General features: G+C 43.1%; 3 protein-coding genes across 6 annotated transcripts in view; 2 read left to right on the top strand and 1 right to left on the bottom strand.

The window, feature by feature from the left end:
- Window positions 1-6,537: 6,537 nt before the first annotated feature.
- SLC9A2 (solute carrier family 9 member A2) lies at window positions 6,538-35,937 on the top strand. 2 transcript variants are annotated; one of them, XM_081198345.1, is made up of 12 exons: window positions 6,538-6,941; window positions 12,995-13,458; window positions 17,780-18,030; window positions 20,454-20,671; window positions 21,666-21,868; window positions 23,552-23,641; window positions 24,995-25,065; window positions 26,922-27,083; window positions 28,813-28,915; window positions 30,885-31,010; window positions 31,336-31,426; window positions 34,918-35,937. In XM_081198345.1, exons 1-12 carry the CDS (start codon window positions 6,647-6,649, stop codon window positions 35,241-35,243), a joined length of 2,400 nt encoding a protein of 799 aa, XP_081054471.1. In that variant the 5' UTR covers window positions 6,538-6,646; the 3' UTR covers window positions 35,244-35,937. The 2 variants fall into 2 exon arrangements, with proteins under 2 accessions (XP_081054471.1, XP_081054472.1); XM_081198346.1 differs by lacking the exon at window positions 6,538-6,941 and adding an exon at window positions 9,870-9,903.
- Window positions 35,938-37,157: 1,220 nt separating this feature from the next.
- On the bottom strand, window positions 37,158-48,557 carry MFSD9 (major facilitator superfamily domain containing 9). Of its 3 annotated transcripts, none has more exons than XM_081198455.1 (6): window positions 48,134-48,557; window positions 46,748-46,831; window positions 43,449-43,492; window positions 42,106-42,235; window positions 40,756-40,965; window positions 37,158-40,132 (listed from the first exon to the last, which is right to left on the bottom strand). In XM_081198455.1, exons 1-6 carry the CDS (start codon window positions 48,540-48,542, stop codon window positions 39,342-39,344), a joined length of 1,668 nt encoding a protein of 555 aa, XP_081054581.1. In that variant the 5' UTR covers window positions 48,543-48,557; the 3' UTR covers window positions 37,158-39,341. The 3 variants fall into 3 exon arrangements, with proteins under 3 accessions (XP_081054581.1, XP_081054583.1, XP_081054582.1); XM_081198457.1 differs by having other exon boundaries at window positions 46,744-46,831; window positions 48,134-48,426; XM_081198456.1 differs by lacking the exon at window positions 46,748-46,831.
- A 4,398-nt stretch (window positions 48,558-52,955) lies between these two features.
- Window positions 52,956-65,433, top strand: part of TMEM182 (transmembrane protein 182) — a 22,114-nt gene continuing 9,636 nt past the window's right edge. Inside the window, exons 1-3 of the mRNA XM_081198653.1 lie at window positions 52,956-53,428; window positions 53,765-53,864; window positions 59,354-59,452. Coding sequence (XP_081054779.1) covers window positions 53,288-53,428; window positions 53,765-53,864; window positions 59,354-59,452 — 340 coding nt within the window. The 5' untranslated portion in view covers window positions 52,956-53,287. The remainder of the gene's footprint in view (window positions 53,429-53,764; window positions 53,865-59,353; window positions 59,453-65,433) is intronic.

The following is a 65,433-nucleotide window of genomic DNA, read 5'->3' as shown; positions in this document are numbered from 1 at the left end:
AGCTTAGCCATACTTTGGATCAAAATGCAAATCCTTTAATTGGTTATAGGCATCAAATTTCAAAGCTATTTCTACTTGGAAACAGATTTGTGCCTCATCCCATCATAGTCCTATGACATCCAGCTTCTGGGGATCTTGCTTATTCACATAAATGGGTTAAATAGAAAAATATGTGTTTCATAGCATATAAATGCTACTGGACTGTGGGGAAACTGCAGAAGTATAGAATTATGGCTGTATGTGCCTTACTGTATTTTTATGAAAGCACAGCCTATAAACATTTCAATAAAGTTTTGCTTTTTTATTTATAGAGGCTTATCATTTTATGTTTTTAATAATTATCTTTTATGGTCAACCCAATCATGGGCTGAATAGGTTTCAAAAATAGCCATTACTTTTGCACAATCACAATATGTCCTTGACATGTTTTTCACATAGATGTACCTCCTCAGAAGGATAGGGTTTTGCCAAAACAATCCTTCAAAAAAGGATGTGAGGAATAAGTTGTAAGGTTATTTTTACATATATTATCACACTGCTCTCTCCCTGACACACAACTATTGTCCTACAATTTCCTTCAATATTGCTTTCCCCACTCAAAATAATATTCTACATGCAATATTGAGCTAAGGGACTGGAGACTGTTGTCATTTCTGGAAAGCAATCATAGCTTTCTGGTCCATTTTATGAACTTTTTCCTCCCCAGAATTCAGGGCAATTGGATAAATAATGCATATGCTTAGGCCTCACCCTTGCTAGGAAGCAAACACACAGAATAATCAGCTGTGCATTTGCTCCTAAAGACAAAGGACTCAGAATGCAGTGGCGCAATCTCCAAGATCACTTCTGTCCTCCAGTTATATCCATGAACAATGTATTCTATCGTACTGCGAACCCTACTCAAGATTAACTCCACGACTTTGACGTAGACAAATAAGATTGTGTAATGAGATATGCTCAGTCCAAGATTTCTTGTTTAACCAATTGAATTGTTTCAACACAGGAAATACAATGTTCCCCAGAAAAATGAATCTGTTCCAGCTGCTACAAATTCAACAATGTGACGTTCCCCGTTACAGATCTGTCCTGCTTCAGTAAAAGCTGTTCACAGAGACCATTTGATTTGAAATCAAATGAGGCAGTGTGCTACAATGGTTAGGGTCCATGAACATAGCCAGGGGGAGCGGGGAGGGGAAGCTGCCCCCTAAATCAATCAAAACCAATACAGATCTGAGGTTCTGCCCCCCCTCAACAAAAGTCTGCCCCCTCTAACACAAATCCTAGCTACGCCCATGTTAAGGTCCCACTCTGCAGCCCGTGGGACTCAGCTTCAAATCCCAACTGCTGAACCTTGATACTTCCTGGTCCCTTTGCCCTTTCGGTGCATATAAAAGAACCACCACAGAAGTATCATTTTTAGGGTTCCTTCCTTCCTAAGGAGCCGTAGCAGTTCAACAGGCCTTAAAGGTAAAGGGACCCCTGACCATTAGGTCCAGTCGTGAGCGACTCTGGGGTTGCGGCGCTCATCTTGCTTTATTGGCCAAGGGAGCCGGCGTACAGCTTCCAGGTCATGTGGCCAGCATGACTAAGCCGCTTCTAGCGAACCAGAGCAGTGCACGGAAACACCATTTACCTTCCCGCCAGAGTGGTACCTATTTATCTACTTGCACTTTCGAACTGTGCTTTTGAATTAGATTAAATGTGTTGTGTAGACATGCTAGGAATCAAGCAAGCATTGATTTTTCAGTGCCACATTCAGTAACCACCTCGCTGCCTTGTAAGTATTGTTTAACCAAAGTAAGATGGCCTATGCATCTTGCTACAATGGCACATCAGTTCCATCTGTGGGCAGCTGCTGAGTGTACATGCCACTTGGGGGGCAATTCTCTTTCTTGTTTAATTCTGCACTGGATTACAGTCTAGCTCAAATATATATAGTAGATGTAGCAAAAGCCTGCAAGAAGTCTACTACTGTGTATTAAACATTGTTGCCAACAATCCTTAAACTGAAATGTTTGCATAGGATTGAACTGGCTTGTGTTAAGAATGGTAAATATTGTTTACATTACTGCTGATACTTTGCCTCTTTCCAAGGGGAGTAAATTATTTGTAACACTGGCTGCATGCATGGCTGCTTCAAGGCATTTTGCTGTCTGAAGTCAAGATGACAACCCTCACCATTCCATGTACAGAAGCTGACTGCATGGAGAGCTGAATCCTACTGGTACTCCAATACTGGTGACAGGATTGCATGCTGCACTTACTTGGAACATCAGGCTAGTTTAGGGAGCTATGAGCAAGCTGGTGTGGCATATTTTTCCAACAGAAAGGAATGGCTGGATACTTCAGATGTCCACAGCCACAGTGAAGCTGCCACTGCTCCTCAGGACCTGTGGCCCAAGTCAATCATCTCACTCTGCCTTTTGTGCCTATAGTAGAAAATATCTCAGTACCTGCATTTTGCAGAGGTAAAGGCAGGTTGGGATTTCCAATCAGGAAAACGGCAGAACCAGGGAAATGGCAGAAAGGAAAGGATTAAGCAGTCCCTTTCTTTCCACAGTTGTCCACTCAATATTGCAGCCTCCTGAGCCTGGTGTTGGTTTAAAATGAAACGGGGGAAAGATAAACGCAACTGCTTCCCTAATGCAGTTTCAGTCTCCGAAATCTCCAAAGTGGGTTTTAAATATTTATGAAAATTATGCTTACATTTGGAAAACGCCCTGTTGTGCCCCAACGTGATTTCGAATGCATCCTTTACGTGGTGTATCATAATACAGAAACCCGAAGTCGTGTTTCTTAAACCAAATGAAAATAAAAACAATTCTTTTTTTATGCTACATTGTCTGATGTTGATTTTAGAGTCCAATCAATTGTGCTGCAATTTGGCATTTGCTTTTCCATTTTGAAATAACTTTTGTTTAAATATTAAGCAGGTACTTCTGTATGAGCCTAAAGGGTTATTAAACGTGGTCGAGATGTCTGTGTCGTCTCTAGTTTGGCTCTACATTGCCACATTATCTGTGATCTCCTTTTACCACACATCAGTGTTCCAAATGGGGAACATCCAACAAGTCCATTAATAAAACGCATTAGTGCCCCAAGGGGGAAAGGATGATGAATTCCTAGTTATTTCTGTGGCTAAGAAAATACATTGTGGCAATAGCCAGAACTTCAAACACACCCGCACTTCTTGGGCGTGAGGTTTTCTATTCATTCAGTGGAATGTTGCTACAGTCCTCGAATCCACATAGAATCTACATGCCTAGGAGGCTTGCCTTCACAAGGGTGTGGGCTGATGGTCATGAGACAATTGTCATGAGAACAAGTACTCAGGGTGAGGCAAGTGACTGTTTCAAATGGAGAGGGAGAGGTTTTTTATTTATTTATGTGCCTTTATTAATGTTGTGCTGTCACACACTGTCATTTAATCATTAATTATGAGTTGTTTTTTAATTGGAATTTGTTGTTTCCTACTTTTGAGTGTTCAAATCACACATTATCTTGTTACAACTCTTAGAACAACTCTGAAGGGCAGGAACCATTTTAAAGATGTGGAGCTGGGTGTTAGAATAAGAGCTTGCCTTAATACCACCCAGCAAATTCACTGCTAAAATCTGGGGCTTCCTGATTTGTCTCACAGCCCATTCAGCAGCTCTTATTATATTATTTGCCACAAAGAGTTAATTGGCCACAGAAACAACATGATAGCCTGTCTGTGTACAAAGCTTAATGGGTAGCCTAATATTCTTCCATAAGTGGCAACTCCATATCAGTTTTTCTAAAAGATCAAAATAAATAAAAATCCCTGAATAATTGAGTGCCGTGATAGAAAAAGACCTGATTCCACAGGACAATTCCAGTGCTTCTAATTAATCAGAGTAATCCAACCTGAATTATCCAGGATATGAGAAGCTTGGCTTCCTAGTATCTAATTCTGAACTGACACAAAACTATGTGCACCTAGTCATGGATATTATTGGAAGCAGAATTCTATTTATTCACCCCGGGGTTGGCAGCATCCAAGACATCAACACTAATATGATCGTAAGTGCAAACAAGTGCAAAGCTCTCAAGGGAGTCAGTGACATGTCCTTTCCAAGGGCTTTTGAAATATTAAGCTTGAGATATGTGTGTGCATGAATGCTGCTGAGTGAGAGATCCATAGCTCACTCATAAAGCCCATGATTTTCAATGCAAAGCACCCCATGTTCAATTTCCACCATCTCAAAGCATAGGGCTGGGAAAGAGTCCCTGTCTGACATCCTGGGCAGCCATTGCTAACCATCCTTGGGTTGGATGGACGATGTTCTGGCTCTACAAGGTATCTTCCTACATTCCTATGAACATCTGACCTTCTAGCTGTTGCTGGACTACAACTCCCATCATCCCTGACCACTGACCACACTCCCTGATGGGCTGATGGGACCTAGAGTCCAACAACATCTGGCAAAATGCAGCTTCTCCACAGCCTACAGAGGGGCTAGCCTTCTTATTCTGTTGCAGCAAGAATAGCCATGGTTGTTAACACTTACGGTGGCACAAGCTTTGGTGGGCTGTCAATCACTTCATAGAATCGTAGAGTTGGAAGGGACTCCAAGCGTCATCTAGTCCAACCCCCTGCAATGCAGGAATGTCAGCTAAAACATTCATGCCATCCAACCTCTGCTTAAAAACCTCCATGGAAGCAGAGCTCGCAATCTCCTGAGGGAGTCCATTCCACTGTTGAACAGCTCTTGCTGTCAGAAAGTTCTTCCAAACGTTCAGTCAGAATCTCCTTTCTTGTAACTTGAAGCCATTGGTTCAGGTCCTAGCCTGTGGAGCAGGAGAAAACAAGCTTCCATGTGATGGCCCTTGAGATATTTGAAGATGGCTGTCATCTCTCTTCTCAGTCTCCACTTTTCCAAGCTAAACATTCCCAGCTCCTTCAACTGTTCCTCATAAGGTCTGGTTTCCAGACCCTTGATCATCTTGGCTGCCCTTCCTCTGCATATGTCCCAGCTTGTCAACATCCTTCTTAAATTGTGGTGCCCAGAATTGGACACAGTACTCCAGGTGGGGTCTGACCAAGGCAGAATGGAGTGGTACTATGACTTCCCTTGATCTGGACACTAAACTTCTGTTGATGCAGCCTAGAATAGCATTAGCTTTTTTTTGCTGCTGCATCACACTGCTGACTGGTAGGATGCGAGTGGCACTGAGTCTCTTGGGCTTGCTGATCAGAAGGCAGTTGCTCTGTCCCAGCTCCTGCCAACCTAGCAGTTTGAAAGCATGCCAGTGCAAAGAAAGAAAGATGTTAATTGATTAAGTTAATTTTATTGGAAATTAGCACAGGTATTGGAAAACTGCTACAATGAGCTACGTACATGGAAACACAGCTTGAGTAATTTGAGGAAGTCATTTATTTAATAAAGGTTATAAAATACGATTATAACAGGCGGGATAAATGTTTGTATGTTTGTTTGTTATATTGTAATGTTTTTTCTTTTATGTTGCTTATGCTTGTTATAAAATTGGAAAATTAATAAAAGAAATGGAAAAAAGAAGAAAAGAAAGCATGCCAGTGCAAGTAGATAAATAGGTACCGCTGTGGTGGGAAGGTAAACGGTGTTTCCATGCGCTCTGGTTTCTGTCATGGTTTTCCGTTGTGCCAGAAGCGCATGCTGGCCACATGACCCGGAAAGCTGTCTGTGCACAAATGCGGCTCCCTCGGCCTAAAGCGAGATGAGCGCGGCACTGCATATTCGCCTTTGACTGGACTTAACCGTCCAGGGGTCCTTTTGCATCAAGTAAGCAAGGGGTTTCTCTTTCAATGTCACAGATCTGCATGCTTTTACTGGCACAAAGCTGCCAGCATTTAATGGGCAAAGCTGAGGAATCGCTTGTCGCAGCCCAACGCACCAGAGGGACTGTCCCAGCCGACTAGGCGCCAGTATCCAGGTAAGCTTAGCTCCAGGAAATCTCCAGTTCTCGAGATGGGGAGTCTGCGCGGGCTTTCCTCGCTGTCGTGCCTGCTCCTCACACCTCAGGTAGTTTGCCTGTCTCCCCCTTCCCCAAGAAACGGCAACTGAGGGAGGGGGTGACGTCCCGGGCGCTCCATTCCCCCGCCCCCTCCCTTCGCCCCAGAGATTTGGCGCGCGCCGGGAAGCAGCAGCGGCCGCCGGTGTGTTTCCGACCGGCTGGGCGGGCGCGTGTCTATTTGCAGCCCTGCCTGTGCCTCGTGTGGGTGACCTTCGGTGAACCCGAGGCGGGTCTGCCGGCGGCACCACCTGTCCCGGCTGAGGGAGGGGAAAGAGAGCGGAACACTCTGAGGCAAAGCTGCCCGGCCCTCCTTCTCCTCCTAGCGCCGGAGCAACCAGCCTCGCGCGCGCCCTGCCGAGCACTGAAAAGCGCCTGGCGAGGCGACACGGGTTGGGCGAGGCGGACCCTCGAGAAAGGGGCGGGGCCGGCAAGCAGCAGGTGCGCGCGAGCTGCCCGCCTCCCGGCCGCGTGACGCCTGTCTCCCCCTGCAGGCGGCGAGCGCAGGACCCCCCGACGCCCCACAGCGCCGCCGACCATGGCGCAGCTGAGGCGAGCGGGCAGCCGCGCGCTCCTCCGCTCCCTTTCCTAGCCGCGCCTGAGGGAGGGAAAGCGGCGGCAGCTCCCCGAGATGGGCGCTTCTCGGGGCCCCCGCCGGCCGGGCCCCTGGCTGGCGCTGCTGGCTTGGCTTCTGCTGCTTTTGCCAGGCGACGTCTCCTTCGCCTTGTCGGAAAGCGGAGCGCCCGAGCCGGCGGCGATGCTGGGCGTCAGCCCCACTCCCGGGGCGGAGACCCCTGCGCCTGCGCCGCCCAGCGGGACCCCCTTCGAGGAGACCAGGCTGCACGTCTTCACCTTGGATTACCTGCACGTGAGGGTGCCCTTCGAGATCACCCTGTGGATCCTGCTGGCTTCTTTGGCCAAGATCGGTAAGGGGCGGGAGAACCCCACCAGGTCGTTTTCGAGTTTTTCTTGCTTTATTCAAGAGGGGAACAGGCATGTTGCCCCCATCCAGCTTGCGGTTGATCTCCAAGTAGCCCCCTTTTTCCAGCCTAAACCCTCTTCTGTGGGGAGACAGAATTATAGAGTTGGAAAGGGACCCAGGGGTCATCTAGTCCAACCCCCAGCAGTGCAGGAAGCTCAGCTAAAGCTGATGGCTCCCCCAACCTCTGCTTAAGAACCTCCAAAGAATCTGAATTCAGATTGAAATTCCTAGGTGTCAAAAAAGGTTATTTATGTATGCCACTACTGTGGCACCCGGTGTTTTGTTAGCCAAAAAATGGAAAACTAGTGAGGTCCCGACCAAAGAAGAATGGCAGCTTAAGTTGGCAGAATATGCACAGCTTGCAGGCTTAACATATAGAATAAGAGAACCAGAAGAACATAATGTTTAGATTGGGAAACGTTTATTGAATATATGGGCTGAAAATGCTGGCAGCATTAAGAAAAATTCAACAAGTTTTGATGGATGTAATAATGGAATACTGAATTTTGTAATAGTTTTGTAAAATAGGCAGGGATTTGTGATATGTAAAATGAACCACGGAAAGAGAAGACGGGAACTCATTGATATCTTAAGGATTGTAAAAATGAGTACTCTAAATTGTAAAACACAAATATATGCCTCCAAGGAAGGAGAGTCTACATTTGGGAAGTCAGATCGCTGCTGCTCTTTTTCTTCACGAATTGCCACAAGAAGCAGGACAAGGAGATCCTGAGTGGGGCTCAACTTTGCTGCCTCCTCCTCCGCTTCTTCTTGTGGTGAAGATGTCTTTGCGCTGCAGTTGTTATGCATAAGGGAATCAGGGTGGATGCCTGTCACTGAAGAAGCAGTGAAGTAACAGGCATCTCTTTGCTTTCCTGACCTGACAAAGGTCTAGAGTGGAGATAAACATCTCTTGGGAGGATTCCTGCATAATAACTTGATGGTGTGTGTAACCTGAAGCCTTTATGCATTTTTGCTTGCTGGTTCTGTTTGTGTTTCTTCAAACAAAATGAGAGAAAGAAAGAGAAAGGTGGAGGGTGGGGGAGGTAAAAAATATTTTGTTTTAAAATAAATTTCATTAGAGTTTATAAAGAGAAATACAAAACTTAATCTCAAATATCTTTTTTTGTCCAACATTAAGCTAAGTAGGATAAAAACACAATGAAAAGAGAGAGAGAGAGATGGAGAGATGAGAAAGAAGAAATAGGAAAGAGCTTTCAAGAGGAAATAGAATAGAAAAAGTTCAGAGATTTAAGAACTTCTGATTCATCATCTGCACGCTGTATATAAACAATAATCACTTCCTCCACTCTACTATAACACCTAACAAAACCACTTTCTATAAACAAACATTATCTTCAGCCTTCAAACCCAAATGTCGTTATTTCTTTTTCACGCAAAAAGTCTACGAGAGGTTTCCAATCTTTAGTAAACATGTTAGTTTTGCTATTCTTAATTTCAACAACCATTCATCTATTGTTGGTACTGATGAATATTTCCATCTTTGTGATATAATATGTGATTCTTCACATATGGCAGAGGGAAGGGCACGCCATCTTGCAGGGAATGTATGTGCAATATTGCATATTTCATAATCAGTAGAAATCCTTTCAGCATTTCAACAGTTTTGATATAGCCCCTTTAGTAGTCCAGTTCCAGTGTAAACCCATGTCGGCATTATTCTCTTAGTTGTGCACACTGTCCAATATCAGAATGTGTTTAATTCTCCCAATGAAATTTAAATGAGATTTAAAAGTGCATAATTTTGAATGCATCCCACAACTGTTTTAAAGTACTAAGGGTGTTGCACTTACTTGGGAATAATCTCATTGAACTGATGGAGACAGTGGTCTCACCAGGATAAGGTTTTGGGGGCAGAGATCCAGAACCTCACTCAGCAGAATGAGTGGGATGACTCTCAAAAGCTGGCTTGCTTATTTACAGTGGTACCCCGCAAGACGAATGCCTCGCAAGACGGAAAACCCGCTAGACGAAAGGGTTTTCCGTTTTGGAGGCGCTTCGCAAAACGAATTTCCCTATGGGCTTGCTTTGCAAGACGAAAGCCCATAGGGAAATCTCCGGGACAGCGGGGAAGCGCAGTGCGTCTTCCCCACTGTCCTCTGACCTCCTCCAAAGGCTGGCGGTGGGGCGGAGAGACCTCCTCCCGCCGCCAGCCTTCGGAAGCCTGCTCCAAAGCCTGGCGGTGGGGCGGAAAGACCTCCTCCCGCCGCCAGCCTTCGGAGCATCCTTCCGAAGGCTGGCGGTGGGAGGAGGTCTTTCCGCCCCACCGCCATGCTTTGGAGCAGGCTTCCGAAGGCTGGCGGTGGGGCGGAAAGACCTCCTCCCGCCACCAGCCTTCGGAAGGATGCTCCGAAGCCTGGCGGCGGGAGGAGGGCTCTCTGCCCCACCACCAGCCTTTGGAAGGCTGCTCCAAAGGCTGGCGGCAGGAGGAGGTCTTTCCGCCCCATCGCCAGCCTTCAGAAGGCTGTCCTGAAGACTTGCGGTGGGAGGAGGGTTTTCCTTCCCACCGCCAACATTCAGAATGCTGTTCTGAATGTTGGCGGTGGGGAGGAAAAACCCTCCTCCCACCGCAAGCCCCGGGAACAGAGGAGAAGCGCTGCGCCCCTTCCTCTCTGTTCCCGTACCTGTCCTGAAGGCTTGCGGTGGGGAGAAAAGCCCTTCTCTGCACCGCCAGCCTGGCAAGCGGTTTCCATAGGAACGCATTAATTGATTTTCAATGCATTCCTATGGGAAACCGTGCTTCGCAAGACGAAAAACTCGCAAGAAGAAAAAACTTGCGGAACGAATTAATTTCGTCTTGCGAGGCACCACTGTATTTATTTCACTTAGAACCAGGACTCAAGGAGGCTCATGGAAAATGAAATAAATGCAGATAAAACATAAAGGTAAAGGACCCCTGACAGTTAAGTCCAGTCACGGACGACTCTGGGGTTGTGGTGCTCATCTCACTTTACTGGCCGAGGGAGCTGACGTTTGTCCGCAGACAGTTTTTCCAGGTCATGTGGCCAGCATGACTTATCCGCTTCTGGCGAAACCAGAGCAGCGCATGAAAATGCCGTTTACCTTCCCACTGGAGCGGTACCTATTTATCTACTTGCACTGCGTGCTTTTGAACTGTTAGGTTGGCAGGAGCTGGGACCGAGCAACAGGAACTCACCCTGTCATGGGGATTTGAACCGCTGACCTTCCGATCAGCAATCCCTAGGCTCAGTGGTTTAGACCACAGCGCCACCCATGTCCCAGATAAAACATACATAGCTTAAAAATATAAGAGATTATGGTTAAAAAGTAATTATACTGTATGTGGAATTAAAGATTGAGCAGCGCTATGTAGATTCCAATAATAATAATAATAATAATAATAATAATAATAATAATAATAATAATTTCATTCTTTATATCCTGCCCATCTGGCTGGGTTTCCCCAGCCACTCTGGGCAGCTTACAGCACATAAAAATTATAAAACATCAGACACGGAAAATTTCCTGATACATGCACCTGATCAGTTTCAGTTGCTCTTCCAAAGAATTTTTATAACTACTGCATTCACTTATCATTGTAAACTATAAAAGCACAGAAGAGTCGTAAAAAGCAGTTCACAAGACACTAATGCACAAGGAAAGCTACGTTTTTAACTTTTATTCCTAGTCATCTAGGAAAGGCTGCTGTGAAATTTTGGAGCTTGCCAAAAGTCAAGGGCACTTAAGTGTCATCGTAGGATGCACTTCAGAACATAGCAACTTATGACTTCTAGTTGAATTCAGTGGTGAACTACCAATGGCTGATTCTGCTTCTGTGAACAAGAACCATAAAACTATTTGGGAGCGGTTTATTTTCTTTTTCCATTGGGTAGCTGTGTTTTCAGTTCATCAAGCTGTGTAATTATATGGGTTATATATAGAAAAGGAGAGGTATGGGTCAAATGTGAAATGTGACCTTTAGTGCCTGGGGGGGGGGAACCGTTTTGACATGGAAAAAGAAAATGAGCCATACAAGAAATACTGCAATGGGATTCACCTTTGGACAACATACTCCTAAGAATGTTTGCTCAAGACTAAATCCCATGGGGTTCAATGGGGCCAGCAGCCTAGTAAAGTGCTCTTAGGACTAAGTGCACTAAGACTGCAATCTAGAGCACATTGACTTGGGAGCAAGCCCCATTTAACACAGAGAGTTTTACCTGGATGTAGACATGGATAGGATTATGTTGTAGAAAATTTGACCAAGGTCCTTCAGAGTCTAAGAACCAGTGACTGCCTGTGAACCAACTTCTTGCTTTGTTAGGACACAAGCAATAAAAAACAACGATTGGGCCTTATAAGTCCTTGCACCCAGTTTACCCCTCCTAAACTCTCATCCTTTTGCTTAAAGTGTGTGAATTCCTATAGAAGAAACCTTCTGGCCTTAAGATGAATGCTTCTCCTTCTCTGTGTAGCCTTCAACGTGGCACACGCAACATGCTGTTGGGCAGAGGGCGCAGGATGGGAGTTATGACTGTTCAGGTGAATTGTGATGGGATGGAAGGTGAGAGTTCTGCAGGCTCCTGACCCGTCCACTACTGGCCTCTGGTTCGGTATTAGGATCTTAGTCCAGTATCTCAGTTGGTGGTACAGGAATATTAGTTGACTATTCTCTTCTGAATCTGACATTGAACTAAGGCCATGACATATTCATATCTGTGGTACAGATAGTCCCCTACTGCTGCTCAGTCTATAGTGTCCTCAAAATATTGTACCTTAGCCCAGACTTAAAATGTTGTATTTTGCAAAATATTTAAAGCCTGTCTCTCCTAGTTCCTCAGAACATTTACATTTAAAGGCCACAGTATTTGCTGGTTTTATGAATATTAACTTGATTCATATCAGTTTTATCTGTTCCTCTTGTAACATGTATTTTATTGCTTTTCTATGATTTTTACCTTGCCCGGGGGACAGGAATTGTGAAGATTGGGATAAAGCTTTCTTAAGTAGATAAATTCAGTGCAATCTTAATCATGTCTAGTCAGAAATAAGTCCTACTGATGTCAGTGGACCTCACTCAATAAGTATGGTTAAGATTTACAGCCCTTACGGTTGCTTGGGACAGGGATATCTGAAGGACCATTTCCTTCAACATTATCCTGTCCATCTGACAGTAGCTGGAGAGGCCCTGCTGTGTGTCTGAGGATTGGTTGGTGGTGGGGATCTGGCAGAGGGTCTGCAGAACTCACTGTTATGGAAGATCAGTGTTCCCTTTCTTTGTGTCCTTCAGATATAGGACCATTTTTTAAAAAAATTGACAGTCATGGTTTTGATTGGCACTTAAATTTTGTTGGTGAACATCACCCGACTGCATGGGTGTAGCAACGGGGGCAGCTGCTCTCCCATCAAGTAAAACAATAGAAATACAGTGGTACCTCAGGTTAAGTACTTAATTCATTCCGGAGGTCCGTTCTTAACCTGAAACTGTTCTTAACCTGAGGTACCACTTTAGCTAATGGCGCCTCCTGCTGCCACTGTGCCGCCGGAGCACGATTTCTGTTCTCATCCTGAAGCAAAGTTCTTAACCCAAGGTACTATTTCTGGGTTAGCGGAGTCTGTAACCTGAAGCGTATGTAACCCGAGGTACCACTGTACTTAACTAACTGACCAATCATGTTGGTTCTGGCCCTCCTAAGAAAAGTCCTACTCCTTTCCCCAACAAAAACCCTGAATACACCCATGCCCCCGATACATACTATATTATCTGGATTTTTGCTCTTGGTTTATTGTATGATGCTTTTTCTCTCAGCTGTATGTTGTTAGGTGCCTTCAGCATCCCTTCACTGAGGTGTAAATTTATACCAATAGATGCATAAGTAGATAATTTAAGGGCAGCATGGCACTGGCTTTCATTTTGTGCACAAGTTAACCATCTCTCTCTCTCTCTCTCTCTCTCTCTCTCTCTCTCTCTCTCTCTCTCTCTCCCAACCTTCCCTCTGTGCTTTCATTCTGAAGGTTTCCACCTGTACCACAAGCTACCCCACGTAGTGCCAGAGAGCTGCCTCCTTATTCTGGTTGGATTAATTCTAGGTGGAATTATGTTTGGAGTACAAGAAAAGTCCATAACGGTGATGAACAGTGACGCCTTTTTCTTGTACCTTCTGCCCCCAATTGTCCTCGATGCCGGCTACTTTATGCCAACACGCCTCTTCTTTGAGAACTCCGGCACCATTTTATGGTACGCAGTTGTAGGGACTCTTTGGAACGCATTTGGCATCGGCATTTCCCTCTTTGCCATTTGCCAGATTGAAGTATTCGGCCTGAGCGATATCACCCTGCTGCAGAGCCTGCTTTTCGGCAGCTTGATTTCAGCTGTGGATCCCGTGGCAGTGCTGGCCGTTTTTGAAAACATTCATGTCAATGAGCAACTGTACATCCTAGTTTTTGGGGAGTCGCTGTTGAATGATGCTGTAACGGTGGTAAGTCACTTTGCTTAAGTGTTCTTTGCTTAAGTGTTCTCCACACTGAGAGCCAGTGTGGTGCAGTGGTTAAGAGCAGTAGTCTCATAATCTGGGGAACCGGGTTCGAGTCTCCGCTCCTCCACATGCAGCTGCTGGGTGACCTTGGACCAGTCACACTTCTTTGAAGTCTCTCAGCCCCACTCACCTCACAGAGTGTTTGTTGTGGGGAGGGAAGGGAAAGGAGAATGTTAGCCGCTTTGAGACTCCTGAAGGGGAGTGAAAGGCGGGGTATCAAATCCAAATTCCTCCTCCTCCTCCTCCTCTTCTTCTTCTTCTTCATTGTTTTGAACTCTCCCCACTTCCCACATTTCTTTCAGCTATATAACAGAATGAAAGTGAAGAAGCTGGGGCTTTATTGTGTTTTAGGAAAAAATAATTAGAGCAGAAAAATGCCTGCGATACATGCTAATGGATTTAGTACTGGATCTTTTAAGCAATTTGTGCACTTTGTAACATTTTGGGTCATTTTAATCAGGAAGCAGAAGTGTCTTTGTGAAAGGGGCCGGAGGAGGTCTTTGGCACCGAATGAGTAATAGGGCAAGTAGGTCTGCTGATGGAATGGCTTTTGCAAACAGATGTTTCGGTTAGCACTACCTCGTTGTGAATATACAGTACCTACCTGCTTGTAGGTGGACTGAGATTGCCAGTTTATTTTATGCAGCACACTTTGCAGCCGTTACATGGGAGCAATGTTTAATCATTAACTGGATTGGTTTTCAAAAGATCATAGACTTCATCCATCTACCAATTCCCCAAGCTATCCATTTCCATATGAATGAATAATCACACCAGGAACATTGCTAGACTTTGTACTTACCTCAGGTTCCTTTTGGAAAAGTATTGCTGCACTGATGGCTTCCTGCTATAATTGTTTTAATTGCCACTTTATGGATAGTATAATGACTCGCACCTATATAAGCACATGCACACCACACAATGCATGGATTCACACACCTGAACAAGCACACATAAGAAGGGGAAGTGTGTGAATGGGTGGTAGTTGTCGCATACCTCAGGGCAGGCTCATGCAGAGCTTGTCCGAGGCCTGGGGTGGAAGTCTTGTTAAACTAAACTAAACTAAACTAAACTAAACTAAACTAAACTAAACTAAACTAAACTAAACTAAACTAAACTAAACTAAACTAAACTAAACTAAACAAGAAAAAAAGAAAAAAAGCCAGTCCCTAGCAAGTCCCCTCACCAGCCACCTTAGCTGTCCAAGGCGTGGTTTGGTCAACCTCTTCCAGCTAGCTCTTACAACCCAAGATACACAACTACTGAGAGCTCATGTGGCAGACTGAACGTTGTGAAGCATCTTGTCCACATCCTGCCACCACAGTAAGGGAAACCGCTCCTAAATAAATTTAACTAGACAGTGCACTGGACGCTGCCCTAGAACTGCCCCAATAGTGAAGTCTACTTCAGAGTGAATCTGAGTAGCTTTGCCCTTAAAGTGCTTACCGTTGGTCTCCCAAGATTTTGAAGGCCCCAGAAATCAGCTGGATTCAACAGTCTGAAGCGGTGCTGTGCTGGAAATTTCTCATACATTTTCCAGACCGTTCTCTACCAATAAGTGAGATAAGAAATTGCATCTGAGAATAATCAAAGGGAAGAGAAAACTTTGGCAAAGTTCTCAGTGGTGAGGTACAGTTTTTTGTTTGATGCAATTGTCTTAAATTTGAGATGGTCGAGGGGTGTCTTTCATTCTACAAATTATCTAACCTGCATTGCAGGGAGTTGGACTAGATGACCCTCGTGGTCCCTTACAATTCTATGATTCTAACCAGTGGTCTGCGCTCTGAGGCCTTCCTGGGTGCCCAGGCTTCAGTCAAGGCCCAGGGGAAGACATCATGAGGTAATTCCACCTATTTACCCACTCCAGCAACAAAATCCTTCCAAGCCGATCCTTTTTTCTATGTTTAACACGAAATTACCTGACCTTCTTCATGTTGCTGAGCGAAATTGCTATGGCCATGGCAATGTTCTGTATTGGAGATGATCAATTAAACCTGTTCAGTCCAGGCATCCCGTAAAATCAACACCCTGTGATGCCTTACTATGTTTCAAACCAATGTAGCATAATTCACAACATGCTAATGTGAGTCCTTCTTGACTGTACTTTCTTCAAAGTAAAAAATTAAAATAAATGAAAAGGACTAAAAAAACTTGATTCCCTTCTCGCCCATATAATGTATCTGATCTAATAATATGAAAAGCGTATTTCACCAGCCAAGCTCTGGAGATTTATGGAATATTTATAAAATGTGCTAGTATTATTCTAGGGACATAAGAGCATAAAACGAGCTGTGCAAGATAAGACCATAAATTCATCTAATCCAGCCTTCTGTTTCCTACAGTAACCAGGCAGTTGCCCTTCCCTAATGTTTGCCTGTTAGCGCTTGCTTTTTGGAAACATGCTTCTTATGGATTTGGAAGATTCCATCCAAGTATCATGACCAATAGCTGCTGACAAGCCTATCAGTGATTAATTTGATCTGAACTCTTTCTGAATACATATAAATTCATGGTTATGAATTCCATAAATTAATCAGACATAATCTTATCGGCCTGTCATCCTCCACGCTCAGTTTTCTTTCCCCCTCTTGTTACAGGCCAGGGCCGGCTCACACATGAGACAGGGTGAGGCAGCTGCCTCAGGTAGCAGAAGGCCAAGAGGTGGCGCTTCCTTAGGCATCCCATTGCCTCTGCCAGAAGCTGCCATCATTGCCACTGCTCCACAGGTGCTACCATGCAACCCAAGCAAGGGAAGCTGTGGTGGCGGCATGGCAGCATGGGTCACAGTGGTACATTCCTGTTTCACCTCAGGCAGCACAATGCGATGTGCCACCCATGTTCTAGGCAATTCCTCCACCCCCTTGATCATTTTGGGTGCCCTTTTCTCCATGTTTTCTGTTGTATCCTTTTTGAGGTGGGATCACCTCTCTCATTATGATGCATGTTTGTGTTATTTTCACTAATATATTCATTTTTTACACATTTCACCCTAATAAATGCATTTCTGTAAACACTGGATAGAGAACTACTGCTAAACTAAATTTAGATAACTGTGAATTTTGAGGATGGCTTCGTTTTGGTCCCCATATTCTTTTGGAAAGTACAAGCTTGATAAAATTGCCTTTAAAGTATGTGTATTCAAACATGCAAGGTCTACCTTCTGTGAACGAAAGTGGTACTGTCCAGGAAAAGCCTTGCTGCTTAGTTCTGCTGAGTATAAACTGGACTGATGCCTAGGTTTAATGGATATCATTTGATAGCATCAAGGAACGCCTGGGGAATTGAACAAGGAAGTGAGCTTGCTGCTTTAATGTGAGATGGGAATGCACTGCTGAGACTTCCATTTCTATCTTCTATATTGTAGATTTACATTGCATGTTAATATATTTTAAAAGAAATGCTGTTCTGGGGCTTAAATGTGGTGGCCAGTCTTTTAATTATGCAAGCGTCTTATCAAATTAAATCTGTTCAGGTGAATGCATCCTGCTGTTGCATCCTTTCCAGACTTTCTGCTTTTTCTGTGTCTCAGTTCACAGTACTGTGATTACTGCATTTTTTTTAAAGCAGCAACGTGGACATTGTTCCATGCAGTGAGCCACAGTTTACCCTACATGTAGCATGATCCCTGGGCTCATGCGCTCCTCTATCCTCTGGTGTGGTCATGAGGAGGAGATCAGAAGTGATAGCTTCTGTTTTCAGTTGACTGCATGTGGTTCATCATGTCTGAATGAGGACAAATTGTGGGTAGTTTTAACTATGGCTTGTCTGAACAAGCCAACTTCAACCATGGCTAATTATCCTGTTGGGATAAACTACAGTTAACACTAACCACAGTTTGTCCTAGTTCAGAAACTAGGTTGGGCCGGCAATATAAAAAGATGAATGGAATAAGAATCTGATGTTTGCACATTTTTCCTATATGAAGCAGCATCAAGTCAGACACATTTTAAAGCAGCTACTGTGCTGCACTGCACTGACTAGACGAAGATAATCTAGATCTATTACATCTACCTCTGATGTAATAACCTTGTATATGGCTAGAAAGAACGCAAACATACTTTGCATTATTTCAGGGCAATTGCTTGTCTAACTAATGGGATGAGTGACAGATCATTTTCACTGGGATAGTATCATGGTCTTCAGTTACATCAAACTGTACTATTGTCTAAAATTACATAGTAGCAATATTACATAAATTAAATTTTCCAATTAAAGCTACAGCGAGGATTCTAAAAGAAGTTTACTTTTTCTCTCCCTTTCATAGGTCCTGTACAACCTCTTCAAATCTTTCTGCAAGATGCGTACAATTGCGGCTGTTAGCATATTTGCTGGAATTGCTAATTTCTTTGTAGTTGGAATTGGCGGAGTTTTGATTGGAATTGTTATGGGCTTTGTAGCAGCTTTCACGACACGTTACACCCATAAAATCAGAGTGATTGAACCACTGTTTGTCTTCTTGTACAGTTACCTGGCATACATAACAGCTGAAATGTTTCATCTCTCAAGCATTATGGCGTACGTATCCATGAAAATATACTGTGCTAAGAATACCGTGGATATATTAGAAACATTAACCTTTGCTCTTATAAGACCACAGCCCAATGCTGACTCAGTGGGAGCAAGACAATGATAGAGTTTTGTTCTGCGTAGACATGCATAGAATTTCACTGTCAGTTGACTAACTTCTTGTCATCAGTCAAGATGGCAACTGGAGGGGTAGGTGCATGCCAGAGTTCAAATTCAAAGCTGGGTTTTGAGCAGCTTTTTATCCAGATCAGTACCTGAACTTCTAGTGCCTTGTTTTTACTGATAAAGCAATGCAAATTGGTCAGTGCAGGAACCTTTTTTGCTTTTGAATACAACATTTTGTATGTACTTACTTTTAAAAATCTTGCATGGAACAAGTAGAACATCCCCCCCCCCATTTACTCATGTTAAAATTTCCCATTTAATTTATTTTTCATTTTGATCCCAAGTAAAGTGACCCTAGTGAAGTGAAATTTAGAAGCACATTGAAACTTTTGCAAAGTTTAGTAGCAGGTCAACGAAACTTGATGACTGCATCCAGTGATCTAGATTTTTCCAGTCACCAGACAGAAACTGCCTTGTTTGTGCAAGGTGACTTGCATTACTGGTATAACCATGATGAAATGCAGATTGTATTATCATCAAACTTTTTTCTTTCCCTTTCCTGCTGTAAAGATGGTTTTAGATAAGTGAATATGATTGCCTTAAGTGTGCTTTACCCAACTGAAATCAATAGAATAAAATATGCCTGACTCTTTGTTTGATAACTGGGCACAGAAATAAAATAAAAATTAGGAGAGCAGTGGCATCTTCTTAAGACATATGATATTATTAAATGCTCTGAGTCTGGTGCAAATCTTGAGTAATAATGATATATTCTAGCCATTATAGCTGCAGTTCATAGTTATACTTTGACTAGCTAGCATTACAACGGTCAGATACCATACATTGGCTATGTGGCTGATCTTCAACATTCCATTGCAAACTGCAAACTCAACAATCAAGCAGAGGTTGTGTTAATGGGTGGTGATGTGATGAATTCTCCAAGAACTGCTTGGTGACTCGCTTCACATCACTGTCTTCCCCCAGTGGAGCAACCTCCATGCAGTTTACTTGACCTGCAGTCACAGTGATGTCTGTTGAGCTCTTCACACTTTAGTTGGGAACCAGAGTAGTTGTGGACCATAGGCCCATGGCTTGCAGACTCATGTGTCCTCTGCAGGTTTATGGTGCATGCAACTGTAGCTGAAACAGAAATAATTGAAAACCACATAAACTTCCTGTTTTCTACCTGTCCCCAGCAGATGTGCCTTCCACTCACTCAAAGCATTCTTTGTATCTCACCCTTTATGTTTTTTAAGTTACCTGGCTGATTTAAGTATACACCCAAAAAATGTGGCATATAAATGTAACCATATAGGTTTGCTTCTACATGGTGTTTGAAATGGCTGATTCATGTGTGAATCTAGCCTTAGTTGGCAATGGAAGACATTTGATAGGTGCGGCTGTTCAACATCATGGAAGATACCTTAGAGTTCAAAATTAAAACAGGAAGCATAGCCCTAGGTCCACCCACATAAGATATCTGTTTGAAGTTCATCCTCTGTCATGAAATGGCATCTTGTGAAGAGTGAAATCATGACACGCTGAATCCCACAACGCTGAGTAACTAAAAAGGAGACACTTAATTATAGCAGTCAGCTGGTGCCCATGGTGCACTGTGGCAGCATGTAATGTCCTTACAGAACAGCAAAGGAAACAAGCGTTTCCTTAAAGAATGATCACTTCATTTTCTGCAAGTAAATTGAAACGGAGCCTTCCCTTTAAAAAAAAGGTTAGGAACGAAGCGATGTGTGCATGTTAATTTACCATAACTCCCTGGCACTGCTTTGCAAACAGGTTTTTAAACTTCCTAGCATTTAAACATCAGTTGGTAATATGAAGTTATGCAAGAGACTTGCTGTTCAGGAACAGTGAAACAATGTCCCCTGACGCACACAGATCTCTCAGTCCCATTGAAGTCCACGCAGTTCCCTTGTATTTACTAACCCACACAATCAACCGACAGCATGATCCTATCAAATGTCTGGTTGGAAGGAAGCCCCAATGAGTTCAATTGGATGTACTCCAGCGTGTGTATAGGATTACAGCCTAAATTCTCAGAGCTCTTCCTTCCTGTTCTAGCTAAAGTTGGTTCCACCTTTCAGTCAATCGCTTTTTGAACCTCTCCATGTATTTAATGCTTCAATAGCAGCTGGATTGCTGAAATGGAAACTTAAGCAGAATTTTGCTAATCTGAGGAACCGCCTTAAAACTTTCCTGGAATAACAGGCTATGCTTTTTGCATTGGGCTGTGTAAGCTTGAATGTAAGTATTTTGGAAGCGGAATTAAAAGTTGCTTTCTTCTGCAGGATTACAGCTTGTGCTATGACCATGAGTAAATACGTGGAGGCGAATGTTTCTCAAAAGTCCTACACCACAATAAAGTACTTCATGAAGATGCTGAGCAGTGTCAGCGAGACCCTGATCTTTATTTTCATGGGCGTGTCCACAGTTGGAAAAAACCATGAGTGGAACTGGGCCTTCGTTTGCTTTACTCTCCTGTTTTGTTTGATTTGGCGTGCACTAGGTAAGAGACACTTAAAACGGTATAGATTGCACTTCAACATACTTTACACCTGAAACATGCTTATCTTTTATGGAACAGTGTGCTTGACCAAAAAAAAAGAATGAAAAGAAAGCTGCCATCAAGAGAAAAAGCAAAAACTGCTTGAAAGAAAGACATGTTCTGGACACAGAAGACTGTGGGTCAATGTTATTTCAAGTGCTAAAGTAAATCAGTCCGCCAGTCTATGTTTAGGGAAGCTTTTAATGTTTAGTAGATTATTGTATTTTAATATTCTGTTGGAAGCCGCCCACAGTGGCTGAGGAAACTCAGCCACATGGACGGGGTATTAATAATAATAATAATGATGATGATGATGTCAATTTGGTTGGCTTCTGTGCTTGGGAGTGGTGTGGTGTCTCACATTTTACCGGCAGCCCGTCTGCAACACCAAAATTCAGGGCCTCCTTCCACTTCTCAACTTCCATTCTGCATTATAGTTGCAGCACCCCTGAAGCTTTGGTTCCAGTGTGACCAAATCAGTTGGACTCCCGTAAATCCGCCTCCGTTGGTGGGAATGTTACTGTTCATTTCAGGCAGTGAAATGTTTTGAGCTGGCCCTGGTAGGGGAGCTTTTTAAAATTCCTCCTCTTGATTTAGGTTATCATGATACTTCCATTAAGAAAGTGTCCTTGGTTCAACCCCCACCAACTACAATGAGAAAAGTCTCAGTCTCTCTCTCTCTCTCTCTCTCTCTCTGTGTGTGTGTGAGAGAGAGAGAGAGAGAGAGAGAGAGAGAGTGCTGTGCAGGAAGTGGGGAGAGAAGTGGAGGGACACTCAGGTTGCTTGTGCAACAGAAGCCCTTGGGAAAATGTCACATGTAAATAAAACTTCTGCACCTCCTTTTCATATGACATAAAATGTAATATAACTTTCTTACATTTATTTTGGGAACATTATTATATTTGTCTTAATTTTAAGGCTCTGAACCATGCTTGTCTTTCTATATTTTCCTTAGGAGTTTTTGCATTGACTCAAATTATTAATGTGTTCCGGACAATTCCTATAACATTTAAGGACCAGTTTATTATTGCCTATGGAGGCCTCCGAGGAGCCATATGTTTCTCTCTTGTTTTCTTGCTTCCTTCTGCCGACTTCCCTAGAAAGAAGCTTTTCATTACTGCTGTTATTGTGGTGATATTCTTCACAGTCTTCATTCAGGTAAGAATATCCCTCTTTTGGGATGTGATTAAATAGTTATTTGCACTAAAACCTGCAAAGAGCCCAGTCAATGTTCCTATTACTTATTTTGGCCATGGGACTAATATAGTACAGTGGTACCTCGGGTTACATATGCTTCAGTTTACATACGCTTCAGGTTACAGACTCTGCTAACCCAGAAATATTACCTCGGGTTAAGAACTTTGCTTCAGGATGAGAACAGAAATCGTGCTCCGGCGGCATGGCAGCAGCAGAAGGCCCCATTAGCTAAAGTGGTGCTTCAGGTTAAGAACAGTTTCAGGTTAAGAACACACCTCCGGAACGAATTAAGTACGTAACCAGAGGTACCACTGTATTGGCACTGACAGCCTGCAAGTAGACCAGTACCAATGTCATCTGAAACTTCTACTGGAATAAGTGAATTTACTTCCAAGTGTAATTCCTTCCTCTTGTCCTCCTAATGTCTTGTATGATTATATTTTACTTGTGTAATGAATATTCTGTAATTTGGAAGAGATATCTCACAGAAGGACTTATACACAACTTAGTAAATCATATTTTGAACTAGTTAACACATCTTGTCTCCAGCTTTACAGGCAAATTGCAAAATCAGTTTTAAAAACAAAGATTGCAATTCGTGACTTGCCAGTAATATCTTCCTATATACATAAAAATGTGAGGCTGTCGTTATGCTGCAGTCCACATGGCCGCCAGTAGGAGGCCGCACCAGCTCCAGTGTGGTTGGCAGGTGACACAGGTGAACTGTTTCATGGAGGGGAGAGCTTCACAGAGCTTTTTGATAAACTGCTTTGTAAATTGGCTGTCTCCCTCTGTTAAACATGGCTGCAGCAACATGTAATGGAGAAGGGAGGTGCTTCATTCACAAAAGGTGGGCGACCTGAGAGAGGAGGGGGAGGGCAGGTTTGGCTGAGCTGCGAGGAGGTGGGTGAGGTGTAAAGGGAGAAGGGGTTGGCCAGGTATGGAGGAATCGGAACGAGCCGGGGTGGCAGCCTCTAGTCATTCATAAATTTGACCCAATGCATTTTACAGCTTGTTGACTACCAACCTCATTTTATCCGGAAATGTAGTGGCTCACAGAGAACATACTTTGCTTTTTGCCCTTTTAATACCACAGATAGAAATCTAGGAAGCTAGCTTATTCCAGAGCTGTGTATACACCACACATTTCAAGCACCTCCCATCAGAATCCTGGCCACTGTTGTTTACTCCTCATAGAGCTATAATTCTCAGCGCTCTTAACAAAATACAGTTCCCAGGATTCTTGGGGATGTGTGTGTTTACATATATGCAACCCCAGGTCAGACTGGTTCTCCACCTAGTCCGGCATGGTTTTCTGTGAAAGACAACAGATTTCTAGGGCCACGGACAGTTTTCCACAATCACCTACCACCTATATTTCTTGGGCATCTAGATTCAGACATCAGCAGTAGATCTTTACAGTCTGTGCTGCCTGGTTTCGAAAATAAGAAAAAGAAAGAAAACCAGGTACGTTTTGGGGGACTTTATTGTGCTGTTATCTGAGGCAACATGCAACTGTCCTACTGTTTCTGAACATTCATTTACCAAGTTACACGCTGAACAGAATATGAGAGTGACACAGTGGAAAGGAAATTTTAGGGCTGATGTGATTTTCATGCTTGTTTTTGTGTTTCCTGAAAACAGGGAATAACAATTCGTCCACTGGTGGAATTTCTGGATGTTAAAAGAGCAAATAAGAAGCAACCAGCTGTTAGCGAGGAAATTTATTCTCGGGTATGTTGGAGTTTTGGGTGTACAACATGTGCTGAATGTTTCTTCTTTGGTGGGAAATAATGTGCCATTTATAACAGGTGCTTGTTACATGAATTAATTCATTTTGGTACTGCATGTGTCACATACCCGTGTGTCTTTGAGTTCGTGGATACCTTTTCAGCTTGCAGTTCTGGCCTAGTGTCTCATATCACATTCCCGCCCCCCCCCCCACTGGCAATCTTAAGATAGTTACTTTAAAACACACTAGTTAGGCACAACAATTTAATTCGGTTTAACCTTTATAGCTCAGTCCCTCATGTTTGCTTGGAAGTACGTTTCAACTGAGCTCACTGGTTGTTAACTCCCAAGTAAGTATTGAAGCTCAGTTAAATTCTGCACATAATGAAAGCAGGGGTGTGATCTACTCTCTATAGACACAGCTGTGCACATGTGGCTCAGGGCAAGCTTCTTACTTCACTTCCCTCTTTCCCCTGGAGCCTGAGCTACTGGTATACCAGGATGCTGGAAAAGAGAAGTATGGCTTCTGATACATAGATGAGACACGCACATGCCACCCTTTGAAACTAACAGCTGGTTAGGTGCAGTGTGTGATAGTAAAGGTAAAAGGTAAAGGACCCCTGGATGGTTGAATCCAGTCAAAGGTGACTATGAGGTTGTGGTGCTCATCTCGCTTTCAGGATGAAGGAGCCGGCGTTTGTCCAGAGACAGCTTTCTGGGCCATGTGGCCAGCATGACTAAACACTTTGGGCACAACGGAACACCACGATGGAAACACCATTTACTTTCCTGCCACAGCACTACCTATTTATCTACTTGCACTGGCATGCTTTCGAACTGCTAGGATGGCAGGAGCTGGGACAGAGCAACAGGAGCTCACCCCGTTTCTTGGATTCGAACTGCCAACCTTCCGATCGGCAAGCCCAAGATGCTCAGTGGTTTAGACCACAGCTCCACCCGCTCCCCTGTGCAATAGTGGCCAAAGGTTAACTGGGGTGATACGGTTGCATGAATACCATACATTTAAAGTACATGACTTCCCCCAAAGACTCCTGGGAACTGTAGCTTATACGTCTCAGCACCCTTAACAGACTATAGTTCCCAGAATTCTTTGGGGTAAGCCATATGCTTTTAATGTATGGTGTGAATATAGATTTAGAGAGAAGAAAGAAATGCCATTTTCTTTCAGCCATTGTGTTCTTAGAACTGGGTCATTAGCTTACAAACGTTGAATGACTTTAAGAGAAGCTTAGATAAACAATATTTATATTGGCTGAAATTTTCCTCAGTGATTGCATGTGGCTTAAGTTTGTGGCACATACAAAAGCAAGTAATAAGTCTGTTTCCACATTTTAGTTCTTTGATCACGTGAAAGCTGGAATTGAAGATGTGTGTGGACACTGGAGTCACAACTTTTGGAGAGATAAGTAAGTAGTGTACTGAAACGTTAGTGGGGTGTGGGAAAAGTGAGAAGCCCATATTGTTTCCTCAGTTCAATAATTACATTCTGAAATCTCTCAATGATTTCTATAAAGCATTATTTTTTGTGGCTTCGTAGATGAGATGATTTTAGCAAACCTGAATACTGATATTAGTTTAAGAATTTTCACTAATCAAACTACATGAATTAAAAACCTGACTTTATTTCAAAAATCCTACATTCAAAATACAAGTGTTTGTTAATAATCATGAGGTAATCTGCTGGGACTTCGGTTTAGCTATTGGACCATTCTAGTTCAAATGTGTTGTTATGAAGTGCGTAGTTTGTGTCCAAACTTGCAGTTCTTCCATGCAAACCTGACACTCCTTTTTTTGGATCTTTTGACTTTGTGGCCCGAGTGTGTCCTGAAAGTGGTACTTCATGGAGTCAAAGAATACCACTGAGTATCATTCAAGCATCTTATCGGAATAACATGGAATTAGCATACAGTGGTACCTCGGGTTACATACGCTTCAGGTTACATACACTTCAGGTTACATACGCTTCAGGTTACAGACTCCGCTAGCCCAGAAATAGTACCTTAGGTTAAGAACTTTGCTTCAGGATGAGAACAGAAATCGTCCTCCGGCGGCGCAGCGGCTGCGGGAGGCCCCATTAGCTAAAGTGGTGCTTCAGGTTAAGAACAGTTTCAGGTTAAGAACAGACCTCTGGAACGAATTAGGTACTTAACCCGAGCTACCACTATATTTCTTAAAAAGGTGTTAATCAGGACTCGGACTTTCACAAACAGCACGGTATCAGTAGCCTTAACCCCTAATGATTCAAGCTGCCCATTCAATCAGCATCCATACAGGTATATGGGAAAGTTAGGATGTGGGAAAATTGGTCAGAGAATGTCTCTCTGTGTGTAGGGTAGCTGAGGCTAGAAGAAGCTTGTGGGCTGGACGATAGAGGCAGGGGGAAGAGAGAGGATGAGACCAAGCAGTAAGCTGCCTGGGAATGTGAAAGGGCGAGGGGCTGACTTAATACCTGAGAAAAGGTGGCTTATGGACGGGAATGAAAAGTCTGACAGCTGAGGGACTTGTGAGGAGACAGAGAGTATTTGACACCCGTCCTTTATTTCTGTGAAGCTGGAGTTCGATGGAAGGGAGATGGCTTGGAGGCCCTTCCACACCAGGAAAAATATCTAGAGGCATAAGAAAGAGAGAGACTAACAAAAGCTAATAACCCCTCTTTCCTTTCTCATTGAAGTCAGGATGGGTACTACACCTGGACTAAGAGGTTACAGTATTGGTTAGAGGTCTTGTCCAGGCTTCCTCAACCTTGGCCCTCCAGATGTTTTTGGCTACAGCTCCCATGATCCCTAGCTAGCAGGACCAGTGGTCAGGGATGCTGGAAATTGTAGTCTCAAAGCATCTGGAGGGCTGAGGTTGAGGAAGCCTGGTCTTGTCTCTTCCTGGCCTAAAAAGTGGAAGGTGAAAATTAACAGTAACTGGGACCATCCCCTTTGGTTACTTCTAAGCTGGGAATTTTCTAATTTGCCAGGCAGTTCCAAAAAGGAGCAGAGGAAGCAAAAGGATTAAGCTGGAAACTATAACAGTGGGAATAATTCAGGGGTGCTCACTGTGTGTGTCATATAGGAAGCATTTCAGAGCATGTCTTCCACCTGTCTTTTGGTTATAGCTCAGGCTGCTCCTAGTCTTGCCTGTGAGCAGATTTTTGGCTGCCATTCCCTGCACAGGCTATCCATATCAAAAACTGAAAGTTGACCTTGTAACAGTGTTTAGAAGACACTGCAGCATTTTAGAATTTAATCTGCAGCATTGCTTCCGCTCCTCACAGGTTTATAAAGTTTGACAAGAAATACTTGCGAAGGCTTCTGATTAGGGAAAGTGAGCCTAAATCAAGTATAGTTTCCCTGTACAAGAAACTTGAAATAAAGCATGCGATAGAGATGGCAGAGTGTGGAATGATAAGTACGGTACCATCGCTGGCTTCTATAAGGTAAGTTGAGGGCAGTAGGGTGCAATATCATTGCTAGTTTGAATCTTGATTAAGTTGCATTTTGAAGTGTGCATTCTACAGTTGCCAAGTCATAGCCAAAAGTGAATTAAACAGTATTTTCTACATCTAGGATTAACTAGTCTTCCAGATGGCTTGCAATAGAAGAAAAAAACAGCTTATAATAAAAAACAACAACTTATTAAAGCTAAATACAACAATGGCTGTACAATATCCAACACCAAGAATAAAACACTTTAAATGCCTGGGATTTATTACTATTATTATTATTTGGTGCTATAATTACAATAAAGTAAGTGGCATGTGAACTTCTTCAAGGAGAACATTCCATGACCAAGGTGCCACCACTGAGAAGGCCCCAAAACCTGTTGTATCTACCCATTGTATCTACAAAAGTGGAGGCACTGCAAAAAAGGCTTTTAATAATGTTATTAGTGAATGGGCAAACTCAATGAGAGTTCAGTTGGTAAATTAATCAACCAGAGCTGCAACCTCTATACCCACTTACCTGGAATAAGCCCCATTGAACTTCCTTGAACTAGTTGAAATACACAGGATTTTAGCATCAAACATCCAAGCTGTAATCCTACACACACTCAGCTGTGAGTAAAGTCCATTCAACTCAATGGATCTTGCTCCTGAGGCCCATGATTCTGCCATTTTGCTCAATACTGTCTAGCAGTAGCTTTCCTGGTTTTCAGACTGGAGTGTCACCCAGCCCTAACTGGAGATTTCAGGACTTGAATATCAGACCTACTGCAGATACCCAACCAGTAAACTACAGCCCTTCCACAAACAACCTGTCTTACTGTAATACAGAATGGCAACTGACATCTTGAAGATAGTTTTTCCTTCTAACAATTAATGCATGCTTTTTACTGTGAGGTGCCATGATATTTTTTACACTGAAATTACTTCCTGTCTGATGTTTTCAAGTTTTCAAAGCAATCTTCAGTCAGTTGACATACCCACCAGTAACAAATGTGAACAAAATTCTATCATGGTTACATTTAAAAGAACACATGGCTCAGTCCTATTTGGGATTTTGCTAGAATTCTATTTGTGTTCTTGCATATATCTTGAAATTGTCTGAAATGTAATAGCTATAGTTAGACCAGCTGGGACTTTTGGTATAGAAATTGTAAGGATAGGCCTTCTCTGCCCCCCTCCCCCGGCACCATTTATGGAGAAATGTGAGTAACAGTGAAATTCTGTATACTCAGAAGTAGCCCTGCTGAGTTCAGTGGCAATTACTTCCAGGTAGCTGTGGCCTTGGGACACGGGTGGTGCTGTGGGTTAAACCACAGAGCCTAGGACTTGCCGATCAGAAGGTTGGCGGTTCGAATCCCTGCGATGGGGTGAGCTACCGTGGCTCGGTCCCTGCTCCTTCCAACCTAGCAGTTGGAAAGCACGTCAAAGTGCAAGTAGATAAATAGGTACCGCTCCGGCGGGAAGGTAAACGGCATTTCTGTGCGCTGCTCTGGTTCGCCAGAAGCGGCTTAGTCATGCTGGCCACATGACCCGGAAGCTGTCTGCGGACAAACGCCGGCTCCCTCGGCCTATAGAGCGAGATGAGCGCCACAACCCCAGAGTTGGTCACGACTGGACGTAATGGTCAGGGGTCCCTTTACCTTTACCTAGCTGTGGCCTTATTTATAGTAGTGCAAGTTATTACATATTTTCCTTTATATTTTGTTTCACCTTCTTACAGTGAACTTAAAGAAGAAGAAGAAGAAATAAGACCTTCCTATCCTGCCAAGATGGATGATATAAGATACATTTTAACAAAAAATCTCTATCAGATACGGCAAAGAGTAAGTAGAATACAGCATTAATGGAACACCCCGTGGTGAATGTATCTAGTTTCTCAGCTGGCAATGTTTTTTCCTCCCTTAATAAAATCACCAGGATGCCATCCTAAGCAAACTTACTTGGAAGCCATTTCCATTAAAATCAGTGGGACTCGCCTCTGGGAAAATGTATTTAGGATTAGTGTATGGGAAAGCTGATAAATAAACATGGTAAAGACAAAGAAGTATGAGAAGTTGTACTCCAGGCTTTATAAAATGTCTTAAGAAGAGGAGTTTGTGATAGTTTTCTAGAACACAAAGATGTGCCACTCAACACTAGGCATGAGCATAAATTCTCAATATTCTGAGCTACACACACACACACACACACAAACACACACTTAATACATACACAGATTTAAGGTGATGTGCATAGGTAAATTTCACAGTAGCTTAAAATAGTTCCTTCTCCGCTGGTCGTTAAGAGAACCCTGTGCGGCCAACCTCTATGTAAATAGGATGTTGAAGCTTATTGTAGCTGTTAATGTTCACGATCCTATTGTTTAAGCTGGAATTGATCACCCAGGGTTTCTGATGATTAAATACAACTCCACATAATGTATTCCACTGCATTTTACAGTGGACCCTCCGGATACGAATTAAATTTGTTCCGGGGGTCCATCCGCAACCTGAAAAGTCTGAAGGCAGAGGTTCTGCTTCTGCATGCGCACGATTGAGCACTTCCACCCATGTGTGTGGCACACAGAGCGCTTTTGCGCATGCGCATGCAGCAAAACCCAGAAGTATACACTTCCGGGTTTGCCGCGTTCATAACCCGAAAGTTACGTATCCAGAGCGGTATGTAACTAGAGGGTCCACTGTACTGTGTGATAATATAGAAATGTCTAAATGGGCCATCTCTTTCACATTCCTGTTTGTACGATGCCCGTAATGGCGTCTGTCCTTAAAATCTTTATAGACCTAGATCCCATCAGAGCAGGGAATTTATATTTTTGAAGGAGAGTGAACATTTAAAAAATGAAGAATTATGTCCAATGGTTTAGTGCAAGTGAAAAGTAGCCTGTTCAGCTGATCCTTCTATCCTCCTCCTCCACCTCTTTCTTGCCATCCTTGCATCCGCTGAAAGCCTTCTCCAGAGGATTGGGGAGCCTACTGAAGAGGAGGGGGAGTCCTGTGGGGCTCCAGGGCAAGAGGGAAATCACCCAGAATGGGGTAGGGGGATATTGCAGTTGCAGTTATGAACACGACTTGCAATGCTTAAAATTCTTATTTCTTGTATGCTTTACTGTGGCGATCACACAGGGTCCCCGGACGGTTCACCGTCTATTGATCCCTGTGCCACCACTTTATTTCTCACTGCCACCACCCAGGTCCTACCTGGTACAATACTGAGTCCAGTCAGGTTTAAATTGGAACATAAACTTCTGTTTATTTATTGCAGTTTAACAAGCTGTGGTTTCATAAACGGTATCGGTCAATTACAATCATAGGGTGCCTATTCAGACCTATAACTTCCGCTACCTGCTCTCACTCACTAAACCACCTCTCAGATATTTACTTGTCTTCCTAGCTCCTAACTGTTCCTGACTCAACTTATTTTGCTACACTAACTCAACCTACCCACAGCCTCTATCCCAATTCACTCCCACTCCAACCAACCACCCAACTCCCAACAAACTCCCCTTTCGCCCATCCCAGAGCTGGTTTTATAGTCCCTCTGACTCCACCCCCCTTGTTTAACTATTTCACCTCCAGCACTCTCATATGTTAACATCACAGTAACAACCAAACAACAACCCAAGGTCCAAAGGCTGAACAAGCATTAAATTACACACCTTGGTTGCATATAATTCATTGTAAACATTCTAGTTTGAGTTTCTGTGAGATTTCTTAAAGCACTGAATTATAGCTCGTTTGCAGCCCTATACCACTCATGGCATTAATATGGCCGTTGCTTTTATTCTCATTTCAGACTCCATCATACAACAGATACAGTCTCGCTGAAGATGCAAGCGAAAAGCAGGCAAAAGAAATTTTGATTCGTCGCCGACACAGCCTGAGGGAGACCGTGAAGAGGGGCAGCAGCATGTCAAGACAGGTACTTGTATAGCACAGAACTGTTGAATTGTAGAGTTGGAAGGTACCACGGAGGTCATCCAGTCTAGCCCCTGCAATGCAGGACTCTTTTGCCCAACGTGGAGCTCAAACCCACGACCCTGAGTTAGTCTCATGCTCTACCAACTGATCCATTAGAGTTTGCTCAAGGGAGTTGAAAAAATAACGGCCCCATCACAACTCACAGTGTAATATGTATTTTACACTCTTGCACTTGTCCCCAGGTACAAAATGTGTCAGAAGTTGCCGTAATCATGCATATATTTCACTTTGCTTGTATAGAACACATTTCATGTTTCTTTCTGCAGGCGGCAGCCAAACCACCCCGTTATCTGTCACTGCCTAAAAACACTAAACTCCCCGAGAGAGTACGGAAAAGAAATCAATCTTCTTATAAAGGTAATACAGTTTCTGAGTAAAAAGAAGAGTGAATTTGGCTTTTGTTTCGTTTCGTTAATGAAGTGGTTACCTGGAAAACAAGCAAATGTGCCAGAGAGGATCGTAGGTTGTTTCCATACTTTCCAAGAGAACTGCTACTCCCTATGCAAATAGGTCCATTTCTTTCACTTGCCGAAAAGGCGCTCTTGGTGATTTTTTGTGAATTGGTGCATGCGATTGCATGTATGCTTTGTATACAGTGGTACCTCAGGTTACATACGCTTCAGGTTACAGACGCTTCAGGTTACAGACTCTGCTAACCCAGAAATAGTGCTTCTGGTTGAGAACTTTGCTTCAGGGTGAGAACAGAAATCGTGCTCTAGCGTCGCGGCAGCAGCAGGAGGCCCCATTAGCTAAAGTGGTGCTTCAGGTTAACAACAGTTTCAGCTTAAGAATGGACCTCCGGAACAAATTAAGTACTTAACCTGAGGTACCACTGTAGTATGTTTGTACAGTGGTACCTTGATTTACATACGCTTCAGGTTACAGACTCCGCTAACCCAGAAATAGTACCTCGGGTTAAGAACTTTGCTTCAGGATGAGAACAGAAATTGTGCTCCAGCGGCGCAGTGGCAGCAGGAGGCCCCATTAGCTAAAGTGGTTCTTCAGGTTAAGAACAGTTTCGGGTTAAGAACGGACCTCCGGAACGAATTAAGTACTTAACCCGAAGTACCACTGTATATACTCAAGGGATAGCATGGTAGCCATTGGGATGGCAGCTGCTTACCTGCTCAGATGAGTGACCAACAGTGGCAAGGAGCAGCAACTGCGGCTGCCTGCATTCTATCTAGAGAAAAAGGGAGAGGAAGGAAGGAGTCTCTAGCAGGGCAGTGCACCTAGCAGGAAGGGACGTTATCTGGCTAAAGCCCCAGCCCTGGAAAGGGGTATGATGGAGCCATATTTGCCTCTGCAGCACATCCCCATCCTTTAGGCCTTATATTGTAGATCTTATCTTCACAAAAACCTACCAAACTTGTTTGGCCAGGGACAAAAGCGGAACATGGGATGAAGTGGCTCTATCACTGCACTTTTAATTTTCAGGGAGGGAGAAAGAAAACTTACTGTCCTCCTCTGACTTTATAGCCCTAGGCCCGGATCCAAAGCTACTTTAGACACACCCAAAAGCTTGAACGTACTGTACCATTCTTGGCTTTCCTCCTTTGCACTGCAGATTCTCAGCCATGAACTGCTTTGGAACAGCTCCATTGTTGCCAAAGCAGTCAGGGAGGTGCCTGCTTGTAGAACCACAAGCCCAAAGGCCCAGGGTGTGAGGAGCTAGTTGTGTGATCCTTTGGATCTCAGCCATCGATTCACCACAATGTTGAGTTCCCAATAGCACTGTGTTGTGTATTCACCTGTTCCTTTCATACCCTCTGCTTTAAACACAACATCTCTTACTCAGCACACGCACGTGAAGGAAAAATAATAAACAAATAAATTGTTATGTGAACATCAGGTTCAAGCAAATGGCAACAACTTTTGAATGGTTACTGTGGTGACTAGGACACTTAGCCAGATTTTCATCAGATTCTTGCAACTGTGTCTAATGTCTTAGACTCTTAAGACCATGGGTAGGCAAACTAAGTTCCGGGGGCCAGGGCTGTCCCATTTGCCTTCTAAATCCGGCCCGCAGACAGTCTGGGAATCAGCGTGTTTTTACATGAGAAGAATGTGTGCTTTTATTTGAAATGCATCTCTGGGCTATTTGTGGGGCATAGGAATTCCTTCATTTTTTTTCTCTTTTCAAAATATAGCCCGGCCCCCCACAAGGTCTGAGGGACAGTGGACCGCCCCCTCCTGCTGAAAAAGTTTGCTGACCCCTGCTTAAGACCTTGCTTGTTAGTTACATGCCGTCGCAAAACAGCTTTTTTCATCTCAAAAATCTGTCCTAAGATGTCATGTTCTCTCTCTGGAACAGGAAAATAACGACAGTGTTGTTGTTTATCTGCCTCTTGTGATTTCCCAAGCTTCATCATTATCATCATCATTTATTTATTTATATGCCGCCCATCTGGCTGGGTTGCCCTAGCCACTCTAGGTGACTTCCAACAAATTAAAACATCAAACACAGTAAAACATCAAACACTAAAAACTTCCCTATACAATCATCACCACCCAATGTTTTCTTTGCTTTTTCTCAGACCTGAAGTTTGGCAATTCTTTTTCCTCACAATGCAATTGCAGCACCAGCCTGTCCAGTGTGGGCAGACAAATATAACATCTCAGGGCTTCTGTGCCTTTAATTTAATATCTCCTGTTTGCAGGTCTAACCTTGCAACTTCTTCTCCTGCAGAGAATTCCTTACAGATAGCTTTGAAAATTATGTAACTCTTACTTAAAAGTAAATAAGCACTCAGTTCCAATGCAACATCCATGTTTCCCAAACTTGGGTCTCCTGCTGCTGTTTTTGGACTATGATTCCCATCATCCCTGACCACTGGTCCTGCGACCTCTCACTTGAGAGGACACCAACAACTTTTCTGTCTGGATTTTCACTGTTTGAAATCTGGCAACCCTAGTATAGACAGCTTTGGGTAGGTAAGCTTGTGCAATTTTCACTACAGAGCTGGGGAATAATGTGGTACATGTCCCAAAGTTAAGTTGCGAGGGTGGTAAAAACCTCTGCAATATGTCCTTCTCCCATCATTTTTGTGTACTGAGACTGACTGTGCCCTCATGTGGTAAGACTTGGTATTAGTAGTGGCAGCATGAACTTTCGTTTTCATTACACCCCGCTCCCCCCCGCTGCGGCAAACCTTAAATTCCAAATTAAAACTTGCTGGCAAAAAATGACAGTGTAAGGATGCGTTTGGCTATGGCAGGAAGCTGGACCATAGGTAATGAAATGCACCACAGTTTTAGGAAACTAGTAATACATTACACCTGGGCACTTGCATGATTAAATACATGATGTGTGGGGAAGGATAGTGGGAACTCACTTTGTTGCTGCCCCCAATCTACATATGGGGAAGCAGACATGTGTAGGAGGGCACTTGCTTTATGCAAGTACAGTGGTACCTCAGTTACAGATGCTTCAGGTTACAGACGCTTCATGTTACAGTCTTCGCTAACCCAGAAATAATACCTTGGGTTAAGAACTTTGCTTCAGGATGAGAAAAGAAATTGTGTGGCGGTGGTGTGGTGGCAGCGGGAGGCCCCATTAGCTAAAGTGGTGCTTCAGGTTAAGAACAGTTTCAGGTTAAGAACGGACCTCCAGAATGAATTAAGTTCTTAACCTGAGGTACCACTGTATGATTTCCCCCTACCCCATGGCGTGGAACCATGATTGCACTGGAAAGCATAACTCTGCTCTCTCAATTCATATAATTGTTAACGGTGTTAGATTAACCCCCCAAACAGGGCCATCGTTACATCATGGTACTTTGCGTAGTGAAGCATTGGGCATGCTGAGATTTTGTTTTGCATATATTAATATATACTTTAATTTACAGTACCGGACGACAGCGATTCTGAATCTGACCAAAGCACAGTGCTGAATTTGAAATCCCAAGCAGGAAAAATTCTGAGAGACCAGAGGCTTCGACAGCAGCAGTGTAGGATGGAATGGAAAAACGAAACGGAGAAGAACAACAGAGAGACGGCAAGCCAGGGAAACAGAGGCTTCAGACAACCACTTTTGCCAAGGCCAGCATTTGGCGCACTGAACGAAGAAGAGTCAGCGGAAGATGAGGGACCTGCCAAACCACTCCCACCGCCTCGTTTAATCCGACAGGCTTCCAAAAGGCCTAGTGATAAATCCGAGAATAAACCATATTGAAAGCTGCTAAATGGAGCCATTAACAATGAACAGCAGTGGGAGGCACTTTAAACTGGACAGATGGAGCCATTTAAGTTCATGGGTACTGGTTGGGGATGGGAGGGAAAGAAATCATGTTATTTCACTACGTGAAAAAAACAAAAAACTCTTCACCTTCTGTGGAACCAAATAATGCAACTATTTTGTTTTATATTTTGTTTTTAAACTTCTGCGATGAAGATATGTTTTATCAGTTAGATACAGTACTTTTGAATGTAAATTGTGTTTTGTGTGTTTGCCAGTGGGAGGTTTGCAGTATAAGTTGCACTAAGAAATTGCACAATGCACTTCTTTTTAAAAGAATTCATCCTCAGAAAGCAATTCTAAGAGTGCCTGATGCACTGAAACACAATTAGGTGTTGCAAACTGTGAAACTGAACAAATGCAAGAGATTAAGGCCGCAGTACAGCCTTTTATCATTTTGCCCATGCAATATGGAAGTTGCTTCTGAAACCCAAATTCTAACACTATGTAAAGATGTAAATGGAAAAGCTTTTGTTTCTATTGCCATGCTTTTTACTGTAATAGAAAAGTGGTATGAGAATATACTGCTCTTATGCATTGTCAGAAATGCCCCTCTACTTGATAATTCCAACAACTCTTTGGATTTAGTTGTTGAAACTTATCACTTGAAATATATTAATTTATAAATATATATGCACTTTTCTGGAGCATTTTGTCATTTTTGTCTTAAACCCTCATGATTGGATAGTCACCTCAATACGCTGTTTTCAGTCCAAAATTGTTTCGTTTATTGACTTCAAAATTGAATTTGATCCTCTCAGTAGGTTTTATGGATCTGGATTTTATTTCACGGAAAATACAGTTATATTTGCTTAATAAATGAAAAGATATATATACAGAATGGCAAAGTGTGAAATGAAGCATAAACTGGATGGGGCTATGAAAAAATATGATTTTGACAAACATTTCCCAAGCAGTTCTAATAGCATAATACATCTTTATTTGGTAGTAAAATGGCTAGTTTCTTTCCTGGGTTTGTGCTGCAGTAAGTTTACGGATGCTTTGAAAGCAGAACTGCCGAAGGAATACCTAATCTCTAGTGCCATCTGTTGGAAGATACAAAACACAACTTTCTTTTCAGTTTGCTCTGTACCAACACAGAATACTTCATGTTTATACAAAAGTATCAATCATCAGCTAACAGTGATTAAAAGCTCTGTGAGAAGAGTTGATCGTTTGAAGACAGAGTCCTATACATTCTTACCTTGGAGTAAGCCCCACTGAAGATTGCAGAGTAATGTGGGTAGTTTATGCCTCGCATATCAAACTAATATTTGAGGAACCAGGCAGTGACAAAGTGAGGAAGTCCAAACTCTATACATGTGATGTAACTATTGTTTATCATTTAGTACAAAAATGTTTGTGATTTATAATGTGCCTAAACTACAAGGTTTGCCACCACCACAGGACTCTCGACACAATCACCTCAAACAGCCTTAGGAGTGGTTGGTGATGGTGTGAAACTCCAATTGATAATCCATATAGCAAGTTGTTCTACAAGTGCCCCTTTAAAATGTGGGTTTTTTGGGGGGGGTTATTGTTTTTATTTCGATTATATATTTTTGTGTTTTTATATTTTGATTTTGTTCTGTGAATCACTCTGAGACCTCCGGGTATAAGGCGGTATAATAATAATAATAATAATAATAATAATAATAATAATAATAATAATAATAATAATAATAATAATAATAATAAATAGTGTAAACACTTTACAAGTGTAAATACTCAACACATGGAAGCTGTTTGGAACAGCCTCTGTGTGGGATGTGCAATTTATAGACCAGCAATTATTTTGGCTGAAATAATGAGCAAATAGACAACAATAACTGACGACAAGCAGAAAAGGTGGACATTCTTTTCCCTTTTATTTCCAGTTACCAGCATTGTTATGTAATTCCAAGAGCTCTTAACTTTCAAGAGAACAATGCGAAGCCATTTTAAACTGCCTTCAAATGAAGTACAATGCATCCCCGAGGGATTCTTTTTACAGATGTTCTTTGTCCCGAATGCTCCACAGATACGAGAAATGATTCCTAAATGTTTATTCTGCTACATCATGTAAGTAGTTAAGATTGTTTTCTGAGCTCGCAGTTTCAAAAGAAACTTTGCAGGCCAGTTTTGAACTGTGAGCAGGTAAATGTTCATACGCACATTTCCCTAGGAATTGAGCCTCTTCCTGGACAGCACTAAAGCAAGCAAAGGTTCCTAACAACAGAATGCATCTACGCTTGGGCAGAGGTACTTAACCAGCTCCCAACTCACCACCTCTTTGCTCTGATCTCCATCTCACCACAGCTACTCTCACATGCTTTGAAATTCTAGCCTTAAATTTTATGACAAATGCAACTGGACTTTCATTTGGAGGGTGTGGAGAGTAAAAGCGGAAGGGGTGCAACCTGGAGTGCAGAAGCAGCAGGCAGAAAAAATGTTCAACATCATCCCTTGCCAACTAGCTTTTCGGGATGGTGAGGCCATCAAGGTTCATTTCCTTGCTTTTGTGTGCAATATGTAGTTAGGCCCTAAATAAATATGCTTAGAATTGCAGCCTTAGTACGGATGACAATTCTATCTTGCCTGTTTTGTAAATGCATCACATTTTTTTCTTATCTGTTTTATTAAATGAGCGCAGCCTACCAAGCGTTCTTGTTTTTGCTGCCTCCCTCAGATTGCAGTCTACAATATGCATTAATCTTAGTGGGACCAAGTTGTCCAAGCCTGTGCCAGTGCCATTTTAACTAAAAAGCAGGCCATATTTCATTATATTTCAGCTGGAGTTGATTGGACAATTGTTTCTATTTCAAGCAGCTGATCAAAGACGGATGAATACAAAACAGGGACATCCCTATCTATATATTTTTGAAGCAAGCTCCATCTACTTGTTTTCAAAAAGGCATATCGTTAGTTTAAGGATTGTGGCTCTTGAGGTTTGAGTTACATGTAATACAGATTCCAGCTTCAATGCTCTCATGTTACCATCACATTATTACACTTGGTACGAAACCAATGCTCCTGACAAACCTGACCAGGTAATTCCTCCAAGCCCCCAAACTCAACAACAAAATTGCCGTCAAGCAAGTTAAAACTCTCTTTTAAATATGTGGCCGCCGTCACAAGCCTCCTTTAAGGATGTCTGCTGCAGAGAGCAGCCTTTCCCCATTCCTGTACTATTTCAAGTATAAAGGAAACATGCATTCCTTGAAACACAACACTTCAGTAAACCATAATAAAGAGGAAATGACTTGCTTAGGATGTCCTGTAGCAAAGGAGGAGGTAGGAAACTCCTTGAAAACCCCCAATATGGACTCTTCCTGCTTTTGAGTCTTTGCTGCGGCTTTGTAAACCCCACAGCTGATGACCCTGAGTGGTAGTATTCTTCCCAAGTCGAAAGCACATTCGTCATTAAGGTCCCCTTCCCCAGTAAGTGTTCAGTGTTAGCACTGTTCCAAACCAAGATGGCACAACTAGTAGAACACCACCTTTAATAATTGCATGTTAACTAAAGATTCATTCCTCTGCAAACATATACAAGGACCACAGCCCTGAAGAGTCCAAACCTTGCCCTGCATCTTCTGGCAACGATGTGTGAGGCTTGAAGGAAGTCTGCCCCACATTTTGAGATCTAACTGGACCAAAGCAGAAATGGATAACATCTCTTCCATTCTCTGTTTTTCTTTTGGAATGACACCAGATACCTGGAGTCAGGCTCTAGTCCTATTGTCATACTTGTTTTTAAAATACCTACACCAGGATTTTAATCACAATTTAAAATTATTTGAATAGATGTAATGTTCAGCAACTTTCCCTTTGCACTACAACCAGCAAGATTTCTTATTAGCTGTGTGAATTAACGCCCCTTCACCAGCCTCAAATTTACCTGTTAAGTTTACTGGTCAGGATGAAAGATAAGGGAACTGTTCTTTCCTTGACGCTATAGTGTTTCGTTATAAAGCGTCCCAACAACAGTCCTCCTGAACCCTTAACATTTTCATGTCTCTCAGTTGTGTTGCTTTTTTAAGTAGCAGCACTAACAGCTTATCTTATTTTAACTCTGGCGCCCCTGATGACTGTGTATCGTGATTTGTTGAGGACCATGATGAGAACAGCTATAAATCCCAACAGGCCCCCGAGAATAGGGGGCCCACAAGGGCTGAACTCCTGGGCGATTCCTGACAGAAGAGGGGAAAGTATGCGGCCGATGGCTGAGACCGACTGACCGACCCCTATGAGCATACCACTGGCGTGGTCCCCCCCCAAAGTCAGCTCGAGGTCAGTAATGCAAGTACGTCCGATGGTGGTCGAAAATGCTAAAAAGGTGGAGGACAGGACCACTGCCCATACGTTCTTCGAGAAAGAATATATCATCGTGAGCACGCAGGTGAAGATGGTGGACCGCAATAAGATGGCGTAGGTGTTGTGCTTGTATAGTCTTGTAATCGGTCCGAGCAGAAAGCCGGCAGCCACTCCAAGCGCGCTGCTGTAGCTTATGAGGTAACCGGTGAGTTTAGGTTTGATCCCAAACCTCTCTTCAAGTGCCAAGACAAAATTGCTATGGTAAAGCATGACTGCGATCGACATCAGTAGCCGTACCAGGAAGACGTCCCGCAGATCGGAACGGGTAATGCTGCGAATCCTCTTCAACACAGAGACAACCTGAGCCCAAGAGGTCTGGGGGTGTGTACTGTTCCTTGTGGCTTCGCGGGATAGAGGGTCCTTCTGCAAGCTGAGCTTTGCCACTGGTAAGGGACTGCGTTTTACTGGGTTAATAATGCTCCAGTCGTTACCATGCTTTTTCTTTTCGAGCCATAGCAGAATCCAGAAAAGACCTGCAAAGGAAATTGAGGCACCTTTACAAATCAAGGCTGTGCTGCCCGTTTTCTGGAAATAACCTAGTAGCCATCAAAATGTATTACACAGGCCCAACGTAAGATGGAGCCAAACTTTGGGGGCAAAGCAGAGAAACTGTTGTGGCAACATATGCATGCCACAACCAAGCGCACACTGCTATCTTTTATATTGGAAATAAATAAATAAAATGTCCAGGAGCACCTTAGAGACCAACTAAGTTTGTTCTGGTTATAAGCTTTTGTGTGCATGCACACTTCTTCAGATTTATACCCAGAACAAACTTAGTTGGTCTCTAAGGTGCTACTGGACAATTTTTTAATTTATTTTGACTGTGTCAGACCAACACTACCTGAATCTATTACATTGGCTACAACAGAATGCTGCCTGTGGAGATCTGACAATTACTTGTAGGGCAAATGGATGTCATCTGGCCAAAATGGCACAGGGGACCAAATGGGGAGGGTCTGTGAGCAGTAGGTTCCCCATCCGTCATTGATGCAACTGTTGCAGTCGGTCAATAAATATACAAAAGACTGATAACAACAATAACATTTATATTGTAAAAGGAGGGGCATCAAGAGAAAAATATCAAGCAACATACCAGCATTCAAGATGAAGATGGAAGCACAGATGAAAGCTGTGATATAAAAGCCCCCCTCGAGCTCCGTAAGGTAGCCTCCAACAACAGGCCCCAGAATGAAACCAATACTGGCAGCGGCGTTGAAATGTCCTATTACTCGGAGGCGGTCCTTCTCAGAAACCAAGTCAGAGATGAGAACTTTGGAAACTGAGTGTGTGTGTTTGAAAATACCTAGAAACGAACGAGAAATGTGTTTAGAGAAGAAATTTACTTAGAGAAGTGCAGATCCCAAACTGTCAAACCCATGTCATATAAAGGCAGCAGAGAAGCAAAGAAAAGTTGAAAATGCAATAAAATTTTCTTTTCAGTTTCTAGCTTGGGCTAGTCACACTTCTCTGAAGTCTCTCAGCCTCACTCACCTCATAGAGTGTGTGTTGTCGGGGAGGAAGGGAAAAGGAAATTGTTATCAAATCCAAACTCTTCTTCTTCTTCCTCCCCAGAAGTGACTAATTGTGTGATCATTTTAAAGTTGGGCATTAGTGTTACGAGAAGAAAATCATACAGATACTTAAGATTATTTTTAAGATAAAATTAAAACAAATAGCTTTTACTGTGAAACTATAATATCAGCCTTAAAAATATTGCAATTCATGGTTTCTATCACATTTTTATTCTGCCTTTCCCTCAAATCCTCACAAAGGCCCTGTGAGCAAGGTTCAGCTGAGCTTGCGTGCGACAGGTCCAAAAGTAACTAACCAGCCTCCTGACTAAGTGAAGATTTGAACCCGGATCTCCCTGGTGCCCTTTACCCACTAGGATGTACTTTTTGCAACTGACTGCTGTTTCTGTTCTTGTTTAGAGATTTCCTATACCTTTAGCAAACAGCCGGCGGGAGATACTTTGCAATGTTGCTAGCTTTGCTACAGGGCTGGAGGACAAGATGCTCCCACTTTGCTAACCAATGACGCCATAATGAAATTAAAAGGTTGCATTTTGGGAACTTTTGACTGTGGCAACAACAACAACAACAAATGTAAGCTACCCTAGGAGGGTTTTTTTTTTTGAAGGATAAAGCTATCCTAAAAGTAAGAACAGCTCTACACTGAATAATTCTATCACTCATAGCAAGAATGGGCACACCATGGCCCTCGTTTCAAATCTTGTCCCCTTAATTAAAATGGGAGAAATATAGCTTTCCCACTGGTGAAAAATGGTATTAAAAGTGCTTAACTGGCTCTATTACATATAATGCATTTAACTCTTCAGAATTTGTGCTTCTCAGAAGTAAGAGGAATGAACTATGCTATGATTATCCACTACTGATTGAAAGATGAACTGAGCTCAGGCATGAATAGCCAAGCAGCTACTTACCCACAAAAATCCGGGCAACAGCAAATAAAACCACATTGCTGGAGACACTAAGCATAAAATAACCCAATGCGCTGAAGATAATGCAGACAAGTAGGCAATAAGGTCTTCCCACCACATCACTCCAGGATCCCTGGATAATACAGAAGGAGCCTGTTCAAATCAACACAGCTGCCTACTTCCTATTTCCATGGAATTATAAATAACATTAATTGAAGGGGTGGGGTTGTTGCTCAACCCTTTTCATTAATGCGTTCTGATAATAATTTCACTTTCTTAACATAGTGTGACAATAACAGTTAAGCTAAATAAAGAAGTTGATATTTTAGATAGATAGTGGCACTGACTGGTACTGAACACGGGTACGTAAAAATGTGTTTTGTGATATCTGGTTTGAACAAGCAATTTTTGCTTGGGTTGGTGTTGGTGTTGGAGCTATAGAAAAGGAGGGGGAGACATAAACATTTGGTTATAGGCTGGGATTAAGGGGGGGAGGAAGAACCTAAATGCCACCATTTAGGGACCCCATCCTGTAAAAGCTAAAGAACCGCATGGCATTTCCCTGATGTATTAGATAATTTTCTAGAACTGCAGTAACAACAATAAATAAGTAAAGTCCAGCTACAGAAAGGGCAGCTTCTTATTTTGAAGTACATGCGGAAATTTCAAAATTAATCTGAAGTAATGGTTTAATTACTCTGTTGTCTCCAAACATAAAGGCAGCCCAAGAGGCTACCTATAATGCACAACAAATTGCTTTTGAAATTGAGGAGTTTCAAATGCAGTTTGCCATATGGTGGTCATTTGTTGAACAACAATGGAAGCTCCCCTATGTTTGTTTAGCAGACAGGGGTCCACTGTCCCTCAGACCTTGTCAGGGTCCGGAATATATTTTGAAAAAAGAAAATGAACGAATTCCTATGCCCCACAAATAACCCAGAGATGCATTTAGAATAAAAGGACACATTCTACTCATGTAAAAACACGCTGATTCTCGGACTGTCCACAGGCCGGATTTAGAAGGCAATTCAGGTGGATCTGGCCCCCAGGCCTTAGTTTGCCTACCCATGGAGCTCTTAGATGCCAGCTCTGTCACTATGCATCCCACTCAAAAAATACACTTTTAATTTGATCAGTTTTTATCACATCACTTCCACAGCATATGTATGTATTGTTGCACTAACCTTATGGGACAGGCTCAGCTGAGAGATATTGACTTACTCACAGCGACCCAATAAGCTAAAGAGTTCAACAAGAAATTGAAGCTGGAATGTCTATATTTAAATGCAACATTCTATCTACTGCATCACACTATTCCAGACATTAAAAATGGTGACCAAACTTACCACTAAGGTACTGGAAATGAGCTGCAGAACGCCATATAAAGATCCTAAAAGTGAAGGAAGCATTTTTTAAAATCAGAGTAGAATTATAACTTCATAGACTTTCTTTTTTAAAAAACCTTTATGTATGCCAGTCTAATTTTTATTTACACAATTTACCAGCTTTTATACACACATCTTATGTTATCCACCACTTAGCTCTTTTCCTAAGACTTCCCAATCCATCTCTCTGTGACATTCTAGGGAAATCTGGATCTGAGGCATATCCTGATATTTCACCCATTATCATCTCAAGTCTTCCTTTTTTGATGTTATCTGCTGCTCATATGTTAACTCCTACTTGTAGGTTAAATTGCATATTGTACCCTCTAAAATAATCTCCAAAACACCTCCACTCTTTTCTTTAACTCATCCTTATTCCTTAGTTTCCTGGTCATGGTTACTAGTTCTATGTATTCTATCAATTTGTTCTGCCAAATTTCTTTTGTGGGTATCTCTTCTCCTGCTCCCCATTTGTTTGCACATACGGTACTATTTTAGCTGGCGCGGTTGCGTACAAAAAGATATCGAGTGCCTTTTGCAGATTTTCAATGAAGGGGGAAAATATATCCTGACTTGTTCCAGCTGCAAACTTTGGCTCACTGACTCTTCCGGCTAGGTAATTTAAAAATAAAATAAAAAATAGGAAAAATCCCACCATTTAGTGAGTCTGTGTCAAAGACAGATGAAAGAAGAGGTATGAATAACTCACTGAAAGAAGCCAAGGTATGCCTTGTATTTTCTGCAATACTTGGGATATGATGCCAGACAAATCTGTGTGGGGTTGCCTTCCCACAAATTCGTGTTGGGAAGCTTGAATCCACTGCTTGAGCCCAATGGAACTCTGCAGCCGTGGAACACTGAACCAATTAGGAACAGTCTATGAACCAATGCCATTTTAACACACCTTTCCCAACATGGTGCCCATCAGATTTAGAGACAGCAACTCCCATTAACCCCATCTAACATGGTCAAGGGCCAGGGTTGATGAGAGTTGCAGTTCAACAACACCTGGAGGGCCACAACTTATCTGCTCTTGATTCAGACATGGGCGGCAGATGGCAACTGATCTTAAGAGGCCACGACAGGATGCAGTTTGCACTGGGCAAGTACAGTGCATAGTTACATATACTAAAGGCCAGATTTGTGCACAGCAAAACTTCAGAACTTTCAGAAATAGCATGTTTCTAAATTTTACTAAAAGAAACGCTTCCAGATATATCATTTTGGAAAAAGGCCATTGAAGTGTATCACCTGTCTACTAGCAACAAGGAACTGCATGAAGGCAAGCGCATGGAATTCCACAAATGTGAGAGCAAATTGGTGGAGGAGGGATGGAGCAAACATAGCACAAAACCAAGAAATCACAAGAAAAAGGAAGCCCCCCTTCTCTATATGCAGCATACAAATCAGCAGGCTGCTGCAGGCTGGTAACTTTTGTAGGTTTATTTATGAGACAAGTTCAATTTGGATCAGAGTTCTCTTTGGTGGCAATGCAATGGAACGGTATAGTAGACTGGAGGTTTTACAGTAAAGTAAGAACTCATTGGCATGTATTTGAACACAATGAAGGCAAACCACTGACATTCTTACTGCGTAATTAAGTGATTATAATGTGTTGAGTCCTTAGTTATAAACTCAGGGTTTGATTTTGGGGTCTCCTGATGCTGACATGCATAAAGCAGTTTGGAATAAGTTCAATTTGACTTGCACATGGGAATATAAATAGTGTGAAAACAGTGGTGAGAAAGAAAAAAAGAAACCGTCTTCAATAAGTTAGAGCACAGGTACATCAGTGCAAATTACTGGAATAGGTTCAGGAGAAAAAGAAGCATTTCTTCACATAAAACATACAAATTTTACTATCATAAGCTGTGGTGATGGCCATCAACTAAGCATACTCAAGCTGCGATGCTAAGGAAGGGGAGGCAAGCCCCAGAGATTGATTGCCTTAGACAAAGCTCTCATCAGGGCTCTTATCAGCAGAGTGGAAACAAAGGCAGAGGAGCACTTTTGCATTTTTCTGCGCTTTTTCTGGTTGTTGATTTTTTAAACCAACCAACCAACCAACCAACCAACCAACCAACCATTTCCTTCCCACTGGAAACTGTAGGAAATTCACAAAGTTTTCTAAATATCTTCCCAGTTTGGGAACATCCTGTGTTGCTAATATGGTTTGGATCCAGGCCAATTCCTGGTCTTGCCCAACATGCCCCCAAACTGTTTCCAACACCCCCCCCCCTCACCTGCCTTTGGCTCTACCAATGCCAGAGTTCTGGTGGTAGTTAGATGTTTCTACAAAAGGGAGGATCCAACATCGGCTCTGAAGTTAGAGATGGAGTTCTGAGATATTATATGACTCCCGACATGTTCTCGGTAGGATTCTTCCTTACAGATTTAATATCTAAACAGCAGTTGTAGTGGATTTCCCCCCTATGGTATAATTAAGCCCAGCTTCTTCCCGCCTTACTAGTAATGTAATGCAAAATGTAAATGACAACTGGTTTAGTCATTAGACTTTCTGTTTCTTTTATGATAATCACAAAGGGATTATCCAACTATGTAATGCTCGGAGAAGACCCACTGAAATAAAGGGACTTGCCCACATGACTTTAGTGTGTGGGCAGCTGGTATGGGAGGGAAGGTATTCCTTCAAATACTTAGGTCCCAACCTATTTAGGGCTTTAAAAAGAAGCACCAACACTTTAAATTGGGCCCAGAAGTCAATACACAGCCAGAGAAGTTCTATGGTTGGCAAGATATGATGCAAACAATCAAAACTCTGGTCAGCACAACCTGCACTAAATGAAGTTTCAGAACCATTTTCATAGAGAACACAGTGTATAATGCTTTGAAGTACTTCAGGTGGGATGTAACAAGCGTATGGGTAACTATGGCCAGACTATCTCCGTCCAGAAGTCTCAGCTGGACACACCAACCCAAACTGCTGAAAGGCGCTCTGTGCTAAAGGCTTTCAAGTAAGTCAGTTGTTCAAGAGCCAGCCTTGTGATGTCACAGACAGACTTTCAAGAAAAGGCCCTCACAGCTGGCTGCTTAGCAGGGTATAGGGAAGTCTTTCATCTTCTATCTCGAGGTCCATTAGCAACTGTTGCTAACTTAAATGACAACTTGCACATTTTTATACCGGAGGCTTCTGAGTGAGACCCTGCTGCTTCGGACTGGCTGGTTTCCACAGCCTTTCGCTGAAAAGGAAGGCACACTTCCTCCAATTGCTTAAAAGGTTTGATGACGTGCTCACCTACCACTCCTGCAACTGTTGGGCTTGCTCCTATAGACTTGATGTGAAGGCTTAATAAGGGGACAATCATGCTGACACCAAAGAAATCCTGGAAACAGACAACACAGATTTTCAGCGACTTAAGCATATATATACCCAGGCCAGTTATGCACTGTGATGTACAGTTATGTACTGTCACTGTAATTTCACAGCAACTTTTGCACAACACAGAAACCTATGATGTTGTGTAATCACTTGCTTTTGCTACACGTTCTATTGTTGCGTCCCAAGGAAAGGATCTGTCCCGGTAATATAAAACAAATATGACTACACTTGCTTATAAAACTCCCATTTAAGGGATACTTCTGGACTATGGGGGTGGGGAGGGTGTGCGAATTATGTGGCATGCTTGCTGAATGTAGTGTGTACACCTAATGGTGTACGCCATTAGGATTTTAGGCCTGAAGGAACTCTTCAAGACAGCACTGTGCATCACTTCACTTACAGATGTGATAAACTAGCCCTACTGCATCTGAGGGCAGGGGGCTGCCCTGCTCATTCTGCTGTGGCATGGCCCTGGACATGTGCCCCCCCAAATCATCCCTGGTGGTACCACTGTACCATTTGATTAATTTTCAATTACAATCCAATAATAGTCTCGTTACAACAACACCAAATTATAATACAATTACTAATACCAATCATTCAAATGCCGAATTATATACGTAACTTAGGTGCCCGCCTACCCTGCATGCTAGATTTGATGGTTTGGTGACTTTTCTTTATTCCTGTGTTCCAAACGGCTGTGTACATTTGGTGCTTATGGCCACAGCTGTCAACCTTCCTTTTTTTTTGCAGGAAATTCCCTTATTCCAGCGCCCTTTCCCGCTGCTATCCCGGATTGTTAGATATCCCATAGACTGTCCCCGGGACAGGTGAGGCCGCTGATCCTTTATTTTCAAATCTGAAAGTTGACAGCTATGCTTATGGCATGTGCGCATGAACACGAAAGCTCATACCAATAAACTTATTTGGTCTCTTAAGGTGCTACTGGAAGGAATTTTATTTTTTATTTTGTTCCTAAAACGTTGTCATTCCTAGCCAGCAGGGCCAGTGGTCAGGGACGATGGGGGGAAACTAGTCCAAAAGCAGGTGGGAGACCCAAGTTTGGGGAAGAAAATACTGCTTTTTTTTAGTTGCAGGCATTATAGCCAGCGGTGCAGTGCGCGCGCGCGCGCCTCTGAACATGTGCAGAGTGCATTCTCCCCGGGAGGCACGAGTTCAAGAGGGGTGTTTTTTTTTCTGAGAGCGAGAGGTCTCTCCTCTCTCTCCCCGACCCCCTCAGGGGGCTTCGCCTGCCGGCCCCGGGGTCTCCCCCGGCCTCCTTGCCCGCCGCCGAGGCCCAGCTCACCAGGAAGCCCACGGCGTAGAGGCAGAGGACGAAGCGGCTGGGCCAGGCGACCCCTCCGCCGCCGCCGCCGCGCAAGGACGACGTCGACGGCACCGAGGGCAACCGCAGCGGCGTCGCCGCCACTACCACCTCCTCTTCGGCCGACTCCGCCTCCGTCACGGCCCCCCGCGCGCCGAGGGGGCCGCCCAGCAGCGCCCGGTCCCTGCCGCGCCTCCCATTCGCCATGAGAGGGCGGAGGAGCCGCGGCGACCAGGGAACGGGGAGACACAACCGGCGCAGCGGCCGGGAGAGCAGCGGGGAGGCTCCGCCGGGGAGCGGCAGCCGCTCCGCCCCGCCCCCGGAAGGCGGGGCCTAAGAGAGGTTCCGCGCCTGCGCAGCGCCGGCTCGGCGTTCTGAGGGGAATCGTCATTCGCTTGTGAGGAGAGGGAAGGAGAGGATGGGCGGGGCATATAGGCTCGTCAGGGTTTTTTTGCCGAACCTCCCATCAATCCCGACTACAGGTCCTGCTAGCTAAAGGGACGATGGGAGTTGTAGTCCGGTGTTGCCTCAAACTTGGAGCTGCCGTCGTCGTCGGCCTACAACTCCCATCGTCCCTGACCTGGTCGCTAGGGATGATGGGAGTTGTAGTCTCTGGAGAACCCCACGCTGGGCTAAATAAGCGTCATTTCAGCAAGAGGTTGGATTCGGTGACTCTCGTCGTCCTTTCCAGCGCTAAAGTTCTGTGACGGAAATACTTTCCCCTTCACCCTTTTGTAAAATAAAAATAAAAAAAAACCTCTCTCACAGCTTTGTGACATTTCGGCTGGATGACCTAATAAAGTTGGCTTTGGAGTGTTTTGTCAAATCCATTATCCTATTTTTGATTAAAGAAAAAGGGCGTATTTATCCTCATGGATTATATATCAAACTGCAAGATTTTTAGTGGGGGCAATTAGAATAAGATCTATTATTTGATTGTGGATGTAAAACCCCAAAATGTATATTCTGTAGTTAAGTTTTTACCTCTGTATTCAGTACATTTTATTTTATTGCTGATGCAAATAAAGATTCTTAGGATTCTGATTCAAACTGCAATCAATGAAGAACCCCTTGTTCTTCTGGATGGTAATAGAAATGTGTTAAGGAATGTGGTTGGTGTGCTTAGGTGTACCAGCAGTCTTAAGGACGAAGCAAATGTGGCTTAAGTTTCCTAGTCAGATTGAAGCTTGTTTGGCTCATCATTCTTATATTGCCCTATCTTTGCTGAACAGCAACACACAGTCATAGTTCTCTTTCTAGGCATGACCTCTTGACATTACTGGTTCCTTTTCTGAAGCTTGACTCTGTCACGAGCTCACTGTATACATTTTTTTTAGAAAGCACATTTAAAGTGCCCACTAGCAAATACAGTGATGCCCCGCAAGACGAATGCCTCGCAAGACGGAAAACTCGCTAGACGAAAGAGTTTTCCGTTTTGGAGGTGCTTTGCAAAACGAATCTCCTATGGACTTGCTTCACAAGACGACAATGTCTTGTGAGTTCCTGCTGGGTTTTTTTCCCTCCCCCCCTTTTTCTAAGCCGCTAAGCCGCTTATCAGCTGATCTGATCAGCAGATAAGCCGCTAAAAGCCACTAAAAGCCGCTAATAGCGCTAAGCCGCTTATCAGCTGATCCGATCAGCAGATAAGCCGCTAAAAGCCTCTAAAAGCCGCTAATAGCGCTAATCCGCTAATCCTTCAATGGGCTTGCTTCGCAAGACGAAAAAAACCACTAGATGAAGAGAATCACAGAACGGATTCTTTTCGTCTTGCGAGGCACCACTGTAACACTAGCAATTGTTGTTTACCCTGCACAGAGCTACAGTTCTCAGCACCCTTAACAAATCCCAGTTCCCAGGATTCTTTGGGTGTGTGTGGACTGGCTTTAAATGCATGGTGTTTAGGCAGCCTGGGCAATTGCAATCTAAGGATCAACCTGGGCCAGTGCCGGCTTTATGTACAGTGGCACCTCGGGTTACATATGCTTCAGGTTACATACGCTTCAGGTTACATACTCCGCAAACCCAGAAATAGTGCTTCAGGTTAAGAACTTTGCTTCAGGATGAGAACAGAAATCAGGCTCCAGCGGCGCAGCAGCAGCAGGAGGCCCCATTAGCTAAAGTGGTGCTTCAGGTTAAGAACAGTTTCAGGTTAAGTACGGACTTCCAGAACAAATTAAGTACTTAACCCGAGGTACCACCGTATAAGCTAAACAAGCTATAGCTCAGGGCCCCACTCTCTTGGGGCCCCCCCAAAAATTAAAGAAACCCCCCCTGGATGTATATTTCCAAAATATTAGATTAAAAAACAAATAAAATAAAACCTACATATGCAACAGTGTTTTGTGTTGTGTAGGCTCCTATTTGTTATGTGCAAATGGCTTTAGATACCTATTAGGTCCATAAATTACCATATAGGATATATTCAACACAAAAAACAGCGATAATTTGTTGTTGACAAAGGACAGCTGGACATATAAAGGGCCCCATTACCTTCAGTAGTTTGGGTCCTCATCAAACCTAAATCCGGTCCTGACTGGATGCTGAGCAAAGCGGTATTGTGAACATATCCTCAGTCTGGATCCAATTTATGATGTTCAGTTGAGCTTTCTTCAACATAAGCCTGCATATAGGATTGCAACGGAAAGATAGGCACAATATGCCAGATCGAACCCCAGGAAACGCAAAGTGTGTGTATGGTTAACCAAACATATATTTGGCCCAGTAACTTCTCCATTAAGAAAAAAAAATCTGAATCTTAAAAGATTTTATCTTTATCAGGGGAGCGAATAATTGTTTCCATAAGGCTGGAGGCCATGGCTGTAAAGGCTACGATTTATTTCTTACAACGAAACATCAGGGCTTAATTTTAGTGTAAGAGATGCCACTGCGAGATTTCCCACAAAGATTCATGAGGTAGGCAGTGTTTATTTTGTTAGTTTCATAAGTATGAAACAGCAACCTCTGAAAGTGAATTGCACAGCTTTCGAAGAATGGAATTCTAAAAGTTTTACAAAATGGCAGGACGTGGGCGCTAGGTAGAGAGTAACTGTGGTGGACATTGTAGGAGAGTCATAGGAAGTTGTTTTGCCCCCTCCCCCCAAATCCGTTTCCTAAAAGGTCTAAACTTTCACAAAGGAGATAAAAACATTGCCATCACTTCCACTGATTCAGGGATACTGAATATGCCTGAAATGCTCTTATTTAGATATTTAGATGTTCAATATATATATTTATATGTAACAAAGCAGTTAACACATGTGAGCCTTAGTAAAGGTAAAGGTACCCCTGCCCGTACGGGCCAGTCTTGCCAGACTCTAGAGTTGTGCGCTCATCTCACTCTATATGCCGGGAGCCAGTGCTGTCTGCAGACACTTCCGGGTCACGTGGCCAGCGTGACAAGCTGCATCTGGCGAGCCAACGCAGCACACGGAACGCCGTTTACCTTCCCGCTGGTAAGCGGTCCCTATTTATCTACTTGCACCCGGAGGTGCTTTCAAACTGCTAGGTTGGCAGGCGCTGGGACTGAACGACGGGAGCTCACCCCGCCGCGGGGATTCGAACCGCCGACCATGTGATCGGCAAGTCCTAGACGCTGAGGTTTTACCCACAGTGCCACCCGCGTCCCGCATGTGAGCCTTAGAGAGGTTTAAATCTGAGGCACAGCTTTGACGTAAAAGAGGAAAAGGATTCTGAAATGTGGCTAAAAAGCTGAATGTCTTTGTCCTTTATATCAGAGATCACTATCATGGTGCTCAGAAACCTTTGCATCCACAAAGGTCTTCAGTAGCATCTACAGGGTCCCGCCTCTCCACTGTTTCCCTTCTGAAATTTGGACTGAAGGAAGCACAGCATTGCCACCAATGAAATAGCTTGACGGGCATGCATGTTTGCCAATGACTGCTTTTCCTTTTTTTTGCAAATGCGCCAAGTCTACTGGTGCTGGTTCTGCTGCTATGAAGTAGACTTTAGCTATGGGTTTTGGATCAAGGCGTAAAATTTCCTTTTTGGGGTGGGGTGGGAGGGTGGGTGGAGCAAGAGGTTGATAGATTGTCACTTTTTAAAAAATTATTAATTTATTTAAAATACTGTAATTATTGCAAAATGTAAGCAAAATATTGCAAATACATACATACATACCGACATACATACATACATATTTCAGATAAGCACACACATATGAAAAAAGAACAAAGGAGGAAAAAAGGAAAAGAAAAAGAAAAAATAGAAAGAAAAAGAAGAAAAGTTGGAAGAATTTCTTCCAAATTTATTCTACAAATATCTCAATATGAAAATATTAATAAAATTTCATTGATTGACTTCCATCGCTTACATTGCACTTCCTATATACATTTTAATCAAGAATGCATCTGTTATTCTGTATTTTCCCCATACAATCTCACACAAATATTCTAATCAATAAGTTTTCTAAATCTATTCTAAATTGTCACTTTTAACGGGTCAAGAAAGCTCTGTAACAACGCCTGATATTTGTCTGGGTGTGCTCGTCGATCAATGAGGCCCAAGCTTTCGGTGTAGCATGTATGTTCCTGGGTCTCAGCCTGGCTCTGTGCTTTTATGTGCTTGTCTGCGATGGAGGCTGAGCCAATTCCTTGCCTGCTTATGGGAGGTAGATACATTGATTACATGGCGTACATGCTTGCTGGAGTTGAAACTCAAACCTGCGCCGAGTAACAAGGGCACGCAGTAACTTCATCCCTCTTCCAGGTCTGTTGATGCACCAAGTGCCACAATATTTCCAGTCAATACCCAGCTAAGGGAAGGTCAGCTATTTTGGGCTGGCCACTCCTAGCGAAGGGAAAGTCTGTCCAGTTCCTTCTTCCATGGAGTGTCCTAAAATAGAAGTCCTGTCTATTCGTTAGGCTTCACTTTAATGGAGCACTAATCAAACCACAGCACAAGTGGGAAACCCATTGAGAAAGATTTTTTTTTTTTAAAAAAAACACCAACTTCTTTCAAGACTTCAATTCTTTCGGCAGAACTTCTGGTCCGGCAGTTTAATCCTCGATGCGCTGTTTTTCGGGGGAGGTTTTTCTTTCTCACTGAAAGTATATTATAAATCTTTCACGTCCATTTTGTCAAAGAACAACAACAAATAAACAAACAAAGAAATCAGCAATGAAATTGAGAGTCGGGATATTTTTTGGAGGCTTATTTGGAGCTCTCGGCATCTTGTTCTTTTTGGTTGCCTTTGGAACGGACTATTGGCTTCTTGCTACAGAGGTTGGAAGGTGTTCAGAAGGCATGAATGACACCAGGGTTAGTATATATTTTTATTCCTCTTGAATGGCATCTGAATGGTGCTTGCTTCTTTCTCACCAGAAATATCTCTTACAAATGAGGAACACTCTGTATAGGTTACTGTGAGCCTCATCTAAACCCTATTAACATCCAGGAGATGATATTATGTGATTCTCATCTTGGTCAGTTACGTTCAGAACCAGCAGAGATATTAACCCCCCTCCCCATAATTTTGTTCAGAAACCTTTATTAACATTCCCCCCCCCATTTCTTACTTGCCTGTATGTGTCTATATTTGCACAGGGAATAGAGCTCCACTTGGTGAATAGCAATTTACATGTTTCTTTTATACAGGAAGAGAGAGTGACTTTCCACCATGAGGGTTTTTTCTGGAGGTGCTGGTTTGATGGGAACGTCGAAGAGAATGCCCACAGTATGTTAAAGTTTTGGTACAGTAAGTATCCCCCCTTTTTTTGGCAATATAATTTTACTTAGAATTGGTGCTTTTATTTAAAGTATGTCTCCATTTCCCAAAAGAGCGCCATTTGTATAATGCCCTGGTTCTTAAAGTGGTGGTCATCATAGATGTTTGCTCACACATTAGGAGCGACAATGCTGTAATGTTTCGCAGTGATCACAGAGGGATCCCTTTGGTGCAATTCTGCAAATGCTTGTACAAGTACATTATTCAAATATGTTTGCAGCAGCTCGTACAAGAGTTCACACACTGCTGTACTATAGCATTTGTCAACAGCCAGGATAGATGGGGCTGATGAGAATTGTAGTACAAAACCCCGCAGAGTCTTTTCTGTTGGGGATAATTCAGACTGAAATTCCCAGGTGTCAAAAAAATGTTATTTATGTATGCCACGACTGCGGCCCGTGTTTTGTTATCCCCCAAATGGCAAGTGGGTGAGGTCCCAACCAAAGAAAATGGCAACTTAAATTGACAGAATATGCGCAGCTTGAAGACTTAACATATAGAATAAGAGAACGAGAAGAACATACGTTTAGAGAAGACTGGAAAATGTTTATTGAATATATGGGAAATAACTGTGTGCAGCTGAAAACGCTGGCAGCATTAAGATAAATTCAACAGTGTAAATAAGTTTTGATGTATGTAATAATAGAATACTGAATGGTATAGTTTTTGTAAAATATGCAGGGATTTATGATATGTAAAATGAACCATGGAAAGAGAAGAAGGGAAGTCTTTGATATCTTAAGGATGTAAAAATGAGTACTTTAAATTGTTAAACAGAATATATATATATATATATATATATATATATATATATATATATATATGCTTTCGTAGATTTTCACGGGTACAGGAATGCAGGTTTTGGTGTCTTCGGGTGTCTTCCCGTGTAAGAGTTGGGGTGTCTAGGCGACGTTTCGACGAGGTCTCACTCGTCATCTTCAGGCTGGTGCTTTCGGCTTCTTGTTACTAGAACAGAGCAGGATCTCAGTGTTTGAGTTCCTATAAATACTGTTGAGGGGGTGTGGTGTATAGCCTCCAACGTTCTGGGCAGAGAGGAAGTTCCCAGGTTAGTGTGCCTTTTCTTCTTTTGTTCATTAATTACTTGAGGGATATCTTGAGTGATTTCTTGAGTGATATTCTGAGTACCACTTAGGAGGGTCATTAGGTGTGGATTAGTTGCTAAAGCTTTCGTGTCTTGACCTCTTGAGCTTGTGAAGAGTTTTTCTGAGAAGATGGCTGTACTGCACTTAGTTGTGCTCTGGCTTGGCTTCGTGTATAGGGGCGAGCTGTGGTTTTGTGCCCTGTGCCAGCCAGATCTGTGTAGGGATTGCAGGGGGGTGCAGCATCCGGAGGTGCCACTATGGTTTGGCTACTGGATGGTGTCTGTAATTTATCTGTGGAGAGGGTCTGGGTTTGGGTCTGGTGTGGTTGATTGGAGATGGCGTTCTGTGTGCCTCTGGTTCTGGTGTCGGTTTTTGTGGGGAGGGCTAATTTCCAGATGTCTGGCAGGCGGGACGTGTCGTCACGTTTGTTCATGTTGTGAGGGTGTTTCTCTATCTCGATGGCTTCCATGATTATTCTCTTGTGGTGATGTTCCATGTTAAAGAGCAATTTGGAATCTGCAAAATTAATTTCGTGTCCTGTTTCTTTCATGTGTTGGTAAAGAGAGGAAGTTTTTTCTTCTTTTTTGACGGCATTCTTGTGTTCTGCGATACGTGCATTTATTCGTCTGTTTGTTTGTCCAATGTACGTGGCTGGGCAGACTTTGCAGGGTATTTCATAGACCCCTTGGTTTTCTAACTGGATTTTATCTTTTGGGTTTCTGAGGATATTGGCTATTTTTTGGTTGGTGCAAAAGGCTGTTTTGATATTGTGTTTATGGAGGATTTTGCTAATTTTATCTGTAGTGCCCTTGATATAAGGAAGGAGGGCCATGCCATTGTTTTCTTCTGTGTCTTGGTTTTTGGGGGGTGTTTCTTTTTGGATTAGCTTCGTAACCCTGTTTTGTTGGTATCCGTTGGCGATTAACACATTAAAAAATCTCTCAAATGTGTTAATCGCCAACGGATACCAACAAAACAGGGTTACGAAGCTAATCCAAAAAGAAACACCCCCCAAAAACCAAGACACAGAAGAAAACAATGGCATGGCCCTCCTTCCTTATATCAAGGGCACTACAGATAAAATTAGCAAAATCCTCCATAAACACAATATCAAAACAGCCTTTTGCACCAACCAAAAAATAGCCAATATCCTCAGAAACCCAAAAGATAAAATCCAGTTAGAAAACCAAGGGGTCTATGAAATACCCTGCAAAGTCTGCCCAGCCACGTACATTGGACAAACAAACAGACGAATAAATGCACGTATCGCAGAACACAAGAATGCCGTCAAAAAAGAAGAAAAAACTTCCTCTCTTTACCAACACATGAAAGAAACAGGACACGAAATTAATTTTGCAGATTCCAAATTGCTCTTTAACATGGAACATCACCACAAGAGAATAATCATGGAAGCCATCGAGATAGAGAAACACCCTCACAACATGAACAAACGTGACGACACGTCCCGCCTGCCAGACATCTGGAAATTAGCCCTCCCCACAAAAACCGACACCAGAACCAGAGGCACACAGAACGCCATCTCCAATCAACCACACCAGACCCAAACCCAGACCCTCTCCACAGATAAATTACAGACACCATCCAGTAGCCAAACCATAGTGGCACCTCCGGATGCTGCACCCCCCTGCAATCCCTACACAGATCTGGCTGGCACAGGGCACAAAACCACAGCTCGCCCCTATACACGAAGCCAAGCCAGAGCACAACTAAGTGCAGTACAGCCATCTTCTCAGAAAAACTCTTCACAAGCTCAAGAGGTCAAGACACGAAAGCTTTAGCAACTAATCCACACCTAATGACCCTCCTAAGTGGTACTCAGAATATCACTCAAGAAATCACTCAAGATATCCCTCAAGTAATTAATGAACAAAAGAAGAAAAGGCACACTAACCTGGGAACTTCCTCTCTGCCCAGAACGTTGGAGGCTATACACCACACCCCCTCAACAGTATTTATAGGAACTCAAACACTGAGATCCTGCTCTGTTCTAGTAACAAGAAGCCGAAAGCACCAGCCTGAAGATGACGAGTGAGACCTCGTCGAAACGTCGCCTAGACACCCCAACTCTTACACGGGAAGACACCCGAAGACACCAAAACCTGCATATATATATATATATATATATATATATATATATGAGAATTGTAGTCCAAAATATATGGAGGGCACCAGGTTGGCAAAGGCTCTTGCACTAGGTTTTACATAATTTTGGATGCCTCTGCTTGTTCAAGAGGTTGAACAGGTAGGAGAATATACTTGAATTTGGGTTTACTTTCCTCATGCACCACTCTAGCACAAAGTATCTTTGATTTACCGTATTTTTCGCCCTATAGGGCGCACTGGCCCATAGGACACACCTCTTTTTTTGGGGGAAATGAATAATAAAAAAATTATTCCCCCCCCCCCAGCCATGGGGCTGCGGCGGGGGAAGCCCGAGCTTCCTCCGACCCCAGCCCCCAGAACAAGCTGCTATCCGCAAGCCTTGCGAGCCCGCGGGAACTCCCACCGGGCGCGCAAGGCTTGCGGACACCTGCACGAAGCATGGGGCGCCCTCCGGAGGGCGCCCCATGCTTCGGGCTGCAGGCTGCTGCCCGCAAGCCTTGCGAGCCCGCAGGAACTCCTGCCGGGTTTGCAAGGCTTGCAGATAACTTCCTGAAGCCTGGAGAGCGAGAGGGGTCGGTGCGCACCGACCCCTCTCGCTCTCCAGGCTTCAGCGAAAGCCTGCATTCGCCCCATAGGATGCACACAGATTTCCCCTTCATTTTTGGAGGGGAAATAGTGCGCCCTATAGGGCGAAAATTACGGTATATTGCAAACCCACAGGCAGGCATGCAGGGTCTTTTTTTTAGTTTATACTGCACCTCATTATCCTGGGAGCTTTAAAAATAACGAATCATAATGAAAAACAGGTGGCATGCAGAACAGGACAGATTAAATGATGGCGTATGAGCTGCTTGCAGTGCTTGAGAAGTTCAAGTATGATAGCTATTAATTATTTTATTGAAATATGCAAGGCCCTCCTTGCAATATAACGCACAAGAACGCTTTGCAATACAGTGGTGCCCCGCAAGACAAAATTAATCCGTTCCGCGAGTCTCTTCGTCTTGCGTTTTTTTCGTCTTGCGAAGCACGGCTATTAGCGGCTTAGCGGCTATTAGTGGCTTAGCGGCTATTAACGGCTTAGCGGCTTAGCAGCTTTAAGAAAAAGGAAACAAACTCGCAAGAACTCGCAAGACGTTTCGTCTTGCAAAGCAAGCCCATAGAGAAATTCGTCTTGCGAAGCGACTCAAAAAACGGAAAACCCTTTAATCTAGCGAGTTTTTCGTCTTGCGAGGCATTCGTCTTGCGGGGCACCACTGTAACATAATTTAGAACCATACAACCAGTAAACAGTAGCAATACTTTAGCCAAACAACAAAACAAAGGAACAGCCACTTAGTGCAGGTATAGCCAATATGAAATAATAATCTGGGTCTTTTGAAAAAAATGTTTTGAGATTTTTTTTTTAAAAATGTTTTAAATGTTTAAAACAAAGCAAAGCATTTGTTTGTATTGCTTTGCAGTTTTGTTGTTTGCCACACTAAGCCCATTTGGGAAGAAGAGCAGGATAGAAATTAAATAAAGAGGTAAATAAAGGAATATTGTGTCCTCCAGCTGTTGTGACCTACAACTCTCATAATCTCTGCCCGTTAGTTGAGGTTAATGGGAGTTGAGGTTTAAAATATCTGGATAACACCCCACTGACCACAGTGGTACCTTGGTTTTCAAATATAATCTGTTCTGGAAGACTGTTCAAGTTCTGAAACATTCAAAAACTGAAAACTCAAAATGGAAGCCTCAAAGCAGAAATCTCAATATGGAAGCTGTGTTTCCGGTTCGACTTCTGAGGCACATTCAAAAACCAAAGCATTTACTTTTGGGTTTATGGCGTTCGAGTTCTAAAATGTTAGTCAACGGAGACGTTCAAAAACTGAGGTACTACTGTACCCTATACTTACTCAATGTATGCACTTTAAGGCACATTATATAACAAAAGCCTTCTTAATAAAACAGCAATAAAACATCAGTATCAATCACAATAGCTAGAAAGCTAGGAACTGATATAAACCGTTGGGAAAACCTGGAAAAGAGGCATATTTTTAATTGTAAATGAAAGCATCCAACATCTGTTGCCTGCCCGATGTCCATAGGAGTTTGTTGCACCATGGATATATCCCTTCTCTGTATCACTGTAAAGATAGACATGTCTAGGCTATGGTATGTCTAACGGCTTCCTCTGCAGATTCCAATAAATGCAGGACACTAGTTTAAATGTGTGCGGTTGCTTTTTTTCAGCAAACCAGTCGCCTACGAAAAACTGCACCCATGCCTATCTCTCTCCGTTTCCGTTCTTCCGAGATGAGCACAATTCAACTGCCTACAACTCGGCAATTAGTAAGTATTTTCCTGTTCACTACTGTGTCAATAGCGCTATCGCTTTCATGACTTGTGTGAGAGCTCTCCTGTTGGAAAACAGAATCCTAGGCTAAAAGGACCATGCTGCAGTCTGAGTAAAGCTTAGTTCATGGGGAGGCAAACTACCGTAAGGCCCGAGGGCCGGATCTGGTCCAAGTGCCTTCTAAATCCGGCCCACAGATGGTCCGGGAATCAGCGTGTTTTTACATGAGTAGAATGTGTCCTTTTATTTAAAATGCATTCTGGGTTATTTGTGGGGCATAGGAATTCGTTCTCCCCCCCCCCCCGGGCAAAAAAATAAAATAAAATAGTCCGGCCCCCCACAAGGCCTGAGGGACAGCCCCCTGCTAAAAAGTTTGCTGACCCCTGGCTTAGTTGATTTCCACCCACTATTTCATATGTTTCAATCAATATAATTTGCCATTGCCATTTCATTAATGATCGCTATACAGCAGCACCTCCTAAATGTGTGCATTGAAACTGATTCTTATCTACCATATGTGCTTTAATTGGAAAAAAAAGTCCTACTTACACCTTGTTCCATTTCTGTCATGTAATCTTTTGTGTCACGTGATATGATTTGGTATCATATACTATTTTATTTTTTATTGGGACGTGGGTGGTGCTGTGGGTTAAACCACAGAGCCTAGGACTTGCCGATCAGAAGGTTGGCAGTTTGAATCCCCATGACGGGGTGAGCTCCCATTGCTCGGTCCCTGCTCCTGCCCACCTAGCAGTTCGAAAGCACCTCAAAGTGCAAGTAGATAAATAGGTACCGCTCCGGCGGGAAGGTAAACGGCATTTCCGTGCGCTGCTCTGGTTTGCCAGAAGCGGCTTAGTCATGCTGGCCACATGACCCGGAAGCTGTACGCTGGCTCCCTCGGCCAATAAAGTGAGATGAGCGCCGCAACCCCAGAGTCGGCCATGACTGGACCTAAGGGTCAGGGGTCCCTTTACCTTAACCTTTACTACTTTATAAAACATGTGTTGTGTTTATACATTGGTGCTGTTTCAAATTGACCTAATCGCACCAAGACTTCAGTACTTAAAACATAATTGCATTATCTTTGATTTTAAACGATCCACAGAAATGTAGCTTCCTGGCTGTTCTAATGTTGCCTCAAAGACAGTAACAATTTGTTAACCCATTCTAAATAGTTGTGCCTATCTAAAAGAAAACATAAGAAATTTGCTGTTATTTCAGGCTTACTTACAGACATTCTTAGGCTGCAAGCTCATTCCCACTTACATAGTAGGAGTAACCTTCACTGAACTCAATGGGGCTTACTTCTGTGTAAAATGTATAGGATTGCAGTGTTCATGACACTTGGAAATCACCATGACACAGAAATGTTCATCTTTAATTTCTTCATACGGACCAATCTCATTGCTAACTACGATCTTAAGATTTTCACCACCCAGAGCAACAGGATTAAATAAATGTTCAGATTTTAAATTGCTGTTTTCCAGAGACAATTGAAAATGTGGAGTTCTAAAATTTAGATCTAATATTCGCCATAAGCCGGCACTACCACATAACAAGTCAGTTCACTGTGAAGAACTAATGCAACTATTATTATTATTATTATTCATTATATTGTTGTTTGTCTTTGGGGCCCTGCATTCTTCTTTTTAAAATCCCTTTTTGTGTCCTCAGCTACCCATTTCCCAGGGTAACTCTTAATTTCCAAGACAAGAAGTATGCAGCAAAGTATTTGTCACCTTTGCTTACAATGTGTGCACACTGAAGATTATATGTGTTCTGAGTGTTAAGCGCATTGCATTTCTCAGTCTATTTGTCACTGATGGATGGTTGGCATTCCATTTCTGTTAAACGTTATCTCCCATTACATCTTTTAATTCTAACTATAGCATACTCGTCTACTGTCCCACTGAGCGGTACATCCCAAACTTACAGGATCCACACTGGCTTCTGATGGGATCGCGGGATGTCCTGGTTTGGTTCCTGCAAGACTGTGGCCCCCAAAGATGCCTGCTTTGGGGGGCCATGCTTTTGTGCAAGTGACCTGGCTCCCACGGGAGTGTGGCCCCAAAATATGCACGACTTGATTTTCTTCTGTGGGATGTTGGAGGGAGGGTATGCTATGGTGATATTATGCATTTTTAAATGTCTTTTCCCAATTGGGCATAAAACAAGGACTACAAGTCTAAGGGATGCGGGTGGTGCTGTAGGTTAAACCACAGAGCCTAGGACTTGCCGATCAGAAGGTCGGCGGTTCGAATCCCCGCGACGGGGTGTGCTCCCGTTGCTCAGTCCCTGCTCCTGCCAACCTAGCAGTTTGAAAGCACGTCAAAGTGCAAGTAGATAAATAGGTACCAGAGCGGTGGGAAGGTAAACAGCATTTCCGTGCGCTGCTCTGGTTCGCCAGAAGCGGCTTAGTCATGCTGGCCACATGACCCGGAAGCTGTACGCCGGCTCCCTCGGCCAATAAAGCAAGATGAGCGCTGCAACCCCAGAGTCGGCCACGACTGGACCTAATGGTCAGGGGTCCCTTTACCCTTTACCTTTACAAGTCTTCTAGCCTGACATATATGCTTACTGAAAGGTGAATCCCACTGAACTCAAGGAATCTTACTCCCAAGTAAACATAAGCAGGTTTGCAGGCCTTATCTGGTGTTATTAATCCCACATGCCTACCCAACTATGATAAAACAGAAACATTATTTCTACCGCTTAAAGTTAGCAGATAATTCTTTTCAGGCTGAAACTGCAGGCAGGCAGCTGAACCTGATAGATCTTCTCAGAAATCTATGCAAATGTGATCCTTCTATAGCTTGCATTTTGCCTTGTGCTGTGTGTTGATGTGAAGCTTTCCAGATTCTGTATTTGCAAATGGAAAAAAGCACCTTTTAAAAAACAACAACCAAGCACCCTTGGTAAAGACAGTTGTTTCTGTTAGCTGTGAGCAACAGCAACTGAAAGTTGTGTGCCCCATTCTGGAAACTGCTCTTTGCTTTCAGACATGTCGTCTCTGAGATTTTTAAATAAGTGAGCACATATTGATTGAACAAATAATTGGTTAAGAGCCAAACAGTCGTCTAGGATATTGATTTTTTTAAATAAAAATAATAATAATACAGCCATAAAGAATAACTTTTCTGAACAATCATGAATCAAAAATACAAAAAGCCCACTAACTCCTATTTGGTGATGATAATAATATATTAGTTCTGGCCAGTGCTATTTTCCTAGAAAAAGTGGTTCCAGGATTCACCATGAACATTTCCCTTGTTCTCTTAGAATGGAAATGGCGCCTACCTGAGAGATGCCAGAATGATATTGCTATTTGAGAAATCAGACTTGGGTACAGCCCATTCAGTTCTGTCTTCCCTGTCCTGTCCTGACTCAGTTATATTTTTAGCTTTGGGTAACATTGCCAAGGCAAGTGCTGTGACACGCTGAAGAAAAATGTTGCACAGTTAAGTTATGGAAACTATTCTCTGTCACCCTGTTGCAACAACACAGAGTAGCCAGACATGGAATACATAGCCCTGGTCGAATTTCTCTGTTACTTTCCTACAGTGCTTTACTTTAGAAAGATTTTGAATGTAAATATTGGAAATAAAACTGATTTATATACAGTATGGGAGACATACTATAATATCTGTAAACTGCTGTTTATGTGCGGCAGTGGAAGATATAGTGCATTATGTACTGTACTGTTCCTGCAGTCTAAAGCACTGAGCCTCTTGGGCTTGCCAATTGGAAGGTGGGCAGTTCGAATCCCCATGACAGAGTGAGCTCCCATTGTTCTGTCCCAGCTCCTGCCAACCTAGAAGTTCGAAAGCACACCAGTGCAAGTACAGTGGTACCTTGGTTGTTGAACGGCTTGGCCCCTGAACAAATCGGCTCCCGGACGCTGCAAACCCGGCAGTAAGTGTTCTGGTTTGCAAAGGTTTTTTGGAAGCTGAACATCCGACGTGGCTTCCAATTGAGTGCAGGAAGCTCCTGCAGCCAATTGGAAGCTGTGCCTTGGTTTTTGAGTGCTTCTAGGAGATGAAAGGACTCCCGGAATGGATTAAGTTAGAGATCCAAGGTACTACTGTAGATAAATAGGTACCGCTGCAGCAGGAAGGTAAATGGCGTTTCCGTGCACTCTGGTTTCCATCAGGTGTTCCGTTGCACCAGAAGCGGTTTAGTCCTGCTGGCCACTTGACCCAGAAAGCTGTCTGTGGGAAAATGCTGGCTCCCTCGGCCTGAAAACGAGATGAGCGCTGCAACCCCATAGCTTCCTTTAACTGAACTTAACCATCCAGGGATCCTTTACCTTTTACCTTTTACTGTTCCCAGGGATGGATTTCTCAAATGGATTCTTCAGAGAGTTTTCTTTTTTGAACTGTAGGGAGAAAATGTGTTACTTACTGATAAATGGGGTTACCGGTAACTATACTACATAAAAGGTTTCTGTGTTTGCTTTGGTAGACAAAATTTCATTGCACAACATGGGGCCCCCTGTGATAATGCTAGGTGGCGCTGTGGGTTAAACCACAGAGCCTAGGGCTTGCCAATCAGAAGGTCAGCAGTTCGAATCCCCGTGACGGGTAAGCTCCCGTTGCTCGGTCCCTGCTCCTGCCAACCTAGCAGTTCGAAAGCACGTCAAAGTGCAAGTAGATAAATAGGTACTGTTCCGGCGGGAAGGTAAACGGCGTTTCCATGCACTGCTCTGGTTCGCCAGAAGCGGTTTAGTCATGCTGGCCACATGACCTGGAAGCTGCACGCCGGCTCCCTCAGCCAATAAAGCGAGATGAGCGCCGCAACCACAGAGTTGTCCGCAACTAGACCTAACGGTCAGGCGTCCCTTTACCTTTACCTCAACCTAACTAGCCCCCCAGCTGATGACCAAAGTTTTAAAGCAAATAATTTAAACTGTCTAAGTGATATATGGAAGGTAATTTGTATCAGGTTGTATCCAACTCTGTTTGAAACTTCCTCTCCTCCCTCTGGCAGTCTCATGTGCCCCCCAATATCTGCTCTGAAGAGTTGTGGATCCTTTCGAGCAGATCTTGGGAAGGCTGAAGGAGGCTGCAGGAGGAGGAAAGGAAGAAGACCCATTGCGTGAGTGGATTCAACCCATAGTATTTAAGTACAGTCTCATGATTGCACAGTCACCTGAAGACAACTGATAAATAGCCCAATTTCTACATGCATATGTGGGCAAATGGTAAAACCTTATAGAAAAAAAATATAGGAATTAATGAAGTTTAATTGGAGTGATATCTTATCCACGCCAAGGTGTCAGAGCAGACAGCAATATATTAACTATCCTACCTTATCTCTATCTTGCACTATTCCTGGTAGTTTGAATGAACACGATCAACCAATAAAATTGAATGAAAAGCTCTTACACCATTTAAAGAAGGCATACTTTGATGAACCACCAATGGAAAAGACTTCTAAAGTTGAGGACCTTCATGGTTCAGGATAATCTAAACAAATAATCTACGCAAAATAGGCATCAATGGCATGCCCCAAAGTAGAAAGGTTCTCCACATTTGAACCTGCCTACAGTCTTCAGTTTTAAAAGGCCTCATTACATGTCCTGGTACCATCACAGACCACAATGTTCGTAGGCATCAAGGAGTGGGTCTACTCAGTGCCAACCACATTGTGGGCATGTCTAACTTTCATGACTTCCAACAATTGTTTGGTGGTTGTTGTTTTTCCTTATGCAATTTTTGTCTGTAGCCACAAATGAAGTTCAACAAGTAGCTGCGAAAAACAATTTGGCCAAAGTAATAAATTCCAGGGTGTGGCAAGGTGGGGTGCTTGTCATGCAAGAATATATTTTTAAAACAATGGAATGACCTACAATGACTCTATATCTATCATCTATTATCTATCTATCTATCTATCTATCTATCTATCTATCTATCTATCTATCTATATCTATCTATCTATCTATCTATCTATCATCTATCTATCATCTATCTATCTATCA

The sequence above is a fragment of the Podarcis bocagei genome (genome assembly GCF_964188305.1).
Source record: "Podarcis bocagei genome assembly, chromosome: 6".
Lineage (NCBI taxonomy): Eukaryota > Metazoa > Chordata > Lepidosauria > Squamata > Lacertidae > Podarcis > Podarcis bocagei.
Note: the sequence above shows the minus strand (reverse complement) of the source record. Positions and strands in the feature narration are given on the sequence as shown.

What these genes read in the sequence shown, in the direction of transcription:
- MFSD9 (XM_081198455.1), bottom strand. Translation starts at nt 48,542, where the DNA reads ATGACGATTCCCCTCAGAACGCCGAGCCGGCGCTGCGCAGGCGCGGAA. An exon ending in TCTACGCCGTGGGCTTCCTG is followed by an intron (nt 46,832 to 48,133) that starts GTGAGCTGGGCC and finishes GTCTGTTTCCAG; the next exon opens with GATTTCTTTGGTGTCAGCAT. An exon ending in TCATTTCCAGTACCTTAGTG is followed by an intron (nt 42,236 to 43,448) that starts GTAAGTTTGGTC and finishes TGTATTATCCAG; the next exon opens with GGATCCTGGAGTGATGTGGT.
- SLC9A2 (XM_081198345.1), top strand. Translation starts at nt 6,647, where the DNA reads ATGGGCGCTTCTCGGGGCCCCCGCCGGCCGGGCCCCTGGCTGGCGCTG. An exon ending in GGCTTCTTTGGCCAAGATCG is followed by an intron (nt 6,942 to 12,994) that starts GTAAGGGGCGGG and finishes TTCATTCTGAAG; the next exon opens with GTTTCCACCTGTACCACAAG. An exon ending in TGAATGATGCTGTAACGGTG is followed by an intron (nt 13,459 to 17,779) that starts GTAAGTCACTTT and finishes TCCCTTTCATAG; the next exon opens with GTCCTGTACAACCTCTTCAA.